Source organism: Prunus persica, chromosome G4 (genome assembly GCF_000346465.2).
Source record: "Prunus persica cultivar Lovell chromosome G4, Prunus_persica_NCBIv2, whole genome shotgun sequence".
Taxonomy (NCBI): domain Eukaryota; kingdom Viridiplantae; phylum Streptophyta; class Magnoliopsida; order Rosales; family Rosaceae; genus Prunus; species Prunus persica.
The window spans coordinates 11,076,698-11,133,370 of record NC_034012.1 but is presented as its reverse complement, the minus strand read 5'-3'; the positions used below and the strand labels follow the sequence as shown (position 1 = coordinate 11,133,370).

Genomic DNA, 56,673 nt, shown 5'->3' with positions numbered 1-56,673 from the left:
AAAGTACAAATGAGACCCCACTAGCAAAAAGATATCAATTTTATGTTTATATTTGTAAGTACAATACAAGTGACAAGCCTAAAGTTGCTTGAATAGTTGTCGTACAGAACGGCCCAACAAAATTTCTCAACAGTGAAGCATAGGGGTTGCCATAGAAGGCAAATATTTCCTGCCGGCACCATATTTCTGTCTAAAACCGCTCTGAAAGTTGAGCAAACCTTGTCACTACCCAAAACATCATGCCCCAAGCATCTCACTCTCCAGTCTTGCTTGTGGATCGAGCCCTCTGGTTAAATTTCAGCCACACCACATACACTTTAATTTCTTGAAACACAAAAAGCCATTCATGTATTAGTTTTCAATGTATTAATTAATTAAGAAGTTAACAATATTGAAAAGAACTCAGAAATATATACAGGTTTTTTCCTATGTGGACGTCTTGACATTATTACTGTGTGGATACCATATCATGTATTTCTTTTATCCTTTCATATTTTTTTTTTATATTTATAATAGCGTACATTCAATAATTAAATCTGAATCTCCGCGTAAGAGAATAACTGTATATATAAAATACGAAAGCTTTAGAACATGGTGGGTAGGTTGTTATTATTGTTGTCCATGTGAACTTTATGAGGTCGATAGGGTTTAAGTCAATGCTGCCATGCATGTACATATATATCAAATAATTGTGGTATCAGGTCAATTTTTTCCTCTCTCGGTCAGGGTAAGCCTAACTTGACCTTTATCTTTAAGCAGTGGGAAAAGAGTAAATGTACATGTGCAGAAAGTGCTTTCATGTATGACCCGTGATCATTTCAATGCTTCTGATTATGATACGAATGACTTGTGCAAGATGCTTAAACAAAATAAGCTATAATCATCTTTCAACAACACCTAGCTGGCTAACAGGTCTACTTTGTTGGGATGTTGTATGATTGAATCAATTATTGTATAAATTAGCAAGTGTTTAATGAAAGAGAAAAGGATCATTAATTAATTGCAATTTAAAATTTTGTAATTAGACGTTGTTGTTGCCGTTGATTTACTTAATTAATGGATTGATGTAGTTATCACATAATACTTATGTTTTGACACTTAGGAAAAGTATTACACTTGCCACACATTTCACTCAGATTCAGTCAATCTAGAAACATCATGCACAGGTTATGAATGTGCACATGTAATAAGTTTTTACAATGTGATGGAACTGGGATTCGCCTGAAACTACTGGTCTACAAATCAAGGTCATTTTTTACTGGGTTAGACAATGTTATGGAAATTGCAATATATAGGTAAAGAAGAAGAGAAAATTGTAGGGTGTGGGAGAGAGAAAGTGAATGTAAAAACTATACTAGCCCTAGATTTATCATGTCTAGTGGAAGTTTTGATCACTAGGCACATAACATACCAAACCATCCCAAGGGAGATTATTACAAATTGTGAGGATGAGGGCTGCTTTTGCCAAACATGTTTATTATATGATAAGGTCGAGCAATATTCCACATAACAGGCCTAATTTCCTCCTCCTCCTCTAACAGACTTGGGCAAAGCCACAATTGCATGACCTCTGACATGTGAAGGAAAACTGGCTAGCCTCTCTGTAAGTTAGCATAAATTATTATTCAAACCACACGTAATCGCATAAGTTGGGTGGAGCAAACCAAATTTTGCAAAGTGCATGTGTGAGGGCTTCAAAGTACAACGTGCAAAAACGATGGCCCTTAAAACTTTATCGTAAATCTCATTTGCTTTTTGTAACCCATCATTTTCACACTGTAAAATCGAAGCCAGGGCTTATCCATCTGGCTTGTGGGTTTGCGTTTCCAAGTTGCTCACATACGAAAGCATGGATGGATTTAGCTTTCTTTGACAACAAGATTCTTCTGTGCGTTGCATGCATCACCTTTTAACTGGCCTAAATGACTTGCAGCGACCAACTTTCGACCACCTTTTAGAAAACCCTTCTAAAAACTCGCATGGTTTTAAATTTGCAGCATTTTTAACCATGTGGTGGAATTATTTCTTGGTTGATTTGTGACGTGCACTTTGTCATCACTAATGCTTCTCACACTCACACACAAATATATATATATATATATATATATATATGTGCAAGCAAGCTAGATGGTGTAATTTTGATTGCACATCCAGTAGTCAAATATATGCATGGTTGATGTCAGTAAAACGATATTCCAAAAGTATCATGGGTGTTATCGGATTGGTATATATTTTCTGCCAAAAAATTATTGCCGCAACATGATGCTTACGCGAGAGATCATTATCACAGATAGAGATGTAAATGCCGCATATACTATGAATCCAAATATTAAGGGCAAACAATGAGCTGACAGCGTAACATATAGATTTTTGGTCGGTACCATGTATATGTTTAGGGGGGAAAGGGCTCGTGATTGTAGTTGAGTCACTTTCTTCATTGTCAATTGATTTTGAGTTAGATGCTCAAATTCTATTAGTCTCCGTTTGGATGAAGGAACTGCAAATTACATAGAACTCTAAAATGGCGGAATTTAGATTTCCGTCATTTGAATTTCTGACAATTGAAGATTTCAGTGTTTGGATTTATGTACGTCAAATTTTGTAAATGACAGAAATTAAAAATTTCAATATTTGGATAGCTCATGTAAATTGTAAATGACAAAAACTAAATATTTCGATATCTTGGTCTTTCTTCCGTCGGCACTGTTACCGAAATGTGAGTTTCATCAAGTGCCCCAAGACAATTCTAAACATGAAATATAAAACAATATAAGTATGAAACTTGAAATACCTAGTTGAAAAATAAAATAAAAATCATTTTTTTTCCTAGTTATATAAGTACCTCAAAGCATTGCCATTTGCTTCTTTCAAAACTCCCAACAGTATTTGGCTGGAATTTTACATATTCTTCATTAATTCTCATCATTGCATATAAGACTCTGTTAAATTGCCGACTAATTGTTTCGATTGAATGGTAATAGTCAAAACCAATGAATCTATATTTCAAGTTGTGAGCAATTATTTTTAAAAATATTGCTACAAATTCTTCAATTGAAATATTTCTTGTTCGAACCAACACACCATTTTCTTCTAAAATTCGACATAACTTTTTGAATGCACTTTTGCTAATTCAGAATTGATCAATACAATCAACTTCTTTTCCATTGTACATACGATTCAAATAAGATTGCATTTCTTCATCCCAATCATGTGAAGGCTCTTTAAAACGAAAATTATCATAATACCATTGTACTAGCGTAACCATAAAAGAGATCATTGTACAAACAATAATTGTGAAATACATTTTGGCATTGTTTTTTTTTTTTTAAACGAAAAGTTTGGTGCTGTTTTTTTATGTAAGTTTTGGCACACTAGAAAATATGAACTCCCGCACTATGGAAATTATGAAATGACGCCTATTTTGGTGAAAATTAAACTCGGAAATTTGATGCCTCAATTTTCACGATTTTTTTTAGTGCGTCATTTAATGAATTCCGCGCTTAAGTTGCCATACAAGGGAATTATCAATTTCTCCTCTTAAATTCCTGACTTTTAGAATTCCGCGCTTAAGTTGCCATACAAGGGAATTATCAATTTCTCCTCTTAAATTCCCGACTTTTAGCTAAATTCCGAGTGATTTTTTCTCATCCAAATGAAGGGTTATAGTATCATATTTAGGTTCGCTCACGTGTGAAGTCCAACAGCTAAACGTGCTCTATGTCACTTAGTTAAATTGTACGCTTTAAATTTCGTCACACTTGAAGGAGCTTGTGAGGATGTGAAGAATTATCTCACATTGAAAAGTTAAGAACATTGCAAGGGCTTATAAAGAGTTAAGACGTTCGTCCTTTTGCTAATTGATTTTGAGTAGGATGTTCACATAATAATTATTTCTATTACGAATCATATATATTTTTGCAGTTGATGTTTAGTTAATCCATTTAATGAGTGCTTTCTTGAATTTGTTAATTTCTTAAGTTCGATGAATACCTAGCTAGCAACATATATAGCATGCACATGCATCATGCCTGATGTATGTGAGGCTTCAACAGGCTAGCTAATTAATAAAGAGTGCTGCTAAACGAATTCTAAAATTAATTAAGTATATTTTAATATTTTAATTAAAATTTAAAATAAACTAAATATACCCTATTTAACTACCACAAATATCCCTGATACACCTTAATACATTCTATCACACAACATCCTAATACCAATTCTAAACTAAATTACTCTTTTTCCTACACAACCCCACTCCATAAGCTAGGAGAAAAGGATAATCGTCTACTAGATTGAAGCAACTACTCAACCATCACTAACTTCGCTATGACCAAGATATAGGAAAAATACATCAATCCATTTTGTCATAAAATTCATAGGAGCTCAAACACATAAAAACTAGAATAAATAAACCAAAATACTTAAAAAGATATTTAGTGATATACCTATTCTTAGTATTAATAATATAGAGAATTTAATTTTGATTATTAATGATGCCTTATAGAGTGTTTTGGGCTTTTTTGTGAGGTTTTGAGGTTGAATTTAAAAAAAGTTATAAGCCTTTTTGTTATATTGTAATGGGCTTTAGGTGTGCTTCTAAAATCCATTTTTTATAAGTTTTTTTTTATAAATAATTTGAACTCCTATATTGAGTATAATAGTGAATTTCTCTTAGTTAAAACAAACACTAGGTGAACGCATTACATAAAAAGGCAGGGCCGCACAACATACACTAAATTATTGGATGCCATGAGCTAAAGCTTAATCTAGATTGCGAAAGTGACTACATCTGACTTGTAAATATCACTCCACAACTTGGAATAAGTGCCCCTTTAACAAAACTGGATTTACAAGTTAGTACCAAACCAAATCGAAACTACTTGGTTTGCTTTTTTCTTTTTTGAAACCGTCCCAAGTTTACACATTGAAAACTCAAAACGGATTCAACCAAAAATACAAAATACATGTACAAACCTTTGAAACTTGGAAAAAACAAGCCTTAAGAAAATAAAGGTGCGAAAAGAAAATAATACAAAGAGCAACACTAAAAACATTGATTGTTACATTGACAACACAAGATGCATATATTCAACATATGGATATATACACAGAGACGGCTTCTTTTAATGGGAACCACTTTAGCAGGACTGTGGACATTTGAACTGTGTCTGGCTTTTCTAAAAGAGCGCATGCGTTGATGTGGACATCAAGTAATACGAAAATTTCTCTACGTTTGATTAGGTTTGAATATGATGAGTATGATGTACTTATTAAAATTATGTTTATTTTACAATTCCATATATTCTTTTTGGTTATTTTATATTAAGGTAAATTAGTAATGCAATAAATACTTTAGTAGTAAGGTGTACTCAGTTAATTTTAGGATTCGTTTAACACCACTCTTAATAAACACCCCAATTCTCTCAACATTATCCATAAGTACTCACCATGCAACGATACAAATTATAAGTGCCCTAATTTTTATTTTTTAAAAAATTTCTTTGTTGAAAGGAGACGATATTATTTCGATCAATCAAATCAATTCCAGAATTGTGAGCTTAAAATAGAAGGATTAGTCTCACAAACTCTTGTGTATTTTCTCTTTTTCTCCATATAAAATCTTTTATCCAATCAACAAAATGTGTCATCTTCCTGATAAATATCCTACGATCTCTTAGCATGTCATATCACGTTAATCTTAAGAAATCACAGCCTGTTATAATGACAGTTGGGTCTGATTAATTTGGACAATAATTCATTTCTGTGATTTGGCTTTCAGTATTTGGAGAGAGACAGCTCGATCGAAATCCCATTGTCACGACAGCTAATTTCCATGTATAAATTGTATTTATGTTGATATGTCACACACTTTCATACATCTATAAACAAGAGACATTATACTATATTTGCAGTATGCATACATATATAAATATAAATATTTGTAAATTACATTTTACATTCATGTTGTTTGAGTATAATTTTATTTGAGCCTTGATGTTTAAATTTTATGTATATTTAAAAGCATGTTTAAACGTGATCATGTTTCTTCAGCTACGTGTATTTGGTTTCGAAATTTTCCAATGAATGTTTTACATAGAGTATATATATTGTGATTTATATGGTGTAAATATCCCTCGAGGATCTTCTTTGTAATGTTTGTTTCTTGACTCAAAAATTCAAAAATGCTGGCCCTCCATCTGGTTTTGTTTACGGATTAGTATTAATCAAGTGGTCACCACCATTAAGTCAATATAAGTACAAAAACTACAATGAAAAATATGTTCTCCCCTAAATAGTAACATACAAAAAAATTGTTGAGTATATCCCTCATTGGAGAAGGATTGCATTAGTGCTTAAAGATATCTTTCGTGTGTTGATAAGTCAAGGAAGAGAGCTTAACAAAGCCAATCAAGGTGGTGTTAGTAGCCAAATCTTGCTTAGCCTTATACAGAGAACGAGACAGATTGTGAGTTGGGGGTTGCTTTCACTAATTGTCGTTTTAAAGCCAAATTGGAAATATTAATTTCTTGTCAAGTACAATCACTTGCCAAATTTTGAAATGAGGACAAAAAATTGGCCACTTTTTAGAGCAAAGATACATGGTATCAAATAGATGAGAAGTATCAACGCCACGGATGCACCTTTCAAGCTGGCCACATATAAATTAAAGTTAGCTTCTTTTGTATAAAGATTTTGTCAGCTTTCCCTCCCTCTTTCTATGAATGTGATACTTTTGAAAAACAATTGAGGTTTAGCATGACTGACTTCGATTGAAGACCTATCTGCTTCCTCGGTATTAAAAAGTATATCTAAATCATTTCATCTAACGAAATAGAGGATTAATCTTCATTAATTAATTGTTCATCTAACGAAAACCATAAATAAATAATATATATATTCTTTATTTATAATTTTAGAATCAAGATTTCATTCAAAAACTCGAGAAGAGAGTAAGAAATGAGAGCAACCATGTAGGTGCTTCCTCAATCCAAGAAACAAAATCATTAAAGCTGATTGCAAATTGAGCCAAGATGTGTGCCACCTTATTGCAGATCCTTAGGGACCATTGACATAAAGCTACTCTAAATTTACTTAATATGCATTTTGCTTCTTCAAGTAAAAGACTATATGTTCCATTGCATTACTCCGTCATAAGAATACCAGTTATGCATTCTTTTGCGTCCATCTCTAGAATGGCACAAGTCAAATACGTCCATGTCAAGAGCAAAACGCAATCCTTCAATTGTAGCCATAAGCTCCGTTTGCTTGGCCCCATAACTGGCTCGGATTGGCTTAATGCGTGCACCCATAATAGACCCGGCATTCGTATCGTGTTTGCAGTGTTCGTGCCGTGTTCGTGTCAACCTACTTTTCTTGATGGGTTGACACGACACGATAAGAAAACGAGTGAAAAATGTCAAATACGAACACAACCCGTTACAATTCGTGAATCACACGACACTGCCTGTTTCACCTGTTAAGAATTTAAAAAATGAAAACTAAAAAGAAAAAGAAAAACCACATACAGAACCACTGTGTAGTGAGAGAGCGAGAGAGAAGAACATAAAAGAAAGCTATGTTTGGTTTCTGAGAAAAATAATGAAAAGAGAAGAAACTTACTAAGAGAAAGACAGTGGGAGACTCGCGGGAATGGGGGAGGAAGAGAAGAAAGAGAAGAAAGAGAAGGAGAAAAAAAGAAAAGAACAAGATATAAATTTACAAAAATTTCACTGAGTTTAACGAGTTAAGGGGTATTCGCGAATTTACACGACCCGTTAACTTAATGTGTGGCTAATGGGTCAACAAGATATCAACACAACATGATAACTCAGATCCGAATTCGTGTCGTATTAACTGATCGTGTACAATATTGCCAGGTCTACCCATAAAGTCACCACACTCATTTCTAACAACCACACATGCCCCTATGAATTGAATCACCGTTTTTGAGTGCCCCAGCTACATTTATTTTATAGAGAATTATTGGTGGAGGCCTCCAAACTTCCGAAGGAGCTTGAGATATACAAGTGTGATTCTGGATTGTGTGATAGACGTGATTTGCTTCAGAAAATTCTTTCGCAAAGACAGTCATAATATGTGTTGCATATATATATATATATATGCAACACATATTAATACACATTAATCATTTTCCTAATATAATACAAATTAGACGGATTCCAAGTCTTTTCATTTAGCATCAACACATCTACACACATTTAAAAAACCTTAATCATTAGATTAATCTAATGGATTTTGATAAGTCCACGTCCTTATAATGTATTAGACTAAAACTCAACCATTGCACCTTATTCTTTAGGCAAACCAGATCTGCGTCTTTTCCCCCCTCCCTTGTTAACTAATGATGGACGTATTTGACTTGAAGTTCCGGACCTTTCACCAATACAAAACTCAAATATGAATTGGCAGACCGGAGAATGAGATTTGAATTGGATTGATGGGCAATTCCTCAATTCTTTCTTCACTGCCCAATTAAATTAGAAGATGTGTTCAATTTTGGGACAATTGAAGAAATTGGGTTTCTGGGCTAATTCCTTAATCATTTCTTCACTGCCAGTTAAATTAGAAAATGCATGCGTTGAATTTTTTGGACAATTTCTTCATCCATCACAGCTTTGGGTTGATTCTTGGTCCTTTGGGTTCATCTTCACCCTCATTGTAGCATCTCCCCAATTCAATTTTAGTCATATTAGTTTCTTTTGGCAATAATACTAGGTACACCAAATTTGGATCCCAAATGATGTAGTGTATGACCCATCATCACTTTTAAATGGAAATATTTTTACTCACCACTTCAACTCAAGGTGTACTCTCACCACGTGTCCATTGGCATAACCATAATTAACTATTTACTTTGTAGTTATGGAACCATGGTTATGTCAATAGACACGTGTCAAGTGTTGAGGATCTTGAGTTAAAGTGGTGAGCAAAAATACTCATATTTTAAATAAACACAATTTCAAACATGTATTTAGGAGTCATTAATTTCTTCTAGAAAAGGAAATAAATTATTATTATTTTAATTAATTTCTTAGAGCATCCACAATCATGCTCTCTATTTTTTAGTTAAAATTTAGCTAAAAACACTAGAAAGCTATTTTAGAAGCTCTCTATAAAATTTCAACTCCGACCATACTCCATAGTTTAAAGAGTCATAAATGTTTTTAATAAATTTTAATTCAATTTTTGAATAAAGTGTAGACACAAAAGCAATAATAAAAAATAGTTGGCATTAAATAAATGCTTAAAATAATATTAAATATAGAAGCATTTAATTATAGGGAGTCACTAGGAGTACTTTCTCTCTCCTTAGATTTAAAAGCTCCTAGAGGTCTCCCTATTTTAAGAGCTGGATAGAGAGCATGGTTGGAGGGGGGATTTTTCAATTCCTCCCTAAATTTTAGCTAATGAGGTGGTTTAAGGAGCCCATTGTGAATGCTCCTCCCTTTTTCCGTTGCATCACTATAGAGCTCCAACTCCAACACAGACACAATCATAAGTCATATTTCCCTATATTTTTGCGTCATTCCCTGCATATTACCTTCCCTATATTTTCCCTAATCCCACCACAACCATAGTCTAGTCTTCAGGCCTCATATCCTTTCATGCCCTAATGTAAATGAGGAAGAGATAAAGGTCTGGAAGGGCTTTGACTTCCTATTCATCTATTGGAAAAACATAGGCTATAGAAAGAATTAATGGAAATTAAAGGAATTATGGCAAAAAAAGAAGATACTGATCTGATCTGCTTGGGTTATAGAATGGTGGTGGAGCAATTCTTAGGCAGTGGTCGGATATTTTGGTTTTGGTTTGGGCTTTTTGTTAAATTAATATTATTTGGGCTTTGGTTAAATTAATATTATTGTTTTATTTTTTAAAAAAATGAACTACTTTAAAGTACATGTTGGAAATTTTGTTAAATTTGAAGTGATGATGTGGGATATGTCACCTCATTTGTGATGTAAATTTGGTACATAAATTTAATGTCGTTAGCAATTTCCTTCTTTTGATTACGCTATACTAGTTCGGTGTGCAGATTGAGACCTAAGTCAAATTAACCCGTATCGTGCCGACTTTTGCATTTGTTTTGGGGTACATATTTGTACGATGTTTGTAACAAGGCCCAAGTCTAGTCGACCAGCACTGGGTAGGTTTGGGAATGGGCTACAGGGCCTGGCCTTGATCACCAGACAATATTATTTTGGGCTTCCATAGAAATTAGAAAAGCATACATCATTTCAAGCTTTAGTCTTTTGAAAAAGTTTAAAGAGGGCAAAGAGCAGTCAACCTCAGCTTTGCGAATGGGGATTTGGGAAAAGCTTGGCCGAGAAAGAAAGTGAAAGAGTAGACAAGCATAAGTGATACTTCCGCCATTATTTGATGGAGAGCTAGTGCAATAAGAACAAGGTGCAAACACATTCATGGAAGATAAATAATACTTTCTAATTAAAAGGTGAAAAGAAATCAAAGTAAGTCTTTACAGAGTGCATAAAAACCCTCTCTCCCAATCGGAAAGGGGGAGGCTATCCCTGTGAGAGTTTGTAGTTTGAAGTTTGCTTTTGCTTGGTTTAACCAAGCCTATTGGTTGTGGTTGTTTTGAGTTCCATCCTCTCTGGATCATTTCAGCTTTGCGTTCAAATACGAGTCACCTAATTTTAACGCGTTTAATTAATTTGTATTTAGCATCAACGCATTTTAAAAAAATTAACTATTGGATTAATCTAATGGGTTTCAATAACTCCACATCATTATAATTGTATGGCGTTTGAATGGGGAAAAGCATAAAAGAATTCCAAAATAATGAGATTTAATATTTCAAGTTTCTTGTTTGACTAACTTAGAATTCTTGTATAAAATAAAAAAAGTGTTTTTTTTTTCCGTTTGGATGGTAACATGTTGACTTTTATGAATGCTTCTGGGACTTAGCATCGAATCAATACCCTCAAACCATCCATCCTTCCATACCTGAATATAAGATTCTATCGCATATTGGCATCGAATGAGTTTAAATCACACCTTGAATTGAAGTTTCTTGTTTTATTTGTTTTTAGTAAGAGATCACAACGAAAACCAAGTCATTTTTCCAGGGAAAACAAACAAACAAAAAGGCATCAAGTCAAGTTCCTATATGTTGTAAAAACTTGCACGACTAATCTTACTCCAATATCTTTGAATCAAAAGCTTTAAAGGAAAAAGAAAATGAAAGGAAGATATTAAAGTCATGAGTGTCTAGTTGACCACACGTGCAAGCAAACGAATCAACGGTTAAATTGAAATCTGAAGACTGCAGGACGACAGCTTTAATATGTGGAGGAAGAAGTGGATGGTTGGTTGGCATCTGATTGGTATCTGACGGGGATGATCCTAAAGTAACTACAACTACAAGCCACTCATGGCAAAATGTCAAATCCTTCAAAGTGAGGACCGACCTAAGGTAAGATCCGTACATTTGCTTGACTAAGTGACCAGGCCTAAAACTTATAATCTTTTTTTTTTATTTTTTCCCCTTAATTTAATGCAGATGATTAAAAGTTGTATTCAAACGAACCTATAGGTGGGTTTGGATTTAGGAAAAAGTCAAATTTGAGTGCATCCATTTGTTTCTTGCTTCAAGAAACAACCCTTTTTTTATAAATATCTTATAAGTGTGGTTACATTTTAGTCATAAGTGTCGTTGAATGGCTAGCTTTTATTTTTTTTATTTTTTGGCAAGATATGAACTTGTAATCATATGACCAAGAAATGCAATTGTGACTGACAATTTTGTAAGGTTGTTATTAGTGAGTTAGTCGAGATTATCTCTAGCTTGATTGTGGATTGTATTGATTTATTTTTAATAATAAAATTCATTCTCTCCGTATATGAGTTTTGTCATTGTCAATGATAGAAAGTTCTACTTATTTCAGTAATATTTTTAAGCATGAGCATACTTTTTTTATCATAATTCATAATTCATCTTTTTATCATATCACAAAATGTTGGTCGATTTACAATTTTAGTGAAAAGTTGCGATAACGAAACCCCAACCATCCCTAGTGTAGATGGGCTTTGCGTATATGTTGTGTAATTAATCACGCCGAAGAGCCAGTTGGTTAGTAGCATGTGGCACTGACAGCTGGTACTACAGACTAATAATAATTTGACATTTGACATAGCAGTTTCAAAGGAGGGAGAAATTTTTCTTTACTGACAGACGTTAGCTCCTTTTAGTGCTGTTAGTTTACTTATCCAAATTCCCTCTCTCTTTTTTTATTTTGTTTTTAATCTTCTCACAAAGAAACCCTAGGTTGCCGTTAATTTTAATCTTTTTTCATTAACTTTTTCAAGCGCAAATAAGTTGAAGATCGTATGTTCTTCTACATAGTGCAAGTGGATCAAAAAAACCGAATGACAAATCTTTATGAGAACAGCATGGTTGTCAATTTCTATACAAATAGAAACGACAAAAAGTCAATTTCTAAGGTCTAACATGATATGAGGTTAGCATGGCCCCTCCTCTTTAGGTCTTCAGTTCCATACAAATTTGACGGACATTCATTCAGTTTCTGCCACACAAAACGATTAAATTGTTTGTCAGATGAGGAAACCTGCAGGGAATGCTAAGAAAAACGAACTTGTGGGTCTGAAAAACAGAAGTTGGAATTAACGTGGAGATAACGCCGGCGTAACGTCTGCCAGTAAATAAAAGTTTCTCTTCCCTTTAAAACTGCTACGACAAGTGTCAATTTATCATTAGTCCGTAGTATCAGCTGTCAATGCCACATGGTACTACTGTACTATATAATTTCTCCTGAGCTCTTTCACCTCCAGGGTCCACCTTTGTGGAAATAGATTCGAAAACCCCGCGCTTAAATATTTGTGTGTGAACCCCCGCTCTCAATCTATTGTACCAAAAAAATAAATCACGCATGAAAAAAAAAAACCTCTCAAAAGAAATTTTCCTTGTGTGTATGTTATTTTTTAAAAAACAAAAATCTTGTACAAAAAAGACAACCGAATAAAATGAAAAACAAAAGTAGAAAAGGACGACTCTACAAAAGGGTTGAACCTAACCATGCCGTATTAACTTGACCGAATAAAAGTTTTTTTTTTTTACTTTTTTTTTTATTCATCATCATTTTCATACTATTTTTCATTAATCACAAACCCAATATAGTATGACCTTGATTTTCACAGTCCCTCATCTTAATGAATAACTATTTATTATGCAAAAGACTCATTAGTATAGTGATTTAGAGTAATTATTCTCCCAAGTAAGGTGATAGACTCGAGTCTTAGTATTCGTGTAGTGTACTTGAGTTTAGTATATTATTACACATCTCAATAAGAAAGGTCCTAAAAAAAAGTTATCCATTATCAAGACACATTATTAAGGGCTTCTGCGTCATTTTACTAGTTGGTCCATCTTTATTCATATACCCCAATAGTGTGTGCATAATTTTTGATAAGTGTTTAATTGAAAGGAATGATCGGAGATATTTGTTTGTTCGATATAGACCGTTTAGTTAGGTTTAAGATTTAATTTGATTGATTCATACATTATTTAATTTATTTCTCTTAATCATATCAGCTACAAGCAAACAACTAGCGAACAAGCCACTTGTAATACTAGGTCAAAAGATCTGAGTCCAAAAGGGTTTCTCATGGATCAGCAATGCTTGTTCTACAAGTTTCCACTCTAGCCTTGACGTGGCCCATTAGAGTAGTGCCAAGCCAACTAGAGGGCTACCTTGGCTTCCTTATGGTCCATACACGTGTATGTAACGTACACGTATGCTTTGAGCATAAATGAAGATTATGACACACTACAAGAGTTATGAAGCTTCAGTATTTTTTTTTTTGGTTGAAATTTGTCTTGAATAATTGTGCAATGTATTATATCTGCCAAATTATAGTATTGTTAACATTTATACGTCGATGTGACATATTCTAATTGGAAAACAGATGTAAGTGTAATAAATAAGCATCGAGATGCAGCTACACTACAAGAGAGTTTAAGGTAACGTTTATTAATTTGAAATCGGAATGAGAAGGAACTAGAGTAAGAAATAGTCGGATTAAGAAAAGTGTAACCTATTGACAAACACCTTGATTGATCCACCTTTTACGAAGATGTTAATGGGAACCTAATCGGGATTAGGGTCCAATCCACATTTATTGTCTTAGCAAGATGTTTATGGCAACCTCCTTTAATGTCATGAGATTAAGGTCAAATCAACATTTCTTTTCTCACTTCAGATTTTGGAAGGTCTTTAGTTTTCCACAGAGAAGATAAGGCCATCCCTCATTTAGTCTCAAAATGGATAAGTTGCCAGTTTTCCTGACAGGTGGAAGTTACTTTGTAATTCCACTTCTCAGATTGTACAAAGATTCTTTCTTGAGACATTGAATCTGTGGCAAAAACCAGCAAAAGGGAAGGGACAAGTCTCCTCCATTCACCCTTTTGATGCTATCCATTTACCTTCAACTTATTCGAAGCATGCCAGCAAAAGGGAAGGGACAAGTCTCCTCCATTCACCCTTGCTATCCATTTACATTGAACTTATTCGAAGTACGCATTTTTACTCACCACTTGAATTGGCGGTTAGCATTATTATCACGTTAATTGTCGCTAGATAAAAAACAAACACACGACATGGAACACGACATGGACACACAGGAAAGGAAAACAAACAACAAATACAAATCAGTGCGGAAACCAAATCTAATTAGCAATTATCAAATAGTCATAACAACATATTCATATGGTTTTAAAATGTGGCCCTCTAAATGAGTTAATTTCAATGATACTATTTAAATTTTGACTTCAACATGTCCCATAAAAATGGAGCCGGCCAATATTGACCAGTTTTTTTTTTTTTTCTGACAGATGGAAATTACATTCTAATTGAACTGCATTAAATTGTACAAAGATTCTTCCTTCCCTGCTGCTGAGTACACTGAATCTGGCCTAAACCATCAAAAAAGAAGGGGCAAATTTCCATTCACCCCTTTTTTTAATCCTAACCTCCTCCCAAACTCTCTTCTTTCACCACCTAAACCGAAAATGTTAGCCCAAAGAATCCCAAGTATTTACAGAAATGCACCCCTACTCGATTTCTCCACCGAAATGAATGCACTCCCCTTCTACTTTCACTTTTCCGCACCGCCAAACCCCAAACCCGACCGGCCGAGTCGGTTACTGTACCCGTACGGGTCGGTCGGGTTGCAAAAGTTCTGAGTCATAACGTTCGAGTTCTGGAAGAACCCCGAGTTATCAACCCGCTGAGTTCTGAACCCGCTCTGCACCTCCTCGTCCACCGTCTTCGCGAGCCTCTCCGGCGGCGATTCCACGTGGCAGAGCGGCGGGATCGAAGGGACATACATGTCATTGTTGCTATAGTTCACATTCATTTGCCCTTGGCTTTGTTGGGGCTGGTTATTGGGACATAGTTCAGGCACCACGTTGAGCCCGGCAAGACTCGCCCAGTCGAAATTTCCAGAACCCATCTGAAACCCGAGCTTGCTGTCCTCCTGCTGCTGCTGCAGCGTTTTGAGCGAGTTTATGCGCGGCAGAGTGAAGCAGCGGTCGTCAATATCCGGGAGCCACTCGAGCACGTCGTCAAGCTGAGACGAGCAGGAAGACGACGAGCCGTTGCTGTGCTCTTTGCTCGAAACGCTCGTCGTCATGGGTTTCTGCGCAGCTGAGCTCGAGCTCTTCTTGTAAATACGACACAAAACCCATTCATCCAACTGCAACAACAAAAAAACCCAAAGATTAAATCATTATCACACAATCAATTTTAAAAAACAAAAAAAACAGGGGAGAATATAAATTCGATAAAATTAAGTACCTTGGAGCTGCCATTTTTGCGTGAAGGTTCGATTAGACGATACTCATGCATAATCCAATTGGTCTTGGTGCCTTTGGGGGCTTTGCCGACATAGAAAACCAGAGCTTTTTTTATTCCAACTTTTCGACCTTCAGTGGTGATGATCTTATCAGTGCCGGTGGCTTTCCAGTACCCAGACCCGGCTACCCTGTTGGGTCGTGACCCATTTGGGTATTTCCGGTCCCTCGGACTAAAGAAGTACCATTCTTTTTCACCAAATATTGCTTTGCCTGCAAAACCCAAGTGAAAAATTGTTCAATATAGTTCAAATTGAGCCATATCAGGAAATGGGTAGGGATAAAATAGTCAAATAAGAAATGGTTTTTGGCTCTTACTTGGTAAAACCCATGGATCGAACTTGTAGAGATCAATTTCAGCTATAATTTGCAGACTGAATTGGTACCCAGCAACCTTGCGGCACAGATACTGAACCAGAAGCTCTTCGTCTGTGGGATAGAATCGAAACCCCGGTGGCAAGCTTAGCTGAGAAAGTGGGTCGGTTTCTGGCACACCCATTTTTTCTGATAAAAATTTCAGAGCTTGAAATGTGAATTCAGAAAATTTCAGAGGAGAAGATGAAACAGAGAGAGAGAAAGAAAGAGAGGGATTTTGAAATAATTTTCCAAATATTATTATTTCTTTTTTTTTTTTTCAGTTTCCGAGATATGGCGGTTATTTAAATAGAGCAGAGCAGGAGGGGGATAAGTACGGTCGTTTTGTCGTGCTGTGGGCTGGCTAGGGCCCACTTGAGTTATGCACCGTTTAAAACCTGCCACGCTATGTTTTTAAAGTTCGACGTTATCGTGCGGCCGACCTTATCCGATAGCGAGTACGGTTGCTAGGCTTTGGTGCATGAACCGTCACGAATATTACAGTGGTGACTCACCCCATTACGGGACGCGTGTCGATCGTTCGCAAAAGCGTCCAGAAGCTTTTCTTGGCGCAAAAAGGGGGGCCTCGATCTTTTTGAGGCTTTGCGAGGCGTTTTTCACGCGTGGTTTAACCCACGTCGGCACACAAGGCATGGGACACGTGCCAACACGTGGACAGGTGAGAGGGGAGTTAGGCTGGAATTTTGTCAAAAGATGGGAGGCTTGAAAGGGAAAGAAAAGGAACAAAAAGTGGTGCGAAGGTGGCACGTTGGCAATGAGAGTTTGTATAAAAATACTTCTTTATTCTCGTTTCATCATCTCTCCATTTATTTTCTCATATTATCTATGAGACGATAAGAAATACAGAAAAAATAAAGTAATAATCTTTTCATTGTCTTTCTGTTTAACTTCTCATGTTATCTATGAGACGATAAGAGATACATATAAATAGAGAGCAATAAAACGGAAATAAAAAAGTGTCTCTCGAGTTCATGAGAGTGTGCACTCCTCTTATTTTTTGTCTCAAATTTTTAATTAGTGATCAATTATTTTATTGGTGTTTTTTAGGATGTGCGTGTGTGTAGGTGAGAAATTAGGGTTTCTTTCACTCATCAACTACTATGGGCTAAGCCTACAAGCATGCTGATTTGATTTTAATACATGCGTTTTTGGAGTTTTTAAATTTTGTATTATTTGGGATTATAAAAAATGATGAGGTGGGTGGGTTGGTCAAGGTTTAAGAGGCAGAACCGGAGTGTTCTTGATTGATTTGGGTTTTTCTAGCATTTTGCAAACGTGGCCAAAAAGGACCAATTTTGGTAGGTCAAATGGGCACGTAGAAGGGTTTTGAGGTTTATTTTATGACATGTGGTTTCTGTGAGGATCAAGTTTTGACAAGTAGAAGCGGTCCAAGGTTTTTTTTTTGTTTGGTGGGGGTGTCAATTGGGTGTTAAATTAGATTTGAAGTTTTGGGGACTTCGGTTTGTGCCACGTGAGGATTGCATGGTGCTAGATGGCGGCAGGTGACTGGTTTTCTGTGGCATTTGGACGGCTTCGCCTTTGAAAAAGGCAGAATACTTGTCATGGGAAACAGAGATTCGGGGTACCTACTTTTGAGTTTTTGCTTCAAGACTTGAACTTCAACTTTGAACTCTGAATCACGGAATAAATAATTGTTTGTTTCAGTACTGTGCTGTTGTTCGGATATGTTGAAAGAAAAAAGAGCTTTGATGAATTTCCAAGCTTTTTCTATGTGCACTTTCTGGTTTTGTCACTTTTACTTCTTTTTTTCAAGAAAATAATATTTTATTAAAATATCATGTAATGGATAATTAGAATAGTCAATCTACAATCCAAACGTAACAATTAGAAACAAAAGCAAAATCTTAATTAAAAGATTTGCAATTTGAATACAATAATATGGTATAAAAAGAGTAATTACATAAACAAATACACAATAATAAGCGACGACTGTCACACACTGTTAATTTGTATACTTTGAAGTAGTTGATATAAAGACATAAGTGAAACATCAAAATTACTTAAATGGGCTTAAAATTCAAATGATTAAAAACAATTATTATCTTGCGTTTGAAGTGCGTTCAAATTTGATTGAGCCCACCAATACAATAGGTCTCCTCAATATTTTTCTTTATTTTGACCTTTGTGATTAATTAATCTAATCACGATAGTTATGGTTTGACTAGTGCATCAATTATTGGCTGCATTACTTGGTGCACCTAAATGGTGGGTTCATTGCCACATTCATTTGAGACAACCATATACACACGCAAATCTATATTTTATGTTTTATTCCCGACGGCATTTAGAATGTTGTCGTAAAAAGTTTCGCTTATTAAACCTAGAGTTTCACATGTTACTTAACATTCAAAGTTCAAACCCAGACTTTTACCAACCCAGCGACCAGACCGGTGAGCCCATTTCGGCGTTCAACATGGTACCAGTAAATGTTGGACTTTTTAACCAATCTAGTCAATTTTTATAGCTGTGCATGTGCACTATGCATCCTTCAAAACCAACACAGCCAAGCCAATATATATATTGACCTCCTAATTCAACTCTTATCAACATGTTTAAAAAATTCAAAAAAAACTTTATGATGCGTGATTAGGGAAAAAAAAAAAAACCATTCACACGTGCGGAACAAATGGATATTTTAATTTAAAGTGTAATATTCTTTAGGTGGGCGCCGCATCTGTGGTTCGACTTTCAACTTGACTGTTGATGGGAATGACGATTGCATCATTGCTTAACTGTAAAGTCTCATGATGTGAGTTAATATTTTCAACGTGGCAATTATCCTCACGTTTTCTTTTTCGTAAATATGCTTCACTTCATTTTGTTGCTAACATAGATACCGAAAGAATATCCCATTTTTTCACCAAAAAATTAAAATAAAATAATATCCCATTTTTCCATTTGGCATTAGCACTTGCATTTGCCTTATTTATTTTTCATTTTTTCATGGTATAGGGAATATCGAAAGAATTATGAGCACGACTGGGATTTGTCTTATCTAGTCTCATCAATCTCAACCAAATTAGTTTTGTCTTAAGTAGACATATCACCGATAATATTCTAATTGCTCAAGAGCTTATGCATAAATTCAAAATTTCGAAAGACAAAAAAAGTTTCATAGCTTGGAAAGTCAATATGTCAAAAGCTTATGATAGGCTTAATCGGGACTTCATTAAGCAGGTATTTGGTAAGGTGGGGTTACCTCACATGCTTCGTCAATTGGTAATGAGCTGTGTCAAGTTTGTCCACTATCATATTTGTATTGATGGGGTGCTCATTGAAACTTTTGTGTCAGAGAATGCTATAAGGCAAGGGGATCCTATTTCACCCTACTTGTTTGTACTGTGTATTGAGAAATTATCCCACATTATATTTGATAATGTTCACAGGGGTGTACGGAAGCCTGTAAAATCTTCTAGTCTGGGCCAGTTGTTTCCCATCTCTTTTTCGCGACCTTGCGCTTTTTGTTGAAGCTAGACCCCAACAAGCCAAGATCATGAAAGATTGTTTGGAGGTTTTTTGCCAAGCATATGGACAAGCTGTTAACTTTGATAAATCTGTTATTTTCTGTTCTTCGAATACCTGCAAGCAGTGGCGGATCCAGAAATTTTTTTAGCAGAGGTGCAAAATTGATTAAGTATGGAAAATGGTTTTTTGGAATAATCATTTTCTCAAGATAATTTTTGGCGGCTTTTATTCCTTACACATCAAATAAGAAAACTTGATTTTATGGGATTTTAGTATGAAGTATATATTGAATTAATGAGCCATCATTTTTAGCCTAAATCGTATTTTGCACTAAAACTGATTTTTTATATTTTGATTTGGTAGGAATTTGATTTTCTAGTATTTTTATTTGAATCCAAATGGGGGGTACTTCCTTATTTACATTGTAAACTTAAGTAAATGGAGTAATATAAAAATAAATTAAAGTAAAAGGACAAAGACATTTACTTAAATGTTGAAAATGAAAATAAGGTAATCTGTACACCAGTTGAGCAAAGGGGCAGTTCAAAGCGCTTACAATGATTTTTTCGGCGAAGGGAGGTGCAGATGCACCTCCTTGCGCCTGAATGGATCCGCCCCTGCCTGCAAGGAGACTGCTTAGGAAATCAGTAATATTTGTGGTTCTCCTTTGACTGATTATCTGGGCATGCCTCTGTTACACTCTGGGCCTAATAAAGCTACTTTTAATGTGCTTCTTGACAAATTACACAGAAGACTTGCTGGATGGATAGGGAAGCTTCTTTCTCTAACTGGGCGAGCCACTCTTATTAAGGCGGTTACTGCTTCTATCCCAATTTATACTATGAAAATGACTAAATTGTCTGCAAGTATTTGTGAGGAGCTTGATAAGCTTAATCGTAACTTCTTTTGGGGAGGCAGTGAAAAGAAAAACAAAATCCATTTATGCCAATGGAATTTGGCTTGTAGACCCAAGAGCAAAGGTGGTTTAGGTCTTAAGTGAACAACTCATATGAATTAGAGCTTGTTGGCCAAGATTGGGTGAAGGCTTCATAATAAAGACAACGGATTGTAGGCTAAAATTTATGAGGCTAAGTATCTACAAGGTAAGGACATCCCAGATCCCTCACTTATTTCAAGGCCTGAATATTCTTCTACATGGAGAGGTATCCTCCATGGTGTTGATCTATTAGTGAAGGGTATGGGGTGGAGAATTGGCAATAGAGTTCAAGTGAAGTTTTAGCAAGATAAATGGTTGAATGATGAGCCTCTGCTTAAGCACCATGGTAATGCTTCTATCTCTAATTTGAATTGTGATATATCTCACTTCTTCAAGGGAGGTTGGTGGGATATTGACAAACTTAGAATGGTGCTTGCTGAAGAGGTTACGAAGCAAATTATTAGTATTCCTGTTGATTTTTTTGGCACTACTCCAGACGCTCAAATATGGAATCCTACTGCTAATGAGGTTTTCTCAGCGAAGTCTGCTTGTAGTCTATTTTTTAAGGGTCATGCTAGGGAGACCAACTTTAGATACCAACTTGTGTACCAACTCTCTAATAGAGGTGGAGCCCACCAATACAATGGGTCCCACACTCTATTAGAGAGTTGGTACACAAGTTGGTATCTAAAGTTGGTCTCCCTAGCATTTTCCATTTTTTAAACCATCTGAGTGGTATGATAGTCCTTGGAAGTTCTTATGGGATATCAATATTCCTCCCAAGTTGCAAATTTTTTTCGGGAGTGTATTCCAAGGTAAAATTCTTTCTAATGAGCAACGGGCCAAAAGACAACTAACTGTTGATCTTTCATGTAGTTTGTGTGGTTGGCCTATTGAACCTGTCTTGCATATCTTACGTGACTGTGAGAAGGCTAAAAGTGTTTGGAGCTTATTTCTTTCAAACAATCTGAGTTTGAAATTTTTTCAATTGGATTTTCAGCCTTGGTTGAGGGTTAATTTGTTAACTAAGTCTCACATTGGCAATTTGGAATTTCGTGGAACATCGCTTTGCTTTTACATGTTAGTATATCTAGAAATTGCGCAATAAGAGAGTGTTTGGCGAAGAAGAGGATTTGGCTTTTGATATCAGATAAATTATTTTTACTGCTACTCAGTAATGAGTGAAGGCTAGTTCTGGTGTTTCATACGCCAATTAATACAACTCAAAATTTTCTTGTTTGGGATCCTTATGATATTGGTCAGTTCAAGCTTAATGTTGATGGATCGTGCATATGCGCATGTAGAGTCATTGGTGTTGGGGGAGTAATCCATGTAGATAGAGGGAATTGGATTGGTGGTTTTGTGGCCAATTTGGGGCGTGGTGACATCCTAGTAGCTGAAATATGGGGGTTATTCTTTGGTTTGAAACTTGCTATCTAAAGGGGCATCTCAAATTTGCGTATTGAAATGGACTATGCAATTGCAGTCCTACTTCTCCAAAAATCTTCTCTCTTTGTTCTACATCCGATGACATCTTTGTTGTCTAGTTGCTACACTCTTATGCGATAAGTGGGTAATTGTGTGATTAACCACATCTACTGGGAGAAAAACAGGGTGGCTGACTATTTAGGAAGGGGAGCTATAATTTTTATATGAGGTCTGTTGTGCTTGATGAGATTCCTAGCTGGGTTGAGGCTACCTTTGATGATGATTTGTTAAGAGTTCCTAGAACTTGTGATGTCTCTGTCATTTAGTTTTTGTGTGTTTAGGGGTTAATCCCCCCATTTCACAAAAAAAAATAAAAAGAAAAAAAAAGAATTATGAGCACCATCAACAATTGTTTTTCATTTTTTGAATTTTTAATAGAGTCCTGTTTGGGATGCTTTTTTTTTTTGGCCAAAAACCTGCTTCGCTTTAAAGTTAAGTAGTTTAAGGTGTTCGGCAAAAATAAAATATATATCCTGATTATTTTAAAAGCAGTGGCCTTTTGACTAAAGCTTTTAAAGTAGGCGGGTTGCTTTTCAAAGCTGCTTTTAAAAGAAGCAGAGATGAGCATTTAATGGATTTTTTAATTCCCAAAATACCATTAATTTTTAAAAATAACACCACCTCCACCTCCACCTCCACATCCAACTCCACCACCTCCACCACCACCACATCCTCCTTCGCGAACACCACCAACAAGACCCCACCACTGCGACCATCACCTCCTCCTCAACCTTCACCACCACCACATGATTAGAGCATAACACTTTCAACATTATGTTTATTTTAATAATTATTCACAATTACAACAGTTTTATATTAAAATTTGTCAAACGGTTTTTCATTCACATTGAGGGAGCAGTTGTATATCTTGATGCCGTCACTTTTCTGGTGTCTACTTGATTAATATATCTACTGTTTTGTCTGTTATAGTCGCGCACGTGCGAAGAAAAATAATGTCGATATGGTGTTGCAAGTTCACTAAAATTATAAAATGTCTAATGAATTTAGAATGTTTAACGTAGAAACAGGACAAAAAAAAAAAGCATTTTAGAAAGAGTGTGTAACTGTTTCCCAAATACCATAGACACAATATATTATCATATATGCCATCTCAGATTACTCCACCAATTGTCTACCTGCTTCCTACCTAACTTGTTAATCAAAACTCTCACAAACTTTATGCCTCCCATATATTGTCTGTATTTAGAACACAAACCAAACTGGGAAATCAACTTGGGAAGCAACATGTCTATATACAAAATAAGAACTGCATCTGCATCTATACTAATCATATGGGCATCCTCTGACTTTCCATAAACCAAACATTTTCCTGTGTGTTTTTTACCTTCACCATGACGGGTCGAATGTTTTTCTTGAAGATATTCTCTAAGGTCTTGGGAAAGAGAAGAGGAATTAATTAAGAAATTCAAGTCATGCGAGAGGGATGAGGTATAACAGATGAGCCAGACGAGGCCCTTTTTGATGTGTTTTGCTTCAAATTCTGTTCTGGTTTCTATGTTCACAGCTAAAGCACTCTCTTATTTTCTGTCACTAAACAATCCCACAACAACTCTACTTCTTAAAAAACTTATTTACAATGTGAGTGGGATAATATTAATTTTTTAAAGTTGAGAGTTTAGAGTCCACTTAGTGAGTTGCTTATTATAACCCCATTTTCATAGCGGACATAGGTGCTTGTGGTTTTTCCATTCACACATTGAAGAGCTCATCACTTTTCTGGTTGACTACTCAATTAATATCTAATGTTTTCTCTATTATAGTCGAATCACGCATGAGAAGAAGAGATGTCGATATGGTGTTACGAATTTACTAAAATTATAAAATATCTAATGAATTTAGAATGGAGAGATGATCATGAGTATAAAAAATACTAGACACAATATATTACTTATATATGTCATCTCAGATTACTCCACCAAATGTCTACATGTTCACTATCTTGCTAATCAAAACTCCCATAAATTTTATGTCTCTCAGATATTGTCTGTATTTAGAACACAAGCCAAACTGGAAAATTAACTTGGGAAGCAAAATACCTAATCCAAAAAAAGAACTGCATCCGCGTCTATACTAATCATATAGGCCTCCTATGACTTTCCCATAAACTAAGCATACTTTTTCTTTGTGACTCCTATGACTTGCTAATCAAAGTCTCATGATGTGACTTAATATTTTGAACGTGCCAATTATCCACGTTTTCTTTTTCGTAAATATGCTTTACTTCATTTTGTTGCTAACATAGATACCGAAAGAATATCCCATTTTTTAACCAAAATATTAAAATAAAATAATTTCCCATTTTCCCATCTGGCATTAGCACTTGCATTTGCCTTATTTATTTTTCATTTTTTCATGGTATAGGGAATATCGAAAGAATTATGACCACGACTGTGATATGTTTTATCTAGTCTCATTAGTCTCAACCAAGTTAGTTTTGTCCTAGGTAGACATATCATCGATAATATTCTAATTGCTCAAGAGCTTATGTATAAATTCAACATTTCTAAAGACAAAAAGGGTTTCATTGCTTGGGAAGTCAATTTGTCAAAAGCTTATGATAGGCTCAATTGGGACTTCATTGAGCAAGTATTTGGTAAGGTGGGGTTACCTCACATGCTTCGTCAATAGGTAATTAGTTGTGTCAAGTCTGTCCACTATCAGCTTTGTATTAATAGGGAGCTCACTGAGACTTTTGTGTCAAGAATGGTATAAGGCAAGGGGATCCTATCTCAACCTATTTATTTGTACTGTGTATTGAGAAATTATCCCACATTATATTTGATATTGTTAACAGGGGTGTATGGAAGCCTGTGAAATCTTCTCAATCTAGGCCAGTTGTTTCCCATCTCTTTTTCGCTGACGACCTTGTGCGTTTTGTTGAAGTTAGCCCCCAACAAGCCAAGATCATGAAAGTTTGTTTGGAGGTTTTTTCCCAAGCATCGGGACAAGCTGTTAACTTTGATAAATCTGCTATTTTCTGCTCTCCTAATACCTGCAAGGAGACTACTCAGGAAATAAGTAATATTTGTGGTTCCCCTTTGACTGGTAATCTAGGAAAATATCTGGGCATGCCTTTGTTACACTCTAGGCCTAATAAAGCTACTTTTAATGGGCTTCTTGACAAAGTACACAGAAGACTTGCTGGATGGAAAAGGAAACTTCTTTCTCTAGCTGGGCAAGCCACTCTTATTAAAGCGGTTATTGCTTCTATCCCAACTTATACTATGCAAAAGATTAAATTCCTTGCAAGCGTTTGTGAGGAGCTTGATAAGCTTAATCGTAACTTCTTATGGGGAGGCAGTGAAAAGAAAAACAAAATCCATTTACGCCAATGGAATTTGGCCTGTAGACCCAAGAGCAAAGGTGGTTTAGGTCTTAAGCGAACAACCCATATGAATTAGAGCTTGTTGGTTAAGATTGGGTGGAGACTTCATAATAAAGACAACGTATTGTGGGCTAAAATTTATGAGGCTAAGTATCTGCAAGGTAAGGACATCCTGGATCCCTTACTTATTTCAAGGCTTGACTCTTCTTCTACACTGAGAGGTATCCTCCATGGTGCTGATTTGTTAGTGAAGGGTATGGGGTGGAGAATTGGCAATGGAGATCAAGTGAAGTTTTGGCAAGATAAATGGTTGAATGATGAGCCTCTGCTTAAGCACCATGGTAATGCTTCTGTCTCTGATTTGAATTGTCATGACTTTTTTAAGGGAGGTTGGTGGGATATTGACAAACTTAGAATGGTGCTTGCTGAAGAGGTTATGCAGCAAATGTGCATCTGGAGTCATTGGTGTTGAGGGAGTAATCCGTGATGATAGAGGGAGTTGGATTGGTGGTTTTGTGGCCAATCAGGAGAGTGGTGACATCCTAGTAGCTGAAATATGAGGGTTATTCTTTGGTTTAAAACTTGCTATCCAATGGGGCATCTCAAATTTGCTTATTGAAATGGACTCTGCGATTGCAGTCCTATTTCTCCAAAAATCTTCTCTCTTTGTTCTACATCCGATGACATCTTTGTTGTCCAGTTGCTACGCTCTTATACGACAAGTGGGTAATTGTGTGATTAACCACATCTACTGGGAGAAAAATAAGGTGGCTGACTGTTTAGGAAGGGGAGCTATAATTTTTATTTGAGGTTTATTGTGCTTGATGAGATTCCTAGCTAGGTTGAGGCTACCTTTGAAGGAATTATGAGCACCATCAACAACTGTTTTTCAATTTTCAATTTTTAATGGAGTCCCGTTTGGGATGCTTTTTTTGGTCAAAAACCTGCTTCACTTTAAAGTTAAGCAATTTAAGAAGTTTGGCAAAATAAAATATCCTGTTTATTTTAAAAGCAGTGGCCTTTTGACAGAAGTTTTTAAGTAGTAGGCAGGTTGGTTTTCAAAATTGCTTTCAAAAGAAGCAGAGATAAGCTTTTTATGGATTTTTCAATTCCCAAAATACCATCATTAATTTTTAAAAATGACACCACCTCCACCTCCACATCCAACTCCACCACCGCCACATTCTCCTTCGCGACCACCACCAACAAGATGCTGCCATCGCGACCACTACCTTCTCCTCAACCTCCACCACCAACACCACGACCACTACCACAACCACCACATCCACCACCACCTTTTTCACCACCACCTCCATCTTGTTCACCATCACCACATGATTAGCGTATAATACTTTCAACATTATATCTATTTTACTAATTATTCACAGTTACAACAGTTTTATATTAAAATTTCCAAATAGTTTTGATACTGTCTTTTGTACTAACAACACTTTAAAAATATTATTTACTAAACATAAAATTACTTTATTTTACAACTAATTATTTTTAAAACACAACAAAAGCAAGTTTTTTTTTTTAAAAAGTAACAACAATCCTAAACTTCCCCTCAATTTTGGAATCTCATCCTGTAAATGAGTTCTTAAGAAGACCTTTACTTTTTACTTGTTAATAATTTACAATGTGGGATAATATCCGTAGACGAAACACCATTGGTTTAAAGTTGAGCTTTGGGAGCTGCTTATTATGACCCCCTTTTCATTGTGGATATAATAGGGGCTTGTGGTTTTTCATTCACATTGAGGGAGCAGTTGTATATCTTGATGCCGTCACTTTTCTGGTGTCTACTTGATTAATATATCTACTGTTTTGTCTGTTATAGTCGCTCACGTGCGAAGAAAAAAATTTCGATATAGAATTACAAGTTCACTAAAATTATAAAATGTCTAATGAATTTAGAATGTTTAACGTAGAAACAGGACAAAAAAAAAGCATTTTAGAAAGAGTGTGTAACTGTTTCCAAAATACCATAGACACAATATATTATCATATATGCCATCTCAGATTACTCCACCAATTGTCTACCTGCTCCCTACCTACCTTGTTAATCACAACTCTCACAAACTTTATGCCTCCCATATATTTTCTGTATTTAGAACACAAACCAAACTGGGAAATCAACTTGGGAAGCAACATGTCTATATCCAAAATAAGAACTGCATCTGCATCTATACTAATCATATGGGCATCCTCTGACTTTCCATAAACCAAACATTTTCCTGTGTGGATTTTACCTTCACCTTGACGGGTTGAATGGCTTTCTTGAAGAGATTCTGTAAGGTAATGGCAAAGAGAAGAGAAATTAATTAAGACAGTCAAGTCATGCGAGAGGGATGAGATATAACAGATGAGCCAGACGAGGCCCTTTTTGATGTGTTTTGCTTCAAATTCTATTCTGGTTTCTATGTTCACAGCTAAAGCACTCTCTTATTTTCTGTCACTAAACAATCCCACAACAACTATACTTCTTAAAAAACTTATTTACAATGTGAGTGGGATAATATTAATTTTTTAAAGTTGAGAGTTCAGAGTCCACTTAGTGAGTTGCTTATTATAACCCCATTTTCATAGTGGACATAGGTGCTTGTGGTTTTTCCATTCACACGTTGAAGAGCTCATCACTTTTCTGGTTGACTACTCGATTAATATTTAATGTTTTCTCTATTTTTGTCGAAGCACGCGCGCGGGAAGAAGAGATGTCGATATGGTGTTGCGAGTTCACTAAAATTATAAAATGTCTAATGAATTTAGAATGGAGAGATGATGATCGTTATAAAAATACTAGACACAATATATTACTTATATATGCCGTCTCAGATTACTCCACCAAATGTCTACATGTTCACTACCTTGCTAATCAAAACTTATGCCTCTCAGATATTGTCTGTAATTAGAACACAAGTCAGACTGGAAAATTAACTTGGGAAGCAAAATATCTAATCCGAAAAAAGAACTGCATCTGCATCTAAACAAATCATATAGGAATCCTATGACTTTCCCATAAACTAAGCATACTTTTTCTTTGTGACTCCAATCCTCATGAGAGCCAAATACCCAATTAGCCTATAGCCCACAAGCATTGTGGCCAAAGCAACTGCACCACTTATTTGGCCATCAAGCCCAACATGTTTTATATTTGGGAATTCTCTAACCAAGCAAACCCCACTATCACATGGGTAAGTGTCAGATTTACTGTACAGAGATCCCAGCAAGAGCTTGTATGAGTAGTTGCTGATGGAGATGTATTTGATCCAACCAATGAAAGCAGGGACATGTTGAACATAGTAACCTCCAGCTAGAAGAAATGACAGCATGAGGACTGATGCAAGAACAGTGGCCTTTTTTTGGTCCATTACCAGAGCCCCAAGAGCAAGCCCCATGCCTTGAGCTACTAACACACTGAGTAGCAGAACAAGCAAGGTGTGGAAGAAGTGTCCTGCTGTTGGTTTCAGCCCTGCCATCCAATATGTTATGGTCACAAATACGGCTGGAAGGACAAGCTCCATGGGAAGATCAGCAACAATTCTTGATATGAAGTAGGAGGAGAGTCTGTATGTTCCTGAAGATCTCTCCTTTTCAAGCATCTTGCGCTCTTGGGGGAAGGTGAAGATTGCTTGGAACAGAGGGAAAAAACCCCAGAATCCAGACATAAAGAAGAGAAGCCCAGTCTGCATACATAACAACAAAAAAGATTCTCAAGTTGTTAAAAATGGGTTATGTTAGAGAAGCTATGATGTCTTTGCAAATTGTTATCCAGAAAAAAAATGCTTTTGCATACTGAAACTTAGGCATTTCATGAAGTGATACATTATGCCATGCTTGTTGGCATAATTTTCAAAGTTACTGATATATCTATAATTTGAACTTGCTAGAAGAGATCAAGTACATTTTATATGGGTTTAACTTGTAGCCTATAACTTCAACTATTGTGCCAAACCCAGAAACAAACATACCCTCTGAACAGTACCAATCATAGTGAAACACTTTTTTTTTATACCCCATTAACACACCAGATCATATATGTGACAAGTGAAGTATCAATCAGCAATTGGTCATAATTGATATTAGCACTAATTAGAATAGAATTTTGGTGGAATATGTCCCATGAAAATGCATATTGAAATTCCCCAAGTAACCCAAAAAGGAAGAAAATATGCATATTGCAAATACTAGAAAAAGGGGGAGGAAGGAAGTGTGTTTTTACCTGATCCTGCAAGTGGGAAACATCTGACTGCCACCATAGTAGCCCAGAAAGAAGAGCCACCGCCACAACCTGACCAATCTTGAGACCGGAGAAGGACTCATGCCTTCTCTCTTTCAATCCTCTCCTAAGCAACACAGAGAATTGCTGCCACCAAGTTGTGGGCCATTTCCCGAAGCTCTTGTTTTCTGATCCATCTTGAAAATGGCTGGAGTTGGTTTCTTGAATCTCAGCTTTCAGATTATCTAAACGGTTGTGCTTGTAGGCCAAGGCCAGGCTCTGCTTCACCTTGCTCTTGTTTTCATGCGATCCATCAGGCGCCAGACCTACATATATAAAATGTAACAAAATATTTACTCAGACAGACAATTTCACAAACATCTAATATACACTTGTAGACAAACAACTGGCAATGAAATCCTATATCAAACATGGCATTAAGAATAATAAAAAAATGAATTGAATAAGAAGAACAAATTCCCCAGGCATTTGAATAAGAAGAACATGGCATTAAGAATAATAAAAACTTGCAATAAAAAACTGATGATAATGAATACATTTTCTCATGAATTTGAATAAGAGAAATTCCCCAGGCATATCTGACAATGTTGCAAACATTTCCAAGCCCCAAGCATAAGAATAAATTCTCACTGATCCTAATTGGATTTCCTAGAAATTTATTACAACCCAATTTGGAAGTTCGAACAGTAATTAACTATGCACCACAGTCAAGGTAGTCATTGAACGAAGAGATGGACCTAAGTTACATGCAATTACTGAACCCACGACCCATCAAACCAAAAAACCATGCATGCAGAATTTCAAACTAAAATATATGCATTTATAATGATTTTGAAAACTGAAATCAAGAATTAAGCTAGTAATTATTAAAAAACAAGAACAACATACCATTGGCAAGGTCCAACAGAAAATCCGCAGGATTCATAGCTACCAATGGGACATAGCCAATGCCCGAAAAATAGTCCATGACCTCCGATACTTTTCCGAAATACAAACAATTCCCTTCCGATAACAACATCACCTTATGAAACATGTAGAAAAGCCTACTTGAAGGTTGATGGATTGTCATCACAATAGTTCTTCCTCCACTAGCCAAATCCCACAATGCCGAAACAATCCGCTGCGCCGTGGTCGAATCGAGCCCGGATGTGGGCTCATCCAAGAAGAGCAAGCTAGGGTTTACGAGTAATTCTTGGCCTATGCTAACCCTTCTTCTCTCCCCACCTGAAACACCCCTCAAGAACTCATCCCCAACAACACTGTTCTTGCACTTGGTTAACTCCAGTTGTATAATCACAGCCTCGGCTTGCATGGTCTTCTCGGCTTTGGATAGGGTGTTGGGCAAGCGAAGAAGGGCCGTGTAGACTAGGGTTTCGGTGACCGTCAAATGGGGGTAGAGAAAGTCGTCTTGGGTTACAAAGCCGATGTTTCTTTTCATTGCGTTTGAGAATAGTTTATTGTTGTAGGTTATGGCTCCGCCCAGTCGACCGCCTAGCCGGCCTCCAAGTGCCGTTAGGAGAGTCGTTTTGCCGCTCCCGGAGGGGCCTAGCATGGCGAGGATCTCCCCGGGTTGAACAAGGCCCGAGACACCGTTTAAGATCACTCTCTCTTCGTTCTTGATACTCTTCTTGGGTTTGATCTTGTAAACCACGTCCTCAAACTGCGTAAATGTGATTAATCAGTAAAAATAAAATAAAAACAAATCAAGACCAATGTGTGAAAGTGTGATCAGAGTTTTTCAAGAAAGCAATAGAAAGAGGATCTTGATGAGTACCTTCAATGTGACGGGTCGAATGGCTTTCTTGAAGATAGCTGGGGCTTCAACAGTGTCGGATGTTGTATTAGTTTGACTTTGAATCTCTAAATCCACCATTTCTTGCTCCATGCTTGTGTGATCTTGAGATATCAAAGAGCTCTCTCTCTCTGTAGAGCTAAAACCCTCACTCACAATCAAAACCACTCTCCCTTTTGTTTGGATATTGAAAGAGAAGATCAGATGTAGTAGCTCATCTTTCTCTCTCTCTCTCTCTGGAACTATTAAATTCTGGGCAAGCAATAAAAGTATTGGGAAGGAGAAGCGAAATTAATTAGAGAGAGTCAAGTCATGCGAGAGAGATGAGATATAACAGATGAGCTAGACGCGGCCTTTTTGATGGGTTTCGCTTCAAAGTCCGGTACGCTCTTCTGTTCTGTTACACTTCCAAGCAAGCACATGTTTATATATATATATAGAGACACACACATATCACTTGATTGAACAATCCCACTACAACTCTACTTCTTAAATGCTTTTCCCCAAAACATACGGTCGATAATTTACTAACGAGGACTGTACACTAATGCCAAATTTAACCAAAATGTGTGACAGATTAATTACCCTTTTTCTTATTATGTGTAAATATTCTTCCTCCATGGCGATTAAGTGGCTAAGCACAAAGATTATACAGGGACATCTGTTGAAACCAAAAGGCTAGCTAGGCTAAAAGAATGGTGCATAATTTATGTAGCTGGTTCCATGGGGGGTATGATTGTAGTCATTTTCTTCATTTGCTTGGTTGCATCAACAAGTGGATCATTTGCTATTGTTGTTCTCTGAGTATGTAACCATTTCCCCACTCAAATTAATGCATCAAAAGAGTACTTTCACTATTGAACTTTTATCAAACTTTCTAGTCAGATTATTCACTTTTCTTTTTTAAAGTGAGAGATTTTGGTATATACTTAACAAAAGCACACTTTTTCAATCTGTATAGTAATTAACTTGAACCCATTAATATAAAGCTAAGTTGTTGTCTAGCTTATTAATTAGAATTAATCAATGAGACTCAATGATATTACAGTAGTACGGTCACGTGGCATATTTTGTACACGTGTTATAATATAAGTGAATATTTATTGATAGTATTACCCAAAAGGAGAGAAAATAAACTCTGTCACTCCACCTATATTATAACATGTGTGTGTATAAGATGTACAACATGAACATATACTATTGTAATATCCTATAATTTTTTATATAAATAGATGACAATTAATGGTCTTTGGGGCAGGATATTCATTTGCTTTCTTACGTTGCCCTCGTCACAGTTTCATATTTTTATTTAAAAGCTCGGGCTCATACCTCCGACTACGCAAAATTGGCCCAACGGTCTGAAATTGTTCAAACTTGATGCATTCTGGGCGGGTGTTTAATTCTAAAGTTATCCTAGCTTGGCTAAAGAATTGTAGCCCATCCAGAACATCAGTCTCTTTTTCTCTCCCTTCGTGTCATATTTATTTGAGTAAATTGCTGACATACCCTTTGAATTTGGAACCCCATTGAACTTAACCCCGTGAATTAAAAAATCAGTTAATTTAGCACTTAAACTTATCAAAATAACTAATTTAACCATTGTCGTTAAGGCTTTGGAATTTCATCCAAATTTTCGTCAATAATAAGGGTAAATTTGTAATTTTAACTAAATTTAAAGTCAAATACATAAAATCATGGTCTAAAATATCAATGGTATCGGAAATATCGGTAGTTCAAAAACACGGAATTTTCGATGGAAATATCGAGATATTATCGATATTGATAAAAATTGAATAAAAACTACGGAAATTGTAAGAAAAACTTGAAAATTTTTATTGAAACTTTGGAGGATGTTTATTTAGTCAATTATCTATTAGTTTATCACAAAAAAATGGGAAAGAAATGCATTGCATGATGAGTTTAACTTATTTAAGTTAATTATATAAAGAGCTGTTAAAGTGTAGAAAATATGAGTAATTAATGAAAGAAGATTAAACACACCATCATCATTTATATATAATGATTTACTACAATAATTATACATGAGTGACTTAGTACCATATAAAGTTCCAATTTGCGTATTATCACAAAAATATAAGCAACAAGGTGATTAAGGCGTTGGAAGAGTGAAATGGCAGGGATTCGAATCCCTTTTGTGTGTGTGCTTTGAAGGACTGAAAATTGAAGAAAAAGAAAAAGCATTTGACAAATTATGAAGAAGAATAAAAGGTAGATCTTTATTGCTGGGGAAGATGTTGCTGGGGCTGGTTGTAGGAGTTTCGTGGGGTGCATTGGAGTTGGGTGGTGGGTGTGTGTCTTGGGAATCGAGGCTTTGAGGTGTGGGTGAGATTTGATGGCGGTGTCTTATTTTTTGATTTTTTAAAAGTTCTTATTTATTTATAAATTCAATTCAATTGTCATATTAGTTTTTTATTAAAAACTTTTTAACACCAAATTAACAAAAGTAAATTTAGGTTTTAGTCACAAAAAAACTTTCATTTATGGAAAAAGTCAAAACTTTTTAAAAAAAAAACAGAAAAACCTCTCAAATTTTAAATTAAAGACATGTAAATGTAAAGGATTCCTTAGGAAATCCAAAAATAAATAAGGTCAATTTGTCCATTTTGGCTTATTTTAAAAAATTTCTCTCTCCTTTGGCCATTTGGGTTTAGCTCGAGTGAGTTAGGCCATCCCCAATAGGCCATGGGGCAAGGCAAAAAAAGTTTCGTGCATTTCCAATGTTGGAAAATTGTGAAGGATTGTACGAGATTCAAAATTATTCCCACCGATCCGCCGGTTGTGTTGAATGAGACGTCGCTCCACGATTCACTATCAACCGATTCGCCATTGGACTCCCCAATGGAAACGGAGTCACCACTCCTACGTCCGCCGAGACCGATTGGGAGAAAGGCGGCAAAGGCCAAGAGAGGGGGCACTTCGAACAATGAATGTGTACAATTATTGGAGCAAATAGCTAAGAACACCTCACTAAGAATTGAGAGAGACTTGAAAAGAGATGAAGTGGATAAGGCACGAGAGGAAACATTTGCAATTCAACAGCAGCATGCACAAGAAAAAGACATGGATGATAAAGAGATGAAAATCATGGCCATGGATACGAGCCATATGTCTCCTGAAACAAAGGCCTATTGGAAGCATAGACGAAGGGATGTGATGAGAAAAAAACTTTTCCATGATGACGGACCTAGCAATACCGATTGGTTAAATGATGAAAACCATTAGGTTGTATTGAAACACCTTTGCCATATGTTGTATTGTTGTATTGTTGTATTGTTGTATTATCCTTTAATTTGTTGTATTGTTTCCTTTTCATTAAATAAAAAAGTATTAAATAATATGACTATTTATTAAAAATATTTGAGCATCAAAACAAAGATTAATTAAAACAAAACCTTAATTTATTGCAAACAACACACAAAACAAACCATACATAAAAGCATAATAATAATAAATAAAAGCATAATTCCAAAAAACACCACACACAAAATAAAGCATAATTAAAAACAAAGCATAATTCCAAACAAAACACTAATCTTGACTTCATCCATTGTGATTGCCTTTCATCTCCCACAAGTGCTCGATCAAGTCAACTTGACGTCTCTCGTGAACATATGAAGATTGCATTTCTTCATAACGATCAATCATGGGGTTGTTGAATCGACCATCCCGAACTAACGGTTCGGGCTCCATTGGTAGTCCATTTAGTCCCATCGGCCTTTCATATATTCTTGTCAACACCGTATTCATGAGATCGAGTTCAAACACCTCTGGAGCATCGTAGTCATACTCATCCTTCACAATCATGTTGTGGAGGATGATGCAAGTCATCATAATACTCCGCAGCACCTCCTCGTCTAGCATCCGAGCAGCACCCCTGATAATTGCCCAACGAGCTTGCAAGATACCGAAAGACCTTTGCACGTCTTTCCTGTAACCTTCTTGAAATGAAGCAAAGCTTCTTTCCTTCTCGGATTGGGGATTCGGAATTGTTTTCACGAATGTTGTCCACCTAGGATAAATTCCGTCAGCAAGGTAGTACGCACCAGAGTATATGGTATTGTTGATTTGGTACGTGACCTGAGGGGAATGACCTCGTAATACCTCGTCGAACACCGGAGATTGGCCAAGGACATTGAGGTCATTCTGAGATCCGGCAACCTCGAAGAAGGCATGCCAAACCCAACAGTCGAATGAAGCTACGGCCTCCAAAATTATACTTTTTTGGCCCTTTCGATTCCCGTACTCTCCTTGCCAAGCAGTAGGACAATTCTTCCACTGCTAGTGCATGCAATCAATGCTTCCAATCATGCCTGGGAAACCTCGAGCCTCTGCTTTTTGTAGCAGCCTTTGCAGGTCCCTTGACGTGGGTTTGCGAAGGTACTCATTCGTGTACAAATTTTTCACTGCATCACAGAATCTCACCAAGCACTCTAGGATAGTTGATTTTCCCATCCTTGCAATCTCATCCACCTGCTCTGCAGATGCCCCATAAGCAAGCATCCGCAAAGCAGCTGTAAGTTTTTGCTCCGGAATAAGACCCAAAACTCCAACATCATCATGCTTTTGAATGAAGTATGTGTCGTAATTACAAATATCATGCATGATTTTTTTGAAACAAATGTGGCTACATTCTATATCTCTCTCGAAACTTATGAGCAGGATATAACGAATTTGGGATAAAGTAATCCTCCAAGAGATTCTTACCCGAGACTCTCTACGTCTGTCCACATTTGGGGCACGAGGACGACGATGTTGCCTTGATTGATTAAGCATACACACCACTGCTGCAAGCATTTGTTCCTCTTCTTCATCGGCGTCCCGATCTTCTTCAGCACGTCTACGCAGGATTTCTTCCCTTTCTTTCTGTTGCCTCTCTAACACCCTCCTCAAGTTTGACATTGAGAGTAGAATGTGTTTTGTAAAATCTGAGAAATGAAGGAATAGATAAGAGATGGTGTGAGAGGTATGAGTTGATAGTGTAGTTTTATAGAGGGATTCAGAAGATAGAGATGACACGTGGCACAATTTTAGAGGATGAAAATCTTATATGAAATTTGAGATTATAATTTTTAAAAAAATTTGAAAATCTTATCTGACAGAGATGACACGTGGCACAATTTTATAGGGTGAAAATCTTATCTGAAATATGAGATTATAATTTTTTTTTTAATATCTGAAAATCTTATCTGACATGGGACACGTGGCACAATTTTAGAGGGTGAAAATGTTATCTGAAATCTGAGATTATAATTTTTTTTTAATGAATATCCGAAAATTTTATCTGGAATAAGACACGTGGCAATCGAGATTCTCATCCGAAAATCTTTTCTGAAAAATAATGGACACATGACAACCAAAAATATTATCCGAAAATTTAATTACAAAAGATTATCAAAATTAATGGTTTAAAGTATAAAAAAAATATAGGAAATAAAGTACAATGAATAGTATTTGCCTTAGACTTACCATAGACTTAGTCTTCATAGGTAGAACTACAAATAACAAGACTGTCACTATTCATATGAATAGTAGCAGCCCTTGTTTACCCTTACTTTAAACTTAACCCTTATGGGTGAAGTTGTTCTAACCGGAGCTGAAGCTAAATTTGTGTACCCGGTTGCAGTCCTTGAAACTCAATGAGGACCACATTTGGAAAAAGCTGCCAGCCCAACAATTTTTTGGCTCACTTGCCTTGCGACTCAACAGCGGCATACTTGCCCATTTTGATAGTTGCCGACTACTTTTTCTATTTTTTTAATCAATTGGCCAATTGCAACAAGCTTGTCTCATTGTTTTTGTTTTTTTTTTTGTTTTGTTGATAAAGTTACTGACACTACAACCCTCAAGTTCTAAATGGCTAGGGTTTTTTTTTTATAACTATGTTTTCAAATCTTGTCCAATTTTTTATTTTTTTAGGTTGAAATGTTCACACACAAAAACCTAATATAAATAAATTAACAAAAAATAAAAATAGCACCTAAATTAAATTACATCATACAAAAAATATCAAACTCCTAATATAGAGCACCGAATATAGAGTCTTTCACCGTGGGAGAGATGCTTTTAAAGCCCCAAAGATTCTATCAGAGCTCTAAATGAGGTTCTATAAATCCCTTTTATAGCCTCAACCATTGGGTATGGCCTTAGTTATATAGCCCAGTTAGAGTGAAAATGTCACAAAAATAGGTACTCAACAAAATGAAGTTCACAGGACGAGGCATGCTCTGTTTCTTTTGGTACTCTTTTGTTCTTGTTTCCTCTACTTTTTCAGCTCAAAGCTTCAAAGAAAATGAAGAAATCCGAAGGTCTCAGTTCCCAGATGGCTTCTTGTTTGGAGCCAGCACTTCATCTTACCAGGCATTTGTCTCTTCTTCTTCTTCCTCTTCTTGAATTCTTTCTCTGCTGATCTGCAACTATCTCAACTTTGAATTTGCTACCTCTTTTGATTTTATAAGGTTGAAGGTGCTTATCTTGAAGATGGCAAGAGCCTAAGCAACTGGGATGTTTTCTGTCACACTCCAGGTAAACAAAGAACTAACAATGTTGTCAGAACCCCACCCAAAAAAAACAAACACACAAAAAAAAAATCAAATCTTGACATTATATATTTTTATTCTTAATATTTTCATGGATTTTCAGTAAATTAATGTCTATATCTTAAAAATACTTCAGGAACAATAGAAAGTAATGAGAATGGGTATGTCTGCAGACGACCATTACCATCGCTACTTGGTAAGTCTTGAGAACAATTAAAAGAGAAAACAAACACATAAAATATATTGAGCAAATTAATTAACTTTTTGAGATGAACTTTGCGTGTATATGAATTTATATAGGAAGACATTGAGCTGATGCATTCCCTGGGAATGAATTCATATCGCTTCTCTATTTCATGGGCTAGAATTCTACCCGGTATGTTGTTTCATATTATCTTAATTAATTAGTTTTTTTTGGGTTAATCTGGGATATTTGCAACTCAATTAAAATGATCTTCTTGAGCCAATAACAGATGGGATGCTCGGCAAAACCAATCCAAGTGGGATCACCTTTTATAACAAACTTATAGACCATCTGTTGCTCAAAGGTACATAATCTGATCTACAATTCAAGACCAATTAAATTTTTTCTAAATTAAAATATATGTACGTGCATGATTTGGATTTTGGATGCATAATGCAGGGATTGAGCCATTTGTGACAGTTCACCACTATGACATGCCCCAAGTTCTAGAACAAAGAGATGGGGGTTGGCTTAGTCCACTCTTACGGTACGATTTTTATTTTATTTTTGAAACAACACTATATTTGGAACTCTTGGCAATTAAGCTTTTACTGATTTTGCAAGATTTTTTATTGAATTCTTTGTTGTTGAAGGGAAGAATTTGCACATTTTGCCTCCATATGCTTCAGGAGTTTTGGGGACAGGGTGAAGTACTGGATTACCTTCAATGAGCCCAATCTCATGATTGAGTTTGCCTATATAAGGGGATGGTACCCACCAGCTCGTTGTTCAGCCCCTTTTGGGAACTGTTCAAGTGGAAATTCTTATACTGAGCCTCTCATTGCAATGCACAACATTTTAATAGCTCATGCGATGGCGGTTGACACATATCGTAGGGTTTTTTGGGTACGTAATTTGGTAATTGCATGTAAACATTGTTTGACATCTTTTGGTCTGACATATAAGCATAAATAATTTCTCAAAAGCATGAAAACACACATATCAAACAGTGATTTGTCTATAGGGAATTTGAACTTGTATTTTCCATTGCGATGCGAATATGAACTTGTTCTTAGCTGAAGTTGGAAACGTTACCACTTTTTGGGTTTAAATTTGAGGGTGCATATATGTGATAACTTTTATGTTGACACAGCCAAAACAGCATGGGTTTATTGGAATTGTTGCAAATGCACACATGTATGAACCGCTGAGAGATGATGAAAGGGATTGGCATGCTGTTGATAGAGCTTTGGCTTTCAGTGTCGCATGTTAAGTGTTTATTTTTCTAATCTGTGTTTCTACTAATTTGCTTATAATATTATAAGATCTGATCACAGCACAATAGAAGTGTAGAAATTAAGAGTACACAAAGCATGACTAAATTTTTTTTTCTTTTTCTTAACAGGATGTTTGATCCTTTAGTGCATGAAGATTACCCTTCTGAAATGCGCAAATGCGGCTTGGAATTGCCAAGGTTTTCCCACAACGAAAAACAGCTCTTAAGAGGCAGCATATATTTTATAGGCTTCAACCACTATTCAACTCTATACGTCAAGGACTGTATCCACTCTGCTTGCCCCTTAGGCGGTGACCATGCCATCTGAGGCTTTTTCAACACAACTGGGTATCGAGATGGCGTACCAATTGGAGAACTGGTATATCGAACATTATTCTTGATATAATCAGTGTGACATGTTACGTTATCAGACTATAATGCATGACATGCCCGTGCCTAGCAAACAAAATCATTTGGCATAGCTATTGTACCCTTGCATCATCAGCCTTGTTATTTCCCCCTTCTTTTCTTGGATAAATTTTCATAATTTATTTCTTCTTCCATGGTTATTGGATTTTGGTTCCTTCACATATTAGTTAACAAGGTGCTCTCAACTTGTGCTGTGTTTCATAGACTGGAATGCCTAGGTTTTTTGTGGTTCCGAGAGGCTTGGAGAAGATGCTTGATTATCTAAAGCAAAGATACAATAACAAGCCCATGTTTATTACTGAAAACGGTATAAAGCCAATATCACAACTTGTGATTGAAAACCTGTTCATATATCCAACAATTTTCTCAACTATGTGGCAGGATACTCTTCACCAACCCCACAGACTGAACTACAAGATTGGAACAGGATCAAGTTTCACAAAGCTTACATGGCCTCTGTGGCCAGAGTAATAAGGTATCATCAATGAATTAGTTCTTCAATAATCCTCAAAGGAATGATATAAATTTGCAATATTAATTGTGAAATTCTAATTGACAGGAATGGGGCTGATGTTCATGGATATTCCATTTGTTCTTGATGGATAATTTTGAGTGGCTCAGTGGATACACCACAGGATTTGGTTTATATTATGTTGATCGAAAAACGCTGCACCGAACTCCAAAGCTTTCTGCAGGATGGTTTGCTAGTTTCCTCAGAAACAATAGTCACAACGACAGGGAAGAAATTAGGGCAGCTTCAGGTCATAACAATAATATTATATTTAGCCAACTGGATGCTAAAGTTGCTGAAATGTAGAAAAAGTCCTTGTTAATGATAATGATGAGACTTGTAATACTTTTTGGCCAAAATTATTATGGCTTGTCATATTATATTAAAGAGCTTTTAGCTAGCTACTTCATTGGCCAAACTAAAATCAATTTTGGGCATAAGAGAAATGGAAACCACCTGTTTATCTCCATATGCAAAACTCTAAATAGTTGGCAAATGAAAAGACCCTTCAAACGAGTAATGGAAAATTTTCTTTTCTGATTCACTTCTGTTTTTTCATAAGGTTTGTTCGTTGTCCCAGAAATAGAATGCAGTGAATTATAGATGGCCCCTCACCTTGTGTATTAAATATTCTTCCCAACGAAATCTAGCTCACTGAAAAAGTGCCTTGATTTGTAGATTAATGGTTTCAGGTTCATAATCCTATAAAACGTTGGGAGCACATGCGGATCTAAGTGTGGGCTGGAGTTTTTAGAATATACAACTTAGGCTAAGTTGTTCATGCCCAAACTAGGTGAATCAAATATTAGCCTACACCTCTATGTAGAAATAAGCCCATCTCTGTACAATCCCAACTGTTAGAATGATTGGAATCCCAACTGTTAGAATGATTGGAATTGGAATCCCAACTGTTAGAATGATTGGAATTCACGTGATGCATTTTTATAATAAAGATAAATACTTTTTAATATAATATTGTAGGGGCTGTTCTTGTTTAATCCAAGGGGTTTGAATTAATTTTTGAAGAGCTTAGCAAGCTACTTCATTTGGCCACACTAAAATCAATTTTGGGCTCCACCACTAATTGGGGGCATAAGAGAAATGAAAACAATGTTGTTGGACTAACCATTCCAAAAGAATTAATCAAACAATGGAAGAAGTTCGCCATAGATTTACGTTGTCAGTGCTTGGAGATTTATGTGGCCGAGGGTCGGAGAGAAAAGAGTGTGATCTGAGTTAAAACCAAGACTTGGGTTAAAAGAGTTGAAAGAAAAAAGAAAACAGGTGTCTTTTTGTAAAGAGGCCACGTCGTATGTGGAAGCATTGTCCTAAGAAAACTCCCTCGCCTTCAATATCACTTGTATAAAATAATAATAATAATAATAAACTTCTTGCCATACCCAAATGTTCATATATATACCAACTTGATATCACGAAAATCGAAACCAACAAAATGGAGCTCAGGGGAGGCTACCTCTTTTTCTTGTACTTGTCCTCTGTTTTCTTCATTTTCTCTGTTGAAGAACAAGTCCAAAGGTCTCAATTCCCAGATGACTTCTTCTTTGGTGCATCCACTTCATCTTATCAGGCATTTTCCTCTTCTTCTTCTTCTTCTTCTCATCAAACTCTTTCTTTATTTCTGCAACTATCTGAACTTTGAATTGGCTTTTCATTCAAATTTTTAAGGTTGAAGGTGCTTATCTTGAAGATGGTAAGGGCTTAAGCAACTGGGATTTTTTCACTCAAATTCCAGGTAACACTAAATATTATTTACTACAAAGCTTGTTTTTTTAATTTTTCATAGATCTTTGTACTCACCAAATTAATATCTGCACAGGAAAAATAGCGGATGATGACAATGGAGAAGTTGCAGACGACCATTACAACCGCTACTTGGTATTGAACTTTCCATATAGATCACCCCTTTCTCATCCACTTTCCTTAGAAAACAAACACATAACAGTGAGCAAACCATTTAACTTTCTGAAATATTCTTGTGTGTATATGAATATATATATATATATATATATATATAGGAAGACATTGAGCTGATGCATTCCTTAGGAACAAATGCATACCGGTTCTCCATTTCCTGGGCTAGAATTCTACCTGGTACGGTGCCCGCTTCGTGTTATCTTAATTTGGTTTATCGTTTAATCTTGTTTTTTGTTTGCTTTGTTCTGTTGTTAATCTGGGCTTTTACAACTTAGTTTTAAATTGGAAATGATCGTCTTGAGCCATTCACAGATGGGATGCTGGGCTCAGTCAATCCAAGAGGGATCATCTTTTATAATAAACTTATAGACAATCTTCTAAGCAAAGGTACCTGTGCATGAGCACTCGATTTACTAAGTAGCAAGTTACTAGCCAAATTAAACAACGTTTAGTCATCTAAGTCTGCTACCATGCAGGAATAGAGCCATTTGTGACAATTCACCACAATGACCTGCCCCAAGTACTAGAACAAAGAGACGGGGGTTGGCTCAGTCCGCTATTAAGGTACGAGTAAAACTATTTGCACTAATCAAATTCATATATCAGTGATCCGTAAGTGTGGTTCAAATAGCAATATTCATTACGGCATTCTCTGCTATGATAAGTGATATAACTATATGTCAAGCTTTTAGGAGTTCTCAAGAGTTCATTCTTTCACTGTTGGTGCAGGGAAGAGTTTGTACATTTTGCCTCCATATGCTTTGAGAGTTTTGGAGATAGGGTAAAGTACTGGGTTACCATAAATGAGCCCAATATGGTGGCTGATTTTGCCTATCTCAGAGGACTATTTCCACCGGCTCGTTGTTCTCCACCATTTGGCAATTGTTCCACTGGCAATTCTGACATTGAGCCTCTTATTGGAATGCACAACATGTTAATAGCACATGCTATGGCTGTTGAAATTTATCGTACTTTTTTCTGGGTACGTATTTTTTTTCATTATCAAACTTTTAACTACTTGATTTTTTATGATACAAGCGATAATCTAGTTTAAACTAATCTAAATGATGAGAAGGGAAATTCAAACTCGGGTATAGAGTAGAGAGCACATCCGCCCATATCTGCTTAACTACGTAATTAATGTTACAGCCGAAACAAAATGGATTTATAGGAATTGTTGCGCATGCATTCATGTATGAACCGCTTAGGGATGAAGAAAGGGATCGGGATGCTGTTGATAGAGCCTTAGCTTTCAATGTGGCCTGGTAAGTGCTTCTTCAATTTTGTTTAGCCATAATTTATTAGTAATCATATGTCGAGTCCCTTAAATCTTAATATACTTTATTGAAAAAGTTCTATTTTTTCAGTCCACTAGGAAAATACTTTTTTTAAATAACAACCACCATGAATAAAATATTATTTAAACCAATCCGAACAAATCTATTCCGAATTATTATAGAATAAAAAAAAAGAAAAGAAATGGTGCTTCATTTAGAAATTAGAAAAAATTGGACGCCATATAAGCTAATGAAACTTGTGATAAATTTATTGTATAAAGAAATCCTCGATGACGCAAATTGAATTATATAAAAAAAAAAATTATAGTCAAATGTATTAGTTATGCAACAAAATAATAATTATAAGTTATTTATTTTCAATTTGTCATTAGGTTTTGCATGACTTGCTGCATTCTTTAACCTCACTAATTTAATAAAAAATGTAGCTTCATAATCTTGAGATCCGCCATTTCTTCGCTGGTAGGCATTTCCAAAGACTCGTGTAAATGTTCAAAGAAAAGCAAAAGCCTTGGTATGGAACCCACAAAACATCTTCAGATTTTTAACATGTCTAAGTTTCATCAAGTGGATCAGATTCACCTGGCCCACACAGATATTGTAGTTGTTAGCCCTCATGTTAAAATCCAAATCCCTCTTAGAATTTTGTTTAAAATTTGGTACGATGGTAAAGATGATGTCATGAGATATTGTTACAAGTTTATCCAAATTATAACACGTATGTTTATTAAAATCAAAACTGTAAATTCTAAATGATGAATCTTAAACCTATCACAAGTGTTATAAATTGTGTGAATTTGAGAATAGAAGTGTACAAAGAGTACACAAATCATACTATAGGTCTTTAGTTTTGTGTATTCTATTTACTGTTTATACAATAGAAGTGTACATGGAGTACACAAATCGTATGCAAAAAGTACGTACGTGACTATTTTTTTTTCTTTTTCCAAACAGGACATTTGATCCTGTAGTGTATGGAGATTACCCCGCTGAAATGCGCCATTGCCATGGCTTGGAGTTACCAAGGTTTTCCGCCAAAGAGAAACAGCTTTTGAGAGGAAGCATAGATTTTATCGGTGTCAACCACTATTCAACTCTATATGTCAAGGACTGTATTCACTCTCCTTGCCCCTCTGGGGGTGACCGTCCCATCATGGGATTTCTCAACACAACTGGGTATCGAGATGGGGTTCCAATTGGAGAACCGGTATATAAAACATACTACATTGTTATATCGTAAAACAGTATGACATAATATGTTGTCAGACTATCAACTTATACGATCTATAGTTTAGATCGATAGTCTGAGAACATGATCTTCTTTGTTGCCTAATTGGTTTTTGGTTTCCTTTCTATATTAGCTAACAAGGTCATCAACTCGTGTGTTGTCTTTCACATACAGACTGGACTGGCTGATTTCTTTGTTGTTCCAAGAGGCATGGAGAAGATCAATTGACTATGTTAAGCAAAGATACAATAACATGCCCATGTTTGTGACTGAAAATGGTTAGTGGATGCACAACTTGTTCATTTCATTGATTGTAAACAGATTCATATATCGAACAATTTTTTTTTTGTTTCAACTATGTGGCAGGATGCACTTTACAAACACAAGAGAATGAACTAGAAGACAGGGATCGGATCAACTTTCACAGATCTTACCTTGCCTCTTTAGTCAGAGCAATAAGGTTTTTGACAAACAATTAATTTGAGTCTCTTCGATATTCCTCAAAGCAATGATATATATAATATAAACGTGGAATATTAATTTTATGATTTTAATTGACAGAAGTGGTGCTGATGTACGTGGATACTTCGTTTGGTCCGTGATGGATAATTTTGAATGGCTCAATGGATACACCAAAAGATTTGGCTTATATTATGTTGATCGGGAAACACTTGAGCGAACTCCAAAGCTTTCTGCAGGATGGTTTGCTAGTTTCCTCAGTTGATAACCAAAATAAAGTAATTAGCCAAATGGAACCTGAAGTTGCTGAAATGTAGTTTATATCACACATTCACTTCCATTTTGTTGCATGTTTCTCTCTTTTATTTGGAGGCATATATGGATATTGAAATTTCTATCTTATGTCCAAAGTTATGATTCATGATGAGTTTTCGGTTTTTTTGTTTTTGTTTTTTTTTAATTCAACAATTGTTGATGTCCATCACAAAAAAAAAAAAAAATGTCACAAGACCACATCGTTCTATCATGGCCATTATGTTTCTTTAATTTATTTTGAGTTAATTTCAATTTAATACTCTAGACTTGTGCTAAAATATGATACGGATGCACTATCTTCCTATTTTAAGGTTTAGGTTTTTAAGGTTCAATCAATCACACGTTTTTTTGGGTCATATCAATCACACGTTTCTGCTAACAAATAATGAAGTCTTCTTGATCCATCAAACACAAAATATCTTTTTTGGAAGAGAATGATGATGACAGTGATGGCTATCACAATAACGATGAGGAGGATGAGGATGATGTGTAAGCATTATAAGGTCACACACTCGTTGTACTTGACTGGGACTCCGAGACAGATACCAAAATCAATTCGAACAAGTATTATGAAGCTTATACATATGTGATTAAGATATTCTATTTAAGTATTGAAGTCCTAATATAATTTAAAAAGTTGGACATGGTGATCCGGTTACTTGGTGATTAGGTTGAATTCTAATAGGATTGTAATGGGAGAGTCCTATTAGAATTACACCAACTAAAGCTCATTATAAATAGGATAGGTCCGTGCCTTTGTCAAGCACCGAATCACAAAAGTTCTTGAGCCCCATTGAGATAGAGTGATATACATAGCTTGTTAAGGAGGTGGAAGACTTGTCTACTGGAACAATGGTTTCTTCTGTAGGTATTTTGTGTATTATTTGTATGTCTACTAAGATGTTGTGAGACTAACATGTGGTATCAGAGCCAGGTTTTGTCATACTTGTAATACCTATAAAGGCAGCAGTGTTTGCTAGAGGATAACCAAATTCTGCAGTTTTTTGTTGTAAATTTAAAGATTACTTTTATGATTGGTTTACAAACCATTATGCAGGAAATTATACAGTCAATCCAAATAGTTCCTAAAGGATATCATAATCAAATAAAATAGCCAAAGCAATTTTTGTTGGTTATGATATATCAATTGAACAAAAGAAAAGGATTGAGTTTGTAACACATATTGAGATATAGAGAACAGTTTTGCCAAAGCAAAGATGTGCAAAGTGTGCAAATTCCACATATAAGTGAAATACAAGGAGAAGATATGGAACCTGAACAAGAACACGGGAATGAAATCCAAGTCCAGGAAACTCAAGATGTGAACAATGAAGTAGTTCAGCCACAAGAAGCACCAGCCCCACAGAGAAAATATAACAGAAATAGAAGACCAGCAATATCCCAAGATTATGTAGTGTATTTACAAGAATCAGAGTTTATGGCATCAGATTTTGAAGATCTTTTATCTTTCAATGAAGCAATTAATAGTCCAAAGGTATTGAAATAGAGAGAAGCCATGAAAGTGAATTAGATTCAATGAAAAACAATCAGGTGTGGGATTTAGTGGAGCTGCCCAAAGGAGTGAAGCCAATAGGGTGTAAATGGGTGTTCAAAACCAAGAAAGACTCAACGGGTAACATAGAAAGATTGAAGGCCAGATTAGTTGCAAAGGGTTTTACTCAAAAAAAAGGAATAGATTACAGTGAAACTTTTACCCCAGTTTCAACTAAAGATGCGTTTCGCATTATCATGGCTCTTACTGCACAATATGACCTGTTTTTACATCAAATAGCTGTAAAGACAGCCTTTTTAAAGGGGAGACAGGATGAAGAAGTATATATGGTGCAACCTGCGGGTTTTATAAAGGATGGAGAAGAGCATTTGGTCTACAAACTCAAAAAGTCCAATTATAGACTGAAGCAGGCATCAAGGCAATGGTACTTGAGGTTTGATGAAGTTGTAAGCTCATAAGGCTTCACAGAGAATCCAGTGGATGAGTGTATTTATCTAAAATTTAGTGGGAGCAATTTCATCTTCTTAGTACTTTATGTCGATGATGTCTTACTGGCCACTAACAATTTGTCTATGCTTGCTGACACAAAGTTTTTCCTGTCATCACATTTCGAGATGAAAGATATGAGGGAGGCGTCTTATGTGCTAGGAGTGGAGATACACAGAGACAAAAGTCGAGGTATGCTTGGCTTATCAAAGAAGGGATACATAGAAAGAATGCTTAAAAGATTTAATACGTTATCTTATGCATCTGGAGAAGTTCCTATTACAAAAGGAGACAAATTAAGTAGAGCTCAGAGTCCTCAAAATGAGTTGGAGAAAAAAGAGATGAAGATCAGACCCTATGCATCTTTAGTGGGCAGCTTAATGTATGCTCAAGTATGCACAAGATCAGACATTGCCTTTGCAATTAGTGTGTTAGGCAAATTTCAAGCAAATCCAGGGAATGCACTTTGGATGGCAGCCAAGAAAGTCAAGACATATTTGCAAAGGACCAAGAGTTTTATGGTTTATCAAAGACAAGAAAGCTTGGAGTTAGTAGGATATTGTGATTCTGATTTTATAGGTTCTCTAGATGATTTAAAGTATACATCAGCATTTGTTTTCTTGTTAGCGGAGGAGCTGTTTCATGGAAAAGTTTAAAGCAAAGCATTGTGGCTGCTTCAACGATGCAGGCTGAGTTTGTTGCTTGTTATGAGGCCACCATCCAAGCATATTCTTGGTTGAAGAACTTTATAATAGGTTTGTGTGTGCTGGATTCGATTGCTAGACTTGTGCAAATTTTCTGTGATAATAGTGCAACAGTATTTTATTCTAGAAACAACAAGAGGTCAGCTGTGTTGACGTGAGTCTCCTAATTAATCAAGGAGATTTACTTCCTTGATTAATTAAGGGATTTACTTTCTTTTTTTTTTTTTTTATATAAGTGATAAATCATTGTACAATTAGGAGATACTTTCCTAATTCTTTACTATATCTAATTCCTTGTAAAACCTTTATATGTAAACTCCTATATATACCTCATTATGGAGAAGAATAAAGAACAACCTAAAGTATTCAAGCCATATACATATTTTAGCATGGTATCAGAGCCAAGTTCTCTTGTGACCTGTGCTTGCGTTCTTCTTGCAATTTAAGTGCTCTCCTCACCTCTTCTTCAAGGGGGGGATGGGGGGAGTGAAAAAGATATGTTTCTCTTTCTCATGAAGATATTGCCTATTTCTTGACTTCGACGACCCTATCTCTTTAGAGGGAGAATGGGAGTGAAGAGAAGTTGTCTCTAAACCCTTATCTCAAATTTCCCATATTCAAATCCAAAACCCTAAATCAAATTCCTCATATTTGTTCCCATATTCAAATCCAAAACTCTAAATCAAATGCCTCATATTTTTTCCGTTGATGTCTCTAAACCCTTATCTCAAATTTCCCATATTCAAATCCAAAACCCTAAATCAAATTCCTCATAATTTTTCCCAAATCCAAATCCATCAAATCTAAAGTCCTCAAATCCTCTTATCAAAATCCCTAAACACATACCCTCAAATCTTATACACATACCTCTTAAATCCAATTCCTACATCAAATTCCTCACCTGAAATTCCTCACCTGCTCATATCATATCTTACTTCCGCTGCGATGTCAAGAACTCATACGATTCTCCATCTTATTGCAGACTCACAGAAGCATGCAGTCAACTCAGACTCCTTCTTCTATCACCACCACCAAAGGTTCTACTCTTCATACGTCTTCCAAGATCAGATATTGCATACACACAGAGTGTGGAAGAATATTTTATGACTCACTTACCAGGGCATTCGTGACATATATGCACCAACTTGAGGAGGAGTGTTGACGTGAGTCTCCTAATTAATCAAGGAGATTTACTTCCTTGATTAATTAAGTGATTTACTTTCCTATTTTTTATATAAGTGATAAATCATTGTACAATTAGGAGATACTTTCCTAATTCTTTACTATATTTAATTCCTTGTAAAACTTTCATATGTAAACTCCTATATATTCCTCTTTATGGAGAAGAATAAACCCAAAGTATTCAAACCATATTCATATTTTGGCTAGTTTTGATGATGCAGAATTGTGAGAGTAAATTTTGCATATCATTTTCAGTTATTAGATATGCATTGAGGTAGAATTTTTATGTTTTGATTTTGCTTAACTATTTAAGTTTCATATTTGGTTGATACAGTTTCTCATTATACTTCAGTTAAGTATTATTTGTCTTCATGATTTATTTTCATGAATTAAAGCTTGAATGCAACCATATAGAGCTTCGTTTTAGAAGCATTAAGTGGACTTGGTATATCTATATACATGCAGTTCACATATAAAGAGCATATAGAGTATAAAAGCTTGAGCCAAAGCATGACAACTTTATTGGGGTTTTATAACAAACACTATATGTAATTTACCTTCTTTTGAAACATATACATCTCGTAAGATTGATGTATTCTACCTAGAACACAACTAACTTGGTTAACTCCAAATTTATGGTAGAAAGATGGGGATTGTTGCTTAAGAAGTCTTGTTCTTGCAAATATGGACTTAGCCAAGTTGGTAAGAGCGGATGTGCTCCCCACTCTGCACCCGAATTCAAATCTTTCTCCCCGTAGTTTATATCGCTTGTATAAAAAAGAAGTCTTATTCTTTGTTTATTATTATGTTTTGGATTCTGAATTCTAGTTCCTTATAATATTACACCTTGCTTCTTTTATTTCGGCTTGCTATATTGTTTCTATTGACTTGGCTAACTTATTAAATGGTTGAATCGTTTACTCTAACATGGTGAAAGTTATAGATCAAATCAAAGTGATATTTTCTGTTGATAGCTAAGAAGGCCAAAAGGCCCGAAAAGAAAAGCTCAAATCCAAGATGCCCTCGTTCCTAGAACCTTGAATATAGGGGGAGATGGGAATCGAAGATATGTAGTAACCCAAAGTGAAATTTCACTCACATTTACCATGATATCACTTAATTATTTACTGTGTAAGAGGATATTTACTGTGTCAGAGGATCTTACTTATTTACTCACAATTACCAAATATTAGCTTTCATAGTCAATATATTGTAGGATACATGGGCCATATAGATATCCCTTTTCGGACTGAAGACCCCACATATGAGATTGCCCGATTTCATATATGTAACATCGAGCGTTAACTGATTAGTAAGTAAATAATTAATAATAATTTATTTTAATAAAACATAAATAAAAATCTCCTATTCATGTACCATAAACACCACCACTTTTTCTTACTCATAAATTAACTATTTCGCTCACACATGCATAGCATGTGTAAGGTCTTTGCTTACTTGCATAACATGCATAAAATGAAAACGATGGCATGGTCTTCCTTTAGTTTGCTATTTACCCAAAAAAAAGCATTTAGAATGGGTGAGCAGTCTTTACTTTCCTCTTCCTCTAAATCTGTTAGAAAATTATAATATTTATATTTAATTTTTTAATAATTGAATGGAAATTAAATTGTGGAACTCGTGACTTTAAGTACATGACTTTTTGGTATGTATTCATTGAGAATAGTCATATTCTTAATCGAGAAAAAATAAAATATTATTTATTTTGTTTGTAAAATAATAATATTTTATGTGATAAGTTGCAATGTTTCATAGAAATTGAAATATTGCACTTCTTGGCTTAAGTTGCATTGTTTCATAATAAATGAAACATTGCACTTCTTGGCTTATGGTTGCAACATGAAAAGACACATTTGTTGATATTTTTCAGTCACATCTTTTTTGAATAGAGGCCTTGTTGCTTATAAATAGAGAAAATTCTACAACATTTCATTTCATCCAATTGTCATCCAACAATAGTAGTTTTAAGAGCATTCATAGCATTATATTTGTTAGAAATATAGTGAGTGAGTAAGAGAGAATTCATACACAAGTTTGAGTTCGCTTTTCTTGGGGATTGTAGTGCTACTTCAACAAGAAGTCAATCGTTGTATCCTGGGAGACGTTTGCCAAGTAAATCCTAAAAGCACCTATGAGGAGGCAATTTCGTCTTAAGGAGCTAGAACCAAGTTCTATACTCGATCATCTGTAAAGTATTCTTAATTTTCCTTATCGTTATTTTCTTGTATTTATTTTGAATTTATAGTGAAGTTTTATTTTCGAAATTCTATAAATATAGCAATTATCTTTATATTTATACCAACAAAATCATCATCACTCTTTTCTTCTCCATGAAATATCCATTTACTCATTTCATTTGCATATAAATGGTCCTCAACTTGATGTGGAGACCTATAAAGTAGGTTGTTGCCTCTATTACATGGGCATAACATTTCAGTGATCCCTGGTTTCATGTGCCCAATTGTGAAATTAATGAACTCTTTCACCCCATGAATAAATTGTGTTTTTCCCCTAGTGTGCATATGAATCCAACTCCTATCCATCTCTAATCAAACCCAAAAATGAAAGAAAAAAAGAAAGCAGTGGTGATTAGTCTAAATTTGGGTTTTATGGTCTTCCAAGTAGATGTATGAAACTAGCCTAAAGCAAACAAAATTGGTCAGAAAATCAATGGATTGTGAAATTCCACACAATATACAACAGTCTAATCAGGACATGCTTTGTTTATATTAGAAGATGTCCACTGCAAACTGAAATTCACAACAAGCGGTAGATAAATAAATAAAACGTAATAATCAAAACTGAAATCAAAATTGAACCTAAAATCAAGCTCTGCTTGGGTACCAAAAGAAAACCTAGCTGATTTAAGGACACAAAGTTTTGCTTAAAGCCTTTATTTATCAAATCAAACCTAGAGAACTAGGGAATTAGGGAATAGAGAATCAGACTCAGAGTCATAATCGTACTCAAATCAAACTCAAATGAAATCAAAACTAACATTGAAAGCAAAGAGAAATAGAAAGCTCACATGATATTGGGAGAAAAGTTAGAAATCGAAACGACAGAGACGAAGAAGACGATGCTCATCGAAGAAGACGATATCACTTTCTCTAGTCTCGCTCTGAGCTCGCTCGTCGAAGAAGACAGTATCGCAGGTCTTGCTCTGAGCTCTCTCTGGTCTCGTTCGTCAAAGAAGATGGTATCGCTCTCTGTGGTCTCGTTCTAAGCTCGCTCGTTTTTTTTTTTTTTTTATAGATGCTTTTGCTCTTCTCGCTCAAAAGACGGGCGTTTTGAAAACCAAAAATAAAGGTTAAAAAAAGTTAATTGGTCACTGATGAATTAAATAACATAAGTAAGGCTAGCTTGGCATATGTGTTGGTCACTAACTTTATTATTTAAGTTGTTTTTAGTGACTAATTTAAATACTGGTAAAAAAAATTAGTCATTAAAAAATAAAAAATATGTCTTAATTAATTTACTGACCATGTAGTATTATTGGTCATTAAATTCATTGTATATGTGACCATTATTAATGTGGTCATAAGGAAATTGGCCACTACTGACCTTTTTTTCTTGTAGTGGTATATGATTGTGATTGGATGGGCCTTGGATTTCCAGACGGGAGTATCTGATTGTGGTTAATGTGGTATTTACTTCTTGCTTGAAGGAGTAAATACTTCAAATCACTCCACTCTTGATAACTTAAGAACTCATCATTAGATGTTTAAGTGAATCTCACAACGCATCAATGACTAGAACACTATTGTTAACACAATTTTTTTTATCCTTCTCGTATTTGCCAGCTAGTCTCCCATGTCCCAGGGAAAACTAGCTTTATACCTTATTAGGCGTGTACCGCAAGGATTTGCCATCTTGTAGCAGACATGAATAACGTAGTCTTTAATATGAATATGATGGGACTTTCTTTAAGGATTTGCCAGAAAGTACGCGTTTCAGTTAACAGTCATTTTTATCATTCATTTCTGTACCACAAGACAGCACCTATCTGTCACAGCGACAGGGAAGAATGCCAACTGGAAGCTAAAGTTGCTGAAATGTAGTGATAATTGTAATACTTTTGGCCAAAATAATTTTTAAAGAGCTTAGCTGGCTACTTCATTTGGCCACACTAAAATCAATTTTGGGCTCCACCACGAATTGGGGGCATAAGAGAAATGAAAACAATGTTGTTGGACTAACCATCCCAAAAGAATTAATCATACAGTGGAAGAAGTTCGTCGGAGATTTACGTTGTTAGTGCTTAGAGATTTATATGGCCGATGGTCGGAGAGAAGAAGGTGACTTGAGTTTAAACCAGAACTTGGGTTAAAAGAGTTGAAAGCAAAAAAAAAAACATATGTCTTTTTGTAAAGAGGTTATGTCGTATGTGGAGGAGGAACTCAGGAGCAGTGGCAGATTCAGGATTCGAAATCTGACTGGGCAAAATTTACATTAAAAACTCAATATTTTGAATGAATCTCATTAATAAACATAAAAATATACACATAATAGAAGGGACATAATGAGTCTTACCCTCAAATGCATCTCTATACATATTTATTTCGGTTGGCTATATTGTTTCTATCGACTTGGCTAACTTATTAAATGGTTGAATCGTTTACTCTTAACATGGTGAAAGTTATAAATCAAATCAAAGTGATATTTTCTGTTGATAGCTAAGATGGGAATCGAAGATATGTAGTAACCCAAAGTGAAATTTCACTCACATTTACCATGATATTACTTATTTACTCACATTTACCAAACATTAGCTTTCATAGTCAATATATTGTAGGATGTTACATGGGCCACATAGATATCCCTTTTCGGACTGAAGATCCCCATATGAGATTGCCCGACTTCATATATATAACATCGAGCGCTAACTGGTTAGTAAGTAAATAATTAATAATAATTTATTTTAACAAAACATATATAAAATAAAAAATCTCCTATTCATGTATAGCATGTGTGAGGTCTTTGCTCACATGCACAACATGCATAAAATGAAAAAGATGGCGTGGTCTTTCTTTAGTTTGCTATTTACCCAAAGAAAAGCATTTAGCATGGGTGAACAGTTTCTTTTTTGGCACGTTACATGACATGGTCAAATTATACAAGTAGAAAGAGTAGTTCGCATCTGCACTAGATCAACTAAATTTGTTGGATCATATAGTGTTGTCTAATCAAAATCGCAGATTTTGAATTCGTATCGTTGTAGTTGAGACGAAGTTCTTATTTTCTCCTTAAACCTTCAGTTTGTCGTGACCAGGACGGACCTATCTTTTGGCTAACCTGGGCTATAGCTCTCGTGACTTTGTCTTTTTTCAGTCTAAACAAACTAGAGATATTTAGTGATATACTTATTCTTAGCACTAATATTATAAATAAATTCTACACCATTGAATTTCTATAAACAAATTCAAAAAAAAAACCCAAAAAATGACAGCTAGCCTTATTGAATTTAATATTGATTATTAAATTACTTTGATGCCTATTGAGTGTTTTAGGTATTTTTATGAGATTTTGGGGTTGAGTTTGTTTTTAGAAATTGATGGCAGTTTTGTAATTTATAAGAAGTTAAAAGCCTCTTTGTTATGTTATAAATAGACTTTGGGTATATTTCTAAAGTCTATTTCATGTGTGATATCTCTTAAAACTATAAGAACCAAATCGTAACTTCGCCCAAATTACATGATTTCAAATTGAATATTTTCGTCATCTCACTTTTGACCCCAAAAAAAAAAACAGAGGGTTAAAGAATGGTAGATATAGAGTTGGTGGTTAATAGTTTCCCAATGTAGACCTCAGCTACCTACCCGGCCTGTGAAGACTGTTTGTTTTTAAAGAATGGTGGATGAAGTTTAGTCTTGGTACCTAGTCCTCAATTTGGTCGGCTGGCTTGTACCTTTGGAACCAAACATTACATTTATTAGAAATTCCACATACTGGATAACATTATAACTGCCCGCCAACTTCCAAGCTTCAAGAGAGAGAGAGAGAGAGAGAGAGAGAGAGAGCAACAGCAACACACCATATATTGAAAGCCAAGTTATATGCAGGAGAAGGGAAAAATATTGTATTAATTTATCAATGTTGGGTTTGGGAGCAGAAGTAATGGTGGCATTGGTGGGGCTTTGGGCTATGTTCTTGCGGCCATTGCTGATGAATTATACAGGAGATATGGTGGAAGTGATGGTGTCTCAGATCCGCGAGCTCATTAGGAGAAGCAGAAGCAGAAGCAGGTCTTCTTCTCGTCGTCCTCTCAGTCGAGCAATATAGCAAACACTTGGTGTGCACCGGAAGATGAATATGTAGGGAGGTCACTTCAGCAGCTAGCTCATCAACTGAAGAAATAAAGACATGCCCATATGAAGTCTTTAGGTGCTTGAACAACCCCCATTCTCTTCTCCATTTTTTCAATTGTATTGTTCGGATCGGATGGGGAAGTGGCCATATATTATGAGCTCTTTCTGTCTTGTTGATTATTTAATTGCAGCTTCGTTTTTGGGCTTCTTTATTTGAAAAAATAATTTGGATTCTCTTCCTTGTCTTCATTATCTTTAATTTATACTCTAAATCATTCATCTGAGATCTAAAAATTCTCTAATATTTTTAGTGGGCAGCCACATATCTGAGTCTGACTAATCCTTGGGTAAATAGGTTATCTTGGTTATACTTAATTGGAAACAGCTAAGAAATCTTATTAAATTTGAAAATCAAGATAAGACAAGAACATAAGGAAAATACACAACCCATAGGAATTGGCGCGTAGGTTTTTTTTAATATTTTTATATTTTTACTAAGTCTTACTTTCATTTCTAATTATAAATCAAGATTGAAACTTACCGGTTACGAAGGAAAATGGACCTCAATTCGTTTTGTTGCCATTTCTAAAAATTATTTTATGGTATTGGAACTTTGCCACGTGTATTAGTAACATAGGTTAGTGAAAATAAATTGGACAACAGTTATTAATATTTCAAGGCGCTATGGTAATGAAT

The 56,673-nt window shown here is 35.6% G+C and overlaps 4 protein-coding genes, 1 long non-coding RNA gene and 1 pseudogene across 5 annotated transcripts; 3 read left to right on the top strand and 3 right to left on the bottom strand.

The window, feature by feature from the left end:
* LOC109948909 lies at nucleotides 6,883-8,061 on the bottom strand. Its single transcript, XR_002271354.1, has 2 exons — nucleotides 7,621-8,061; nucleotides 6,883-7,474 (listed from the first exon to the last, which is right to left on the bottom strand). It is a non-coding gene; the product is annotated as an uncharacterized LOC109948909 (long non-coding RNA).
* Nucleotides 14,792-16,561, bottom strand: LOC18780743 (NAC domain-containing protein 72). Its single transcript, XM_020562584.1, has 3 exons — nucleotides 16,229-16,561; nucleotides 15,855-16,123; nucleotides 14,792-15,753 (listed from the first exon to the last, which is right to left on the bottom strand). Exons 1-3 carry the CDS (start codon nucleotides 16,407-16,409, stop codon nucleotides 15,154-15,156), a joined length of 1,050 nt encoding a protein of 349 aa, XP_020418173.1. The 5' UTR covers nucleotides 16,410-16,561; the 3' UTR covers nucleotides 14,792-15,153.
* Nucleotides 28,442-31,838, bottom strand: LOC18781232 (ABC transporter G family member 9). The gene is made up of 4 exons (XM_007213950.2): nucleotides 31,557-31,838; nucleotides 30,671-31,442; nucleotides 29,765-30,087; nucleotides 28,442-29,228 (listed from the first exon to the last, which is right to left on the bottom strand). Exons 1-4 carry the CDS (start codon nucleotides 31,665-31,667, stop codon nucleotides 28,566-28,568), a joined length of 1,869 nt encoding a protein of 622 aa, XP_007214012.1. The 5' UTR covers nucleotides 31,668-31,838; the 3' UTR covers nucleotides 28,442-28,565.
* Nucleotides 37,646-40,935, top strand: LOC18781164 (annotated as a pseudogene).
* Nucleotides 39,948-40,837, top strand: LOC109948611 (beta-glucosidase 18-like). The gene is made up of 4 exons (XM_020562275.1): nucleotides 39,948-39,970; nucleotides 40,239-40,327; nucleotides 40,402-40,495; nucleotides 40,642-40,837. The coding sequence occupies exons 1-4, from the start codon at nucleotides 39,948-39,950 to the stop codon at nucleotides 40,835-40,837; spliced, it is 402 nt and encodes a 133-aa protein (XP_020417864.1).
* LOC18778439 (beta-glucosidase 18) lies at nucleotides 41,985-45,852 on the top strand. The gene is given in 13 exon segments (XM_020562274.1): nucleotides 41,985-42,119; nucleotides 42,218-42,284; nucleotides 42,369-42,427; nucleotides 42,568-42,643; nucleotides 42,779-42,853; nucleotides 42,943-43,030; nucleotides 43,196-43,448; nucleotides 43,616-43,731; nucleotides 44,716-44,968; nucleotides 45,164-45,211; nucleotides 45,213-45,267; nucleotides 45,356-45,449; nucleotides 45,551-45,852. Coding segments are annotated over 13 exon segments (1,482 nt in total). The 3' UTR covers nucleotides 45,714-45,852.

Excerpts from the sequence above, each read along its gene's own strand:
- LOC18781232 (XM_007213950.2), bottom strand. The coding sequence starts at position 31,667 with ATGGAGCAAGAAATGGTGGATTTAGAGATTCAAAGTCAAACTAATACA. Across the intron at positions 31,443-31,556 it reads TTCGACCCGTCACATTGAAG|TTTGAGGACGTGGTTTACAA; the intron begins GTACTCATCAAG and ends ACATTTACGCAG. Across the intron at positions 29,229-29,764 it reads TTTCCCACTTGCAGGATCAG|ACTGGGCTTCTCTTCTTTAT; the intron begins GTAAAAACACAC and ends TTATGTATGCAG.
- LOC18780743 (XM_020562584.1), bottom strand. The coding sequence starts at position 16,409 with ATGGGTGTGCCAGAAACCGACCCACTTTCTCAGCTAAGCTTGCCACCG. Across the intron at positions 16,124-16,228 it reads CGATCCATGGGTTTTACCAA|GCAAAGCAATATTTGGTGAA; the intron begins GTAAGAGCCAAA and ends TGGGTTTTGCAG. Across the intron at positions 15,754-15,854 it reads GCAAAAATGGCAGCTCCAAG|TTGGATGAATGGGTTTTGTG; the intron begins GTACTTAATTTT and ends TTGTTGTTGCAG.
- LOC109948611 (XM_020562275.1), top strand. The coding sequence starts at position 39,948 with ATGGCGTACCAATTGGAGAACTG. Across the intron at positions 39,971-40,238 it reads GCGTACCAATTGGAGAACTG|GTTTTTTGTGGTTCCGAGAG; the intron begins GTATATCGAACA and ends TGGAATGCCTAG. Across the intron at positions 40,328-40,401 it reads CATGTTTATTACTGAAAACG|GATACTCTTCACCAACCCCA; the intron begins GTATAAAGCCAA and ends ACTATGTGGCAG.